Here is a 61,471-nt window from a genome sequence, read left to right as displayed (position 1 = left end):
TCCAGCTTTCCTAACAGTGTCTCTGAGGCTTCTCAGGCATTTCCTACCACCTCGTCCCAAAACCAATGCCATATGTTCTAAGTTTTGTATGGCCGTGCCCCCCTACCAGATACCAAATTCTGTTCCACTTATCTATAGCTGCATAGCAAAATACTGTTTAACAGAATGATCCAGAAGCCTTCCCTTTCCACATCTCCTAGTGGCATACAACAACAACCATTTTATTATGCTCACAGAGCCTGTGGATTAGGAGTTTGGACAGGGCACATAAGGGATGGCTTGTTCATGCTCTATGATGTTTTGGGCCCCAACAGGGAAGACTCAAATGGCTAGGGGATGAAATAGGTAAAGTTTGAGAATCTACTACCAACATGGCTTGTTCCCTGGCATGGATGCCACTTGGTGGGCATGGCTGGAAGACTGCCCTGAGCAGGGTCTCTTGGCTAGAGCACTTACACATGGCCTCCCTAGCATGGAGAAAAAGGAGCTAGCAAAGGGGCTTAGAGCTGTTAAAGGACAGGGTGGGGCTCACTCCTTTAGGCTGGGTTTTCCCCATAAAGAAATCAGAGACCTTGGATAGGAGTTGGGAATAGTAGACTGGGAAGAAAGTTCCTTATGGACCTGTGTTGTGTGGGGGAAAGGGCACGATCCAGCAGATGGCATATGCGAGCTGGATTGGGTCAGCTCGGCTCTGGGATTTCTCTAGCCTCCCTTGGGAGCCTGGGGATAGGAATGGAATAATAAATGTTATTTATTCTCTTTTGGTGTGAAGACCCCCTAGGGGTGACGGGAGGAAAATGTACACAGAGATAACTACTCAAAATAGTGGATAGCATAAGTGGGTTGAACAGTGCCACCCCCTCCCCCTCAATATGTCTAAGTCCTAACTCCTGGTACCTGTGTATGTGACCTTTTTTGGAAATAAGGTCTTTGCAGATGTAATGAAGGATCTTAAGAAGAGTTCATCATCCTGGATTTACAGTGGGCCCTAAATCCAATGACGGGTATCCTCATAAAAGAAAGGAAACAGAGATTCAAAATAGACAGACCCAGCCCGGCCGGTGTGGCTCCGTGGTTGAGCGTCGACCTCTGAACCAGGTGGTCACGGTTTGATTCACAAGGAGGCCTCAGAGTGGGGCGTGCAGGAGGCAGCTGATGATTGATTTTCGCCCCCCCCCCCCCCATCTCTTTCTCCCTCTCCCTTCCTCTCCGAAATCAATAAAAAATATTTATTTTTAAAAATATTTTTATTGATTTCGGAGAGGAAGGGAGAGAGAAAGAGAGAGAGAGGAGAGAGAGAGAGAGAGAGAGTGAGAGGGAGAGAGAGAGAAAGGGAGAGAAACATCAATGAAGAGAGAATATTGATCGGCTGTCTTCTGCTCGCCCCCTACTGGGGATTGAGCCCGCAACCCAGGCATGTGCCCTTGACCGGAATTGAACCTGGGACCCTTCAGTCCACAGGCCAATGCTCTATCCATTGAGCCAAACCAACTAGGGCCAATAAAAAAATATATTCAGAACAACAACAACCATAACAAAAACAACAACACAGGGAGACTCAGAGGAAAAGGCCGTGTGAAGATGGAGGCAGATGTTCGAGGGCAGCCCCAAGCCAAGGAACACGAAGGGTAGCCAGCAGCCGCCACAAGCCAGGAGGGAGGCAGGGAAGAATTCTCCCTAGAGCCTTCCGAAGGAACCAGCCCTACTGACTCCTTGGTTTCAGGCTTCTTGCCTCCACAACTGTGGGAGAGTAACTTGTTTTTATAGCTCACCCAGCTGTGGTAATTTGTTACAACAGCCCTAGGAAGCTAATGAAGACAGAAATGGGTAGAAGACAGATATAGTGAGGCTGAAGGGCTGGAGGCAGGGGAGGCGAGGGAGCCAGCGTTACCGCCCCCCCCACCCCCCCCCCCGGCTAATTTGGACTGCCATCCCATCCTGTCCACCAGTCAGGCCCCTCAGCCTTTCATCCACTTCAGGCCCTGATCCAGAGGACTCCCCTTTCACATCTCAGCACTTGCTTCCCTGCCGGGGCGAATTTAAAGAGCTTTTTCTTGGGATGTGGTCTCGAGCTGTTGTGTATGCTTTCCTTCCTGCAATACCTAGTGTTTTCTCCCTCTCCTATCTCTCGCTGCCTTTGGAAGTGCTTTGTACACAGTGGGTGCTTAATAAATGTTATTTATTCTCTCTTCAAAGTGAGGATAGGAATAACCAAGATGGCAGCATAGGTAAACACCGGAGACTGCTGCCGCAAACAACCACTTCAAAAATACAACTAAAAGACGGAACAGACATCACCCAGAACCACAGGAAGGCTGGCTGAGGAGAGACTCTTCAACTAAAAGGAAAGAGAACAGCATACCGAAGCTCAGAAGAGGCGCAGTGTGGAAAATATAAAGGTACTGAGGTGCGCGCGCAAAGCGGGCTGGTGGCTGAGGGCGCGGTTGTTGTTTTCAATCAGGAGGGAGTCTCAGACTCTGGGCGAGTCTCTAGGGACTCAGACTCAGACGGGAGAAGCGGGATTGTCCGGCATCAGTTGGAATCTGAGGGCAGCCTTCTCTCCGAGGTTTGCAGTGGCGGCCGGGGTTCTGAGAAGCAGTGCCTCTAGGACCGGGACTGAGAGCAGCCATAACTGCTCCCTCCACCCGCCCTGTTGATCCCGCCCCGCCCAAGCCCTGCGCAGAGCCATTTGCTGGATCGCCTCAGGCAAAGGCTAGATTAGCACCTCCCCAGAGGACAGAAGTTTTCCACACAGCTGATTCTCACAGCCGGTCAGCCTGGTGGTCAAATCCCTCTAGTATTAACTACAACAATCAGGGCTTAACTACAACAAGACTGCGCACAAAGACTACTAGGGGGTGCACCAAGAAAGCGTAAAAAATGCGGAGACAAAGAAACAGGACAAAACTATCAAGGGAGGATATTGAGTTCAGAACCACACTTTTGAGGTCTCTCAAGAGGCTTCTAGAGTCTGTCGATAAACTTGATGAGATGTACAGGAAATCTAATGAGACCCTCGATGGTGTGATAAAGGACCATCTAGAAAGTAAGCATACACTGACTGAAATAAAGAATATTATACAGACTCCCAACAGCAGACCAGAGGAGGGCAAGAATCAAGTCAAAGTTTTGAAATGCGAAGAAGCGAGAAACACCCAACCAGAAAAGCAAAATGAAAAAAGAACCCAAAAATACGAAGATAGTGTAAGGAGCCTCTGGGACAGCTTCAAACGTACCAACATCAGAATTATAGGGGTACCAGAAGATGAGAGAGAACAAGATATTGAAAACCTATTTGAAGAAATAATGACAGAAAACTTCCCCCACCTGGTGAAAGAAATGGACTTACAGGTCCAAGAAGCGAAGAGAACCCCAAACAAAAGGAATCCAAAGAGGACCACACCAAGACACATCATAATTAAAATGCCAAGAGCAAAAGACAAAGAGAGAATCTTAAAAGCAGCAAGAGAAAGAAACTCAGTTACCTACAAGGGAATACCCATACGACTGTCAGCTGATTTCTCAACAGAAACTTTGCTGGCCAGAAGGGAATGGCAAGAAATATTCAAAGTGCTGAATACCAAGAACCTACAACCAAGATTACTTTATCCAGCAAAGCTATCATTCAGAATTGAAGGTCATATAAAGAGCTTCACAGATAAGGAAAAGCTAAAGGAGTTCATCACCACCAAACCAGTAGTATATGAAATGCTGAAAGGTATCCTTTAAGAAGAGGAAGAAGAAAAAGGTAAAGATACAAATTGTGAACAACAAACATGCATCTATCAACAAGTGAATCTAAGAATCAAGTGAATAAATAATCTGATGTACAGAATGAACTGGTGATTATAATGAATCAGGGACATAGAAAGGGAATGGACAGACTATTCTTGGGGGGGGGGGAAGGGGAATGGGAGATGCGGGAAGAGACTGGACAAAAATCGTGCACCTATGGATGAGGACAGTGGGTGGGGAGTGAGGGCGGAGGGTGGGGCGGGAACTGGGAGGAGGGGAGTTATGGGGGGAAAAAAAAGAGGAACAAATGTAATCTGAACAATAAAGATTTTAAAAAAAACAAAACAAAAAACCAAAAAAAAACAAAGTGAGGATAATGTCTCCCACTGCTCCACTGTGATGTGTCCCCCTCTCACACCCCACCCCTGGAAACAAGTTCTTCAAAAGAACTTGGTAACACAATCATCCCTCCATGTGCCTTCTAATCCTGCTCCCAGTCACTAACTTGTGTATAAACTTGGATAAGTAACTGTACTTTCCTCTCCTTAGTTCCCTTTTAGGTACAATAAAATGGTTGGAATGGATTCATTCATTCATTTAGTCATTCATTCCTCCATTCATTCAAAAATTGTTTATTAAGACTGTACCACAAATCCTGTGAATTCAAGGGTAAACAAGAGACATGCCTTCAAGGAGCTCAAGTTTCATCCAAGGAGGCAGAAGGAGTAGTTAAGACCCAGCTAGAGTGGCACAGGGCAGGGGGCTCTGAGGTTGGAGTGGCCAGGACAGCTGGGGAGGGACTGAGAAAAGCTTCACAGGAGAGGTGACTAAGCTGCTTCTCCAGGGATCCTTCCAGGTTCCAGGTACAACAGGCTTTCCCTCTAGAGGAGGGGTGGGGAACGCCCGGCCCGTGGGCCATATAAGGCCCATGAAATCATTTGGTTTGGCTCTGCCAAGGCAGTAGGGGTGAGTTAATTAAGTGTTTAACCAATTATAGCAGGCTAACTTTTAAGTCGATAATTTTGTATGGCCTGCAAATGATCTTATAAACATCCAAATGGCCCTTGATAGAAAAAAAGTTCCCCACCCCTGTTCTAGAAAAACAAATTTTGGGTCAAAATAATAATCTTCTAAGAAGCTGTGCACAATGGAGCAGGCTCCCCTGGAAGGCGCCCCACTGGGAGGAGCTTCCAGTAGAACTGGGATAGGTCAGGTGCCAGCTCTCTGGGATCCTTTCCAACTCTGGGATCCCAAGAGTCTCTGCAAAGGGGGGCCAGTGCCCCTTTTCCACGTAAACGGGGAGGAGAGTTGATTCACACTTAAATGCACTGGGAGAAGCAGCTCTGGTGTGGATCTTTCACCCCCAAACCAGTTGAACCTCACACACAGACTCCCTGAGCCATCCGGAGTGACAAGCAAAAGGCAGGCGAAGGAAACAGCGCGAGTGTCATATTACTTTTATTCTTATCTCCCATCAGTCACGGACAGGGAAGGGTAGCTGAGGATGTGTGTCTGTCCTCAGACGCTGGGAGGAAGCTCCAGGGTCAGGTGGCGCACAGTGGTTTACAGCAGACAGGTAAGCAGTGCCCGAGAGGTGCGACAATGGTTGGACTACAGGGAAAGCTGGAGGCTGATGAGAGGTCTGGGGAGGTCAGAGGAGAGCCAGGAATGGAAGCTGCCCACAACTCCTGCCATAGGGCCCCCAGCCTCTCGCACAGAACCAGGCCCTGCTTTTCCTCAGGCGGCCACCAAGGGGCAGCAAAGTGCTGGTGTGACAGCCCAGCCCAGCCCAGCTAGAGAGCTGAGAGCCTTGGGACTTGTTCCAGGTGGCCAGGGAGGGAGAGACGGAGCCTTTTGGGGTAAGGGGGTCTGTCGGATCCTGACTCCCCTGGGAGGAAGCGCAGAGGATGGAAGAGCCAAGATTCCCGGGGGGCTTCCCCAGGCGATACAGGAGGAGGCAAGCACACTGGGAATCAGTGTGGAAGTCCCCAATCTGCAAACCCCAGAGCGGATCTCTTGGTCTGTCTTCCCCTCAGCAGGAGACCTCTGACCTCACATCACAGATGGTCAGATTCCTGGCTGCCTCTAGCTTTATGAAACCCAACCTACCCCTTCCTGGACCCAGTCCCACCCCTGCCAAAAATGTGAGGGGCCAGCAGGTCTCCTCCTCCTCCTCTGCAGCTTGTGACACCTGCCCATTTTAGGTTTCTCAGGTTTCCATTAATCCTGCATTCCTGCTTCCCTGCCCTTCCTCCTTCCAAGTCCCATCCGGGTGTTCCTGGGGCTCCGCAGGGCTTGGATGGAGGTGGAACTCTCTGCTGCCAGCTCAGTGTGCCCTCAGGACCCAGAGGGGCAGACTGCAGCACACTCTGCTTCGTGATGGCCCTGAGCTGCCCCTTCACCACGGGCTTCCCCTCCTCCCCTCTGCCCAGCTCTTGGAGCTCAGCCTCAGATAAGCTTCTCAAGTCCCAGTTTCTGTATAAACTGTCCTGGGAAGAGAAGGGCTTGGGGAAGGGATTCTGAGAAGCAAGACCAAGGCCTAGCCTGAGAGTGGCAGGGCTAAGGGTGGGAATTCTGACCCCTCAGAACCAGGGCAAGAGATTAGGAGAGGAACGAAGGGGCAACTGGATGAGGGTTATTCGTGGAAATACGTGTTCTGGTGCCTCCCCTGTGCCACCCTGGTCATGGTCTTACTTCTTGCTGATAGCAATTGTGAATCACAGAGAGCAAGAAACACACCCTGACGCCGCGGGCAGTGAGGCTGGGAATCAGCACCAGAACCGGGCCGCCCAGCGTGTGTCCAGAAGGTGGAAACCACGGAGTGGAAAACTGGAAGTAGCAGTGGGAGGGGAGATGGAAGGCCAGGGTTGGCACCGAGGATGACAAATCCCCAGTAACGCCCAGGGCCTGACCACCATGCAACCTCATTGCAGCCCCACCCAGTCTGTTAGCTATACTACCCTGGGCTCATTTCCAAGCCCCTTGATCACCTCTGCCATGGGAAAGGATGAAAACCACCTGTGTAGGATGGCTGAAATGGATTAATTTAGGACAACACACAGTAGGCATCTCACCCATGCTCACGATTGCCTTTATCTCACCCACAAACACCACCATCATTTCTTGGTTCCTTATTCCCTCAAATACCCACGGTGCAATAAAACTTCTGCAATATTTCTTGAAAGCTGAAAATAGGAAGGGTGGGGAGGGGTTGGGAACACAGCATACGTAGTCATCCTCCCCACGGGCAAACAGGCCCCTCAGACAGGGGTAAGAGGTATCTAGAGGGAGAGGAATCCACTCTGAACCTCCCTGACCCCACCCAGTAACTTTCCACTGGCCTAGGGTTGGCTGCTCGCACGTGCTGGCTGCACTGGCTGCACGCTTCCCCCAGGCGCGGCCCCCTGGTCCCCTCCCCAACAGGGCCTGCAGGGGGCTGGGTGGCTGACGCATTCCCTGCCGGAGATCTCAGCCGCCTAGAGGCTGATAAGGAGCCCAGGCCTCATCACGTGGGACTGGCCCTGGCTGGATCGTTTCCAAATTAGGGAGATGAGGAGATAAGGAGTGGAGGGGGCTTAGGGACTCTGTGCTGAGTGGCCAGAGAAGCTAGGGAAAGGGACATAGGCACAACCAACTGAGGCCTCAGGAGGCCTGGCTAGGGGTAAGCCAGCAAATGGCGTGAGATGGGGGAGGGTTTAAGAAATGGGATGTGTGGAAAGGCCCTGTGGAAGGGCTGGGGGCAGGGTAGGATTCCCTCCAGATGGGGCTGGCTCAGTCAGAATGACCCTCCCTCCCTCAGAACATCCAGTCCTCTAGGGCACAGCACTCGCCCCAGGCCTGTGGGAGCATCCTGGGGGCCCAGAGAAGAGGGTAAGAGGAATAGGTCTCAGTCCTGCCAGCCTCACAGGCCTCCTGGGTGGGTGCAGGTCGGGGTGACCTGGCAGGACTGCAGAGCCCAGACCTCCCAGTTGGCTGCCCTGTGCCCACCTCCCTTGGGGTCCACTTAGGAGCAGGGCCTCCTGCTCCCACCCCAACTGCTCTGTCATGATCCAGGAGGTAGAAAGCACTGCCTCCCTATGCCTCTCTGGGTGCTCTTGGCCCCAGGGCTCCAGTCCCTAGAACAAGCCATTAGTCTCAGAGCTGAGAGAAGATGGGCAGCCTGAGACAGCCATCCTGCCTACCCACCTCCCCTCCACCACCCCACGGAGCACCCTTACCTCATCTCCCAGCCATGCCCCGACCCCCTTCCTTACAAAGCCTGACCTGGAGAGAGAGAGAGGAGGGTGTCCAGGACGCAGGACAGTGTGCCCCACGGTCACAACGCCGTGGCAGCTTTAGGAGGAATCTTAGTGGGGTGCAGCCCTCAGCCAGGCTTCCTAGGGTCTCTTTCCCTCTGAAATCCTGCTGCTCTCCTCTCCCTTGTCCCTTGGGTCCTCAAACCCAGAGGATCCTCCAGCCTGGACTGCCTCAGTCTGGGAGATGTAACTGGCGGGAAAGGGCGGCACAGGGCGTGGGGTGACCTTGGTTCTGCAGGGCCCCTCAGGGCGTGGATACAAGCTACAGAGGGTGAGGATGAGGGGTAGGCGAGGGAGTGAGCAGGCTGGCCACAGGCCGGGCTGGCAGCTAGTTTATATCTGGGCTTACAGGAGCACAGGGAGGGTCAGAGGGCCAGCGAGGGAGCATTCTCTGAAGGGAGAGGTGGTGGGAGGAGCTCCTCATTCCCGGCTGGTGCCAAAAATCTGGAGGAAGAAGGTGAAGATGTAGATGATGTCTAGGTAAATGTTGAGGGCTCCAAAAACATACTCTTCGGGGCTCAGCGTGTGGCGTCGGTTACCCATCAGCAACTGCGTGTCAAATGCCAGGAACTGAGGGAAGGGGAAGAGATAGGAGAAGTCAGAAGGTTCAGTCACTGTGACACTGACCAGGGGGTCCAGTGTCCCCACCCAGGCCCACCCCTGATTTTGTTACTATCGCTCGCTGCCTGACTGCTCAGTGAGCTTCCAGCCCAGAATCTGGAACTCTCCCAGAACCTGGAACTTGCCCAACACCTCAGTCCCTAATTTAACACCTACTAACTGAGCACCTACTATGTGCCAGACACAGGCATACAGTAAAGAACAACATAGACAAGACCCCTTGCCTCATAGAGCTTCAAGTCTAGTGGGAAGTACGTGTTAGCATGAGTGTAACCAAAGCACCCGGTGCCGATCACAGGAACCTGGCCCCGTGTGGGTGTGGCAGGAAGCCAGGGAAGGCTTCCTGGAGGAGGGGGCCTTGAGGGACCTTCAAGCTGAGTCCTAGTCTTCTTGCCATTCCCCCAGGGCCCTGCTCTTAGAAGACAAATGAATGCTTCAAGTAATAGCGAGCAGGGAATGGAAATTTATGAGGTGTTTTCCAGACCTTAGCCTGCTTAGCCCTAATAATATCCCTACTGAGGAGGGGTTCCATTCCTCCCAGAGAAAACCACAGCCCAGAGATGCTAAGTACGTGCCTACGGTTACACAATTCGGAAATGGCAAAGCCAGGATTTGAACCTGAGCAGGCCTCCTCCACTGCCCCCATGAGTTCTGCTGCATGCAGACAGCACTGGGGTTTGTGCCTCCTGCCAGGAGATAGGCTCTCCCCCAGGCGCCTTTTTGGCTGACTGGACTATGTATAGCTATTCCCTTAGAGATGGCTCCTCTTGGCCACCCTGCTGCTCCCTACCAGGCCTTCCCACTGCCTACAGTGACTCCTCCAAACAGCTTTTCTCTGGGGTCCCTGCATACGGAGCAGAACCCCTCAAGTCGCAGCATATGAAATTTGACAGGCAGGCTGTACTTTTCTGGGAGAAAGAAGCCAAAAAGTTCCACCAGTGTCTCCAAGGTTATGAACCACTGATCCACATGGGATTGGAATTCTTTAAATCTATGCACATTCTTGTTAACTGGGCTGTGCCCGGCTCTTCCGTCACTTGTGCATGGCCCTGTATTCCTCGGACTCTCTGAAACATTCATTATACGATACATATGCACGGGGCCAGGGCGGGTGCCAGCAACGTGCTGAAAGCTGCAGCCGATGGGGAACACAAATGCCTGCCTTGGGGGGCTCACGGCTTAGTGGGGAGTCTGAGATGAGTACAATAAAACCCAGTGAATGCCATAATTAGGGCTGACTGGGTAGGAGGAAGGTGTCCCAGGAGAGGTGACACTTAACCTAGGCTTTGAAGGATGACTAGGAGTTTGCCAGACTGAGAAGGCATGGTGTGATGGGTGAGGAAATTCAGTATGGGAGGAGCAGGAGGGAAGGAGACGAAGGGAGGGGCCAGCTACACTTTACCCTGAAAACTGGGGCCCAGCTCCATTTCCTTCACCCCAGACATGGACTCCTTTAGGTGCAGCCCCATGGAAGCCTGAGTGGACCCCGCCTCAGTGCCAATGACCCCAGGGCACAGGGGGCAGAGGCTCCAACAGGGAGCAAGTCCAGCAAGTGGGTCTTGGAGGGGTGTCACCCTCGAAGGTGTGGAGTGGGGGTTGGTTAAGAATGCAGGCTTGAGCCCTAGCTGGTTTGGCTCAGTGGATAGAGCTTCAGACTGCGGACCGAAGGGTCCTGGGTTCGATTCTGGTCAAGGGCACATGCCCAGGTTGTGGGCTCGATCCCCCGTTGGGGGCGTGCAGGAGACAGCCAGTCAATGATTCTCTCTTATCATTGATGTTTCATTCTCTCTCTCCCTTCCTCTCTGAAATCAATAAAAATTATTAAAAAAAAGAAAAAATAGAATGCAGGCTTGACAATCAGACTGACTGGATTCTAGTCTTAGTTCCGCTCCTCACTAGTGACGGGCCCCGGGCAAGGCATTTCTCTCTGAGCCTGTGAGTCCACATCGGAAAAAGACCGATGAGAGCTAAACAACTTTCCTGAGGTTGTTGTGACAGAAAGATAATGCGTGCAAAGCGCCTGGCACGGCGCCTGAACATGGTAAGCGCTTAGTGAATGGTAGCTATGAATGTGGTTTTAATGTGATTGTCTGCAGGAGAGGCGCCCTCCCGAGAACCTGTGTACGCCGCTGCTGAGCCGCCAGCATCTCCCACGGCTCATCGAGGAGGCAGATAGGTTACTAGGGAAGCTGTGTGGCCTCAACAGAAGAAAAATGGGGAGCCGTGACCAGGGCCGAGAAGGCCCTGTTCAGGGTATGGCGGCCTCTCTGAGCCCAGCGGCACTGAGAAAAGGGCATATGCGAGCACCGGGCTGGAGCTGGAACACCTGGGTTTGAGTGCTGGTTCATCCCTCAGTAGCCAGCACCCACGTGACCTCAGCGTCGTCATCTACAAAACGGGACGGTAGTAATGACCCCACCACCGTGTGGTTTTGAGGGTAAATGTATGCAGTGTACGCAGCACCAACTATTATTATTCTTTAGAATCATCGTGCTCCGTCCTATGCTCCTGAATTTGATTTGGGTTCCCCAAAACGTTTTCCCTCTGCAGAGAGAACACGCAAGGAGAGGGCCAACTCCAACGCTACAAGCTGCTTAGCCGTCACGCCTGCCAGCAGAAGTTAATAAACTGCTGATCTGACTTATCAATCAGTAGCTTGCTTGGTTGATTGCCCAGAGCCTGGTCACCCCTGGGTGAGCTAATGAAAATAAATCTCTCAACTTAGAAGCTGGGACCTGACCAGGTTTGGGGGAGGCCCTTCCAAGGAGCACTCACCCAGGAGGCCCCTGAGAGCAGCCAGCTGGCTCTTCTCTTGGAGAAAAGAGGAGTGAAATGATTTCTGCCCCTGCCATTGGCCTATGGCCACGGATGCTTATCTATGTTGGGATAGCCTGCCCCAAATTCAACCCCACTGCCTGGCATCACCCGTCACTGCAACCTCATGCCTGTGAAGCAACGGTAGGCTTTTCATTCATTTATGCCCAGCAATATTTACTGAGCATCTACTATGTCCCAGGGAACTTGCCTTCAGAGAACTAATCGAATGAGAGCAAAAGACATCATCGGAGATTATATTATTAGCAAGCATTCATTATAGGGGAAAGTTACCTACTAACAACCCTCCTGGGTGGCAGTAAGCATTGATAACTAACATCTTGGTGGAGAGCAGGTATCTTGGGTACAGTTAACATCTTAGCTGGCAGCTACGATCTCAGCTGAGAGCTAAACAAGGGGTCAAGCACTAGAAGGGTAGCAGGTACTGAGTTGGTAGCCAGGTGAAGACAAGACCCTGCCAGGGGAGCGAGTGGGATATGGGCAAGAGGCAGGAGGATTAGGCTGATGTCTGCCTAGTCCTTTCACACACTATTCTTCTATCTGATCTCACTCACACAATTTGCCCCAGGAGGTGCGTGTTATTGTCACTATTTTACATAAGAGGGAAGAAGTCTCAGAGCAGGTGACTGGCTTGCTGACAGTCATTGATCTAGTGCTGCAGCCAGATGACCTGTCTCATTCTGATGGAGGTGAGGATAGAGTGGGCTTGCAGGGAGGGAGGGGGCATGCACAGAGGCAGAGGAGCCAAAGCCAACGTTCCTGGTCCATCCAACTGGCTAGCGTTGGACCTGGCCAGGGCCCCTGGCTACACCCTCGGGCTGACCCTGCTGTGTCCAGGGCTTAGGCTTAGGCCTGTTGTTCTCCCAGGCGTGAGGCTGTGAGAGAGCATGCCGGGGACAGGCCAGCTCAGAGCCACCAACAAACAGGCACTGAATACAAAACGCTGAGGTTGCAATGCGTTGAATCAGCATAAAAAATAACAGAAATGCCAGCAGGAGTGCACAAGGCGCACGCCCGAGGCCATCCGCTGCGGCATTGTCTCCAACGGTGGAACACTGAAAACACCCCCAACTCCATCAGTGAGGACCGGGTGGAAGGAGCTGTGGGTGGCAGTTCTGAGGCAGAAACATCTCTGACATATGCTAGTATAGGAAACAAACAAGTTGCAGAAAAATCCATATCAGGTGATCCTCTTTTATGTTAGCAGACAAACCTCATAGGAGCCTATGCAGCAAATATCTATAAAACACATAGAGAAAGGCCTGGAAGGATATTGATCACAGTGGTTACCACTGGGGGAGGCAGTGAGGGACAAGGTCAAAACTATATTTCCTATATTACTTAAGATTTTAAAAAGTGGAATATACGAATAAGTATATTCATATATGATGTAGTTAGGAAATTTAAAAAGAAAGGATAATGTTACACAAAAGAAGACTTGGTGACCTCTCAGCATGAGCCCCTGGGGCAGGTGCTGCATGATCGAGCCCCTCCTGTGGCTGAGGAGCCTGAGGCACAGGGAGCGTAAGTGATGTGCCCACTTCACACAACCGAGAGGACAGCTTGAGTCCCTGACCCCAAATCCCACGCTTTCCACCATGTGACACTCCTTGAGGCATGGCACACGGAGTGCGCATGTGTGTGTGTGTGTGTGGTGTGTGCACATGTGTGTGCACGTGTTTGTAAGGACAGAAGAGGTGGGAAGAGATGTGCAAAAAGAGCTCATGGCCAAGAGCACTGCAGGCTTCCAGGGGGGTGTAGAGAGCTGGGCCCAGCTGAGCTCTGCCACCACCTGCCACCCTCTTCCGGGCTAGAGAGTGAGCGTGGGCTTGGGGGACTCTTCAGGAAGAAACAACGAGCCCTAAGCCTTGTGCCCCAGATTGAGATGTGGGTCAGGGTGAGGGAGGAGAGGGGCTGAGTCCACTCGTTGCCTGGGGCCAGGGTTACATACTTCTCTTGTCTTCACTGACCTCAGTGTCAAAAATTTTAATGACACAGACAACTGCACGTAGCCCTGGTACCTGGCATGCATCTCCAGATGGGCCACTGCGGGAGCAGGGTCTGGCAGGCACGTAAACCAGGAAGCCTGGCCCAGGATAAAACGGGAGCAGTGTACAAAGTGTGTGAGGAACCCGAGGGTGGTCTCATGAGGAAGGGCAGGAGTGTGATACAGTGTTCAAGCACACGGACTGGGAAGTCACACAGACCTGGGTTCAAATCTTGCCTCTGACCTTAGGCAACTGACTACTACTAACAGGTAATACTTATTGATCACTGATGATGTGCGGGGCACGTTCTAAGTGCTTTGCATATATTAATTCATTTTGAAGTTACAACGACCTACGGAGAGGGTACTATTACTATCTGCATTTTATAGATTTTAAAAAACGAAGCACAGAGACCTTACAGCTAAAATCTGGCAGAGAATGGATCTGAGCCCAGGTACCCTGGCTCCCAAATCCAGGGCTCCGGATGGCAAGGTTAACATTTACAGTAAGGGTACAAGTTACCACAGGAGACGAGAAACTACCATGTTCTTTGTGCGTGCCATCATATGCAATCATTACCCAGTCTTGTGAGAGAGTTCGTATTAGCCCCAATTTAAAGATGAGGCACCCGAGGCAGACAGGTCAGGTAACTTGCCCAAGGTCATCGTGGTAAGAAGAGGAGCCAGGCCTTGAATGTGGTTTGGGTGGGAAGCGTGTGGCCAGCTGGAGAGCTTCCTCCCCCTCTACAGGCTCCCCTGCCCCTTCTGATAGTGCCTCTCCTGGCTCCGCTCTGGAGAATGCCCCCTGCAGGTGAGAGCAGTGACTCCTCCCCTCCCTGCCTTGCCCCTCCCCCTGCCGTGCTCCCACAGAGCCTCTGAATCACCACCTCCCTCAGTCCTCCACCCCTGGGCTGGGGAGAGGGGGCTCTGGGTCTGGTTCCTGAGAAGTGAGACTCCAGGAAGTGAACTGAGGTGAGGTTGGGCGGGGGGGGGGGGGGGGGGGGGGGGGGGGGGGGGGGGGCACCTTTGAGCGGACTTTTCCCCAAAGGAACAATTACTGTCAATCCACCCTCCTCGCTGCCCTGGAGGAATCTACTCAACTTCCAGAGTTAAAGGGTAATGTCCCAGCACCATAGGCTCCGCGGCATCTGGTGCTGACCCCGGCCCTGACGCCAGGACACTGCAGGGGCCTCCTAACCGTCTCCCAGCCTCTGGCCTATCCACACAGCTTCTCATTCATCTTCCTTAAAGCATGGGGACCGGGATGTTTCCCGAGGGCCTCAAGCTGGCCAGGCTGGGCAGGCGGAGAGAGCTCTCGGCTCCTTAGGCCCATCACCTAATTTCTAACATCCTCTGCCGAGTTTCTTCCTTAGGCCCCCGGCTTGGCTTCTGACTTAGGTGGCGGGAGACCCTCAGTAGCTTTTGGGAGGCTCCAAAGAAGAACTAACTGAGGCAGAGCAACCTGCCCAAAGTCCTGTGGGCATGGAGGCATAATTAATTAGGCACCGTGGTTCCACAGCCGCAAACCTGTTGGCCAGGCCCTCGCCCCACCCGTCCTCTCTCCCCAGCCTAGCCCTCCTGCTCGGTCTCAGCCCCTCCACCTTGCCCATCAGCCCCGCCCAGTCCTCCAGCTGCCCTGCCTGATTTTCCATGAGCTTCTACAGAAAGCACCTGAGAGAGCACTAGAGGGGAGAGGAGGATGGGTTTGTACATTTCGGCTGACTCACCCACTTCTACCGGCATTAGGGTCTGGCGCCCAGCGGGGATGGGGTGGGGTGAGGCAGAAAACCCAAGGCCTCTTGAGAATGCACCAAAGCTGATGGGGTGAGGCCTAGGAGGGGCTGCCTCTCAAGGCTGGGCCACAACCCTGAACACCTGGGCTCCCAACCCCCCAGTCTCAGCCCAGTGCCGCTGGTGGCCCTGCCCTCAGGAATGGCAGAGTCCTTCAAGGGGAGGGGCTGTGATTTCCAGGAGAGAAACCCATTTGATTCTCTTAACTTTGCCAAGACTCAGGCTGGGTGGGGGCTGGTTCTCACAGGGGGTCTGGACCTCCTCTGACACTTCTCTTCACCCTTCCCTCAGCATCTTCCCTGAGGCAGCGAGCAAGGCAGGACGCGCTAAGTGCTTTAATTTTTCTAGCTGCAGTGCAGGGAGGGCCCTGCATGGTGCTGAGAATGCCCCACACTAGGGTAGGGGATGCCAGGATGGGCAGCTGGAGAGAGCAGGGGTGCTGGGCGCTGGTTCTGGGGATGGGTTGGAGCCAGGTGACCACAGATTCCACAGGGCAGAACTGAAGCTGGACGGAGGTCAGATTGAGGCCAAGGACCTTCTGAGTTGGGAGTTAATGGAAAGGCCCAGGGACCTTAGTTCTTGTGGGGCTGGGCCTCTGAGGGCCTCTGTCCACCTGCAACTGAGGGGAGGGAGGGAGGGAATGAATCCAGTGAGTCATCCCTGTCCCCGTCCCCCCCACCGCCTCAACTCTCCTTTACCCCATGGAACCCAGGGGACCTGCTGTATGTCCTCCTTCCTTTGACCCAACAACCGAGGGCAGGGCGAGGAGCAGGGGGACTCAGGCACCAGGTTCCTGACCATTGTTTACATAACCTGAAGGATGAGCCCTATCAGGGCCTTTGGTGTGTTGTCTCCCAAGGAGACATTAACGGGTAATTAATTAGTCCTGTGGTTCCTCCTCTCCCCTGACTCACTGAAACTGATGCAGCAGTTTAATCAACTGTGCAGCCTCTTCCTTTGCCCCACGGACAGCACCTCAGCCCTGCCTCTCGGACATCCCTTCATTCCACAACGTCAAGGGGCACCTACTGTGTACCAGACACTGCGCTAAGCATTGGGTGGGGAGGCAGCGATACACAAGCCAGACACAAGTCCCTGCCACGGAAGAATTTACATTCTGCTGGAGGGAGACAAACGAGAAACAAACAAATCAGAAGGATACTGAACCTGTCAAAGGTTGAGAAGTGCTATGGAGAGAAATAAAGCAGGGCAAGGAGTAGGGAGCAGTGTGTGTGGGGGCGGGGGGAGGAGAGAGAATTTGTTTCTAGGCTGATGGGAATAATCCAGTAGAGAGGGCAATACTATTGATGATGGGGGGGGGGGGCGTGTGGGGGGGCGGGGAGGGCGTGCTGGGGAGGAACAGTTACTGGAGAGACCTCCCAGCTTCCCCCAACTCCTCCTCCTCCTCCTCCTCCTCCTCCTCCTCCTCCTCTTCTTCTTGGAGTTGTCTTCTTTGAGGGGGACCACGGGGCACTGGAAATGGCACCAGCCTGGGCCCAGGACACCTGGGTCCCGTCCTAAAGCTGCCTATTCCTGGCACTGGGACTCGGTGCCAGCCCTTTAACACCCAGGGCTCCAGATGTGAAATCAGGTCTTATAACATCAGCCATGCCTCTCTCCCGGTGGAGGTGAAAACCCAGCGAGGTAACAGGTGTGAAAGTGCTTTGTTGAAAGGTAAAGAGTGGAACAGATGGTTGGGTTATTCTGATTATTCTAATAACACAAGGGATTAGTAAACAAATTTAACGGATTAATGTTCATCCAACTCTACTTGTACCGACAGCTTCCCCACGTAGCTGACACACTTGTGACCTGATCCTCTTGAAGCCACTCTACACTCTACCCATCATGCTTGCCCCCCGCCGCACCCCCGCCCTGCACTGACCCCTCTTCTTCCATTTGTCTCTGGCAAAGCCTGGCTCCCCTCTGAGGCCCCAGCAACTCACTCCTCCCAGGGTGACCCTCCCTCTTTCTTTCCTCCTTGCAGATTCCCCACCCCATCCTCCTAGTCTAAACTTGTCTTTAGCATGTACTGCCTGGGGGAGAGAGGGCTGGTCCGGGAGCCAAGAGAAGTTAGTGTTGTAGGGTGACCAACCATCCTGGTTTGCCCAAGATTTACGAGGCCCCCCAAGAAGTGGGAATGTCAGTGCTTAAACTGGGAACGTTCTGGGTAAGCTGGATAAGTTGGTCACCCTAGTCTTGACAAAACCACACTTGCTGATATGCCATCATCTTGCCAGGAAACCTGGGAACAAATCACTTAACTCCTTTAGGGTTCAGTTTTCTCATCTGTAGAAGGAGGGGCTTGGAGTTTCACTAGATCTTGTTTTAGTTTCTTCCAACTCTCAAGTTTTGAGCCTGGAGGTCCTTTACTCATTGCACAGATATTTACTGAATGCTACCATGTGCCACACACCCTGCTCTTCCTGTTAACTGTGGCATCCTGGGCACACAGCACATCACACATAGTAGGTGCTCAATAAAGACCTGTGGGAATGAATGAACTGACCACACCCCCATTCCTGCTTTGCCAATCTATCCAAAACCTCTGCTCACATATCTGACCCCCCAACTCCCCCATTTCTGCTTTCCCAGTCTATCACCCACAAGCCTCTGGGACCTGTGACTACGCCCAGAACCCTGGCAAGACTGAGTTGAGTTGAACACTCCAATGAGGGCGAGGACAGTCTGGTGACTGCTCCTGCTGGCAGTGGAAGTTTACCTTGGGTACCGCCACCCAGGAGATGTCACCAACATGAGTTTATCTCCCTGGTGGATCCTGGAGCCCCATCACAGTCACCCTTGGAGCTCATCTGAGCAAAGGGCCAACACACAGGATTGCTCCAGGTGAATGTCTGCCCCTGGTCACCTTCTGTCCCCTGGGCATCTGCTTCCAGCCACCCACTCCTTCCCCACCTGGCTGTTGGGGCTTTGCAACCAGACCATCCAGTTCCCAATCTGGCCTGACCACTTCCTTGAATGCTGGATGACCTTGGACAAGTTATTTAACATCTCTGAGCTTCGGGTTCCTTAATTTGATAACAATAGAACCTCTTTTACAGAGTTATGGTGAGGATGAAGTGTACCCAGAGAGCTCTCAGAGGAGAGGGGAGCGAGTGCTCAGAGCTGTTACTGTTATCAGAATCGCAATCATGGTCATCTACACTCCCGGTTTGGTGGGAACAGTCGAGAACAAGCTCCACCTCAGTGCATGTCTCTCACAGGCGCTCAGAATCTCCTCTGCTCCAAGAAGCCTTCCCAGATCACCCTAGGAGGGCAACAACTAACGTAGTCCACGTAGCCAGGACCTTCACTCTCCATCCCCATAAGCAGCCTTGGTTCTCCCCAGAAGTGAGGGGCACCTCGTCCCAGCTCTGTCTAAAGCTTCAGTCCTGCTGTTCCAACCTTCCTTCCCCCTCTGCCCAGATTAGCTGGTCTGTCTTGGAGACCAGAGAGAATTCCTTGACCGTAGCACCGAGCCCTGCTCTGCCCCAGATACTTCACGCAGGTTCAGGGAGGACCATGAGAATGGCAGAGATGGTGGAGGGCCTGGGGAGATGATCAAAGGCGGGGCCTTAGGGAGCCACACTTACCAATGTAAACACGCCTGCTCCCAGCACGGCATACACTGCGTGGAGCCAGGGCACCTATGGGGCGGACGAACAGTGGGCTTAGGGATGGCAGATGGGGCGGTGGGGCGGTGGGGCAGGGAGGAGGGCTCAGTTCAGAGAATGGAGGATGTGGGACAGACCTTCCTAGTGGGACCCTCCCTCACTGCCCCCAACCCTCCCCAGATGTTCCTAAGAAATGCCAGGTCCCCCACAGGGATCCCCGATTCTGTGTGTCCAGGGTGGGTGGGGGAACCCCAGGCTAACAGTGACCCTGGAGGGCCCGGCATGGAGCGCCCAGCCTGACCTGCTCCTGTTCCCTCCACACAGCCCCAGGCTCAGGCAGCACCGGGTGGCTTCCCGCTGGCCTGTCATTCTCCCAGCCTGGAGCTGCCCTGGGGCTGCTCCTCCCTCCCTGCCCTGCACAGAGTCGCCTGTCTCTCTGTGGGGAGTTCCCAGGCTTTGCCTGTGCTGGTAAGGGGCTGGGGCTGAAAGGGACAAAGACTTGAACTCAGGGGTGCGGTGGGGTCCCTGTGGAATTCCTGCCAGCTGGCTGTGCGCGAGGAGGTTGCCTGCAGAGGCTGGAACAGCAATCCTTCCCAGTCTCAGCCCCTGAGGTCGCAGGGGCGCCCCGTGGAAACCCTGTGAGAGGTACCACATCAGCTGTGCCCCCTACGGGGCCGTCCCCCAGAAGATTCCTGGAAACACAGGCATCCCAGCAGCCTGACAGGGTCAATAAAGGGTTCTTTGAAGCTCTGGGGCCCCTCCCTGTACCCCCAATCCTAGATACACAGAAGGCCCAGGCCAGCTCCGGCCCCTCCCTTCGCCAACCGGATCCTGGGAAGAGCCAAGGAAATGCTAGAACCGATCCAGCTGTCCTGTGAGCAAAGCGCTGGGGGCTGGGGAAATTGGGGTGAGGAATGCTGCTCCCAGCCTGGCAGAAAAGGGTGTGGCTGACCGAGTACCGAGAGGAGCAGGGTGGGCAGAAGACTGAGCCTCCGGTGGGGGTCCAATAATGTAGCTTCATCTCTTGGGTCCCCAGTATCAGAACCTCAGACCCCTCCTGTGATGCCCTCAACCTGCCCTCTTTCCCACCAGCAGAGGCCTTGGTTCCCCAATGGGTCACTGAGCCCTGGGAAGTCCTAGTGGGATTTCCCCGAGCAGGCTGGCTGTGCAGGAGCTGAGACTTGGCCGCCCCATGGATGTTCCCGTGGGGTAGGGACCGCTGCTTGCCTGACCCCCACCTGCCTGGCTGCCCAGAGTCCGTCCCTCTGGACTTGGCTGATCTTCCAAGAGTCCCAGGAGGCCCTTCCTCAGGACCCCTCAGGGTCTGGTGGCCCCACGGAGCTCCAGAGCACCCTTCCCTGCCAAGGGTTTAAGTGCTCCGTGGCACACTCCCCTCCCCACCCCCTACCCCCAGAGGGGAGGATGGGAAAGGTGAAGCCGGATGTGGCTCATGGAGCAGGCAGGTGCCCAGGCCTGCTGAGAAAGGCCTCCTTGTTGGTTTGCTTACACTGCCAACAAGCCCAGGGCAGGTGCCAGGAGGGGCCGGGCAGGAGGGCAGGCTGTGAGCCTTTGGCTCTGGGCCTTCTCTGGAAGGTGTGGGAGGAAACAGCACCCTCTGGCCGGCAGGCTCCCTCCCTCCCTATGGGGCCCGCCGGGAGCCCCCTGACTCACATATTGAAAGGGCAGGAGGATGGCCAGGATGAGTCCACTGAAGAAGAGAGTCATGAGCAGCACGAAGAGCACACCCTGGCAGGAGGTGAAGTCAAACTGCAAGGGTGGGAGAGGTCAGCTGCTGGCCGAGGCCCGTCCAGCAGGCCACCGCCTCGTGCTCATGCAGAACCAGCATTCCTTCCCCATCACCTCTCCCCGGTGGCCTCCCCAGGCCCCACTCACCCCCTTCATCTCTCACCAGATGGGGACTGAGCCTGGGGCCCCCCCCCCCCATCTGCCTGCCCACAGGCCCCGGAGCTGACCTTGGTCTGGAAGCTGAAGATGGTGATGGAGAGGCAGACGAGGGCTGTGATGCTCAGGCACAGCAGCACCGAGGTGGTGTTGTAGTAACTGAGGGCACAGGCCAGGGCTCAGCAGGTCTTCGTCTCCCCTGGCCTTCCGCCCAGGCCCACTCTCCTCTGCAGACCTGACCCCGTGAGCTCTTGGCCCCACCCTCTCTCCTTTCCAAGGGCTTTCCTTCTCCCTGCTTCCTGGCCTTTCCCCTGGGCCCTGACCTCCCCAACATGTTAGAAGGATCTGGGAGAGGTGGGAACGGGGGTGGGAGGGGTTGTGCTATTGCTTGTAGGTGGGAACCTCCGTAATCTCAAGTTTGGGGTCTTTTAAGCTGGAGCCTGACAGGGGTCACCTTGGTCTCCTCTATCCCCACCCCACCAGCCTAGCCAGGTCCCAGGGGCACCATCCAGCAGGGTGTCCAGGGAGAGGGCTCTAGGCCAACGTGTCCTGCCTAAGATCCTTCCCCTGCCAAATGCTCCTGGAGGATGGAGTTGGGCGCATTTCCACCCACAGTGTGGCGAGTCCCTGGCTCTAAGCCTGGCCTATGGCCCCTAGGGCCCCCTCCCTTCCACCTGTCCCCTTTACCTGGACAGCATCCCAGTGAGGTAGGCCATGGACAGGGTCTGAAAGGGAAAGCAGAAACGTTCCACGACTCAGACTTTGGGGCCCAGACACCTTCCAGGTCCAGCCTGGGTCTCCACCCCTTGCACATACCCCTCAACTCTGAGTCGACTTCATTCACACACGGTACCTCTAGGAGTCGGGCCTGGCGACACGGCATCCCAACAGGCCTCATGCCAGCTGTACCTTTCTTTCACTTGCAGCCCTGCTCTGCCCCTCTTTCTAAGACCTCCCACTCTTCATTATCCAGAGCCCGTGGATGGCCCATGCTAACCTCTTAAAAACAAAATGGCAATGAGAAGAGACAGGGGATGGAGTGGGAGGGGAGGGAGAGACTAAGCCCATTTGGAAAGAAGGTGGAAGAAGTGGGGCCTGTCCCGTGTGGCTCAGTGGTTGAGTGTTGACCTATGGACCAGGAGGTCACAGTCCAGTCCCCAGTCATGGCAGGAGGCCGCCGATCAATGATTCTCTCTTATCATTGATGCTTTGAACTTTCTCTCCCTCTCCCTTCCTCTCTGAAATAAATAAAAATATATTTTAAGAAAAGAAGTGGGGTGAAAATACCCCTCCCTCCCAGTGATCTCACATTAGACACCCCCAATCTAGACATCCTGGCCTTGAAGCCCACCTCCCTCCACCCCCACTCAGCATCTGCCCTTAGCCCCCCCAGATCACTTACAAAGATGGTCAGAAGAATCATGTTCCAGGGGAAATATCTCCTGTAAGGCAAGCCACTGAATTCAGAGGAATGGGGGGGGGGGGGTGCCAGTAGCTGCAGCCTGGGTCACCCCTGCAGGGAGGGGGGTCTCTGCCCAGCCCCATCTCCACTTTTTGGAGGCTCTTTCTTTAGCCACATTTCCATGCACCATCTGTCTGTCCACCCTCCTCCTATCTCAGAGGTATTAAGTCAGGGGTCCTCAAACTACGGCCCACGGGCCACATGCAAATACAAATATTGTATTTGTTCCCGCTTTGTTTTTTTACTTCAAAATAAGATATGTGCAGTGTGCATAGGAATTTGTTCATAGTTTTTTTTTAAACTATAGTCCGGCCCTCCAATGGTCTGAGGGACAGTGAACTGGCCCCCTGTTTAAAAAGTTTGAGGACGCCTGTATTAAGTAAAGGAAGGAGGTGCAGGCCCACATGAAGGAGCCCAGAGAGGGATGGGGCCTTCTGAGGGGTGCACAGCACCCTGGTGGCAGGCAGGCCTGGGGTCAGAATGTCCAAGATCCTGCTCATGTTCCCACAAGTTGCTCTTCAAGCCATCAGCATACCTCGGTCCAGAACAGCAGGCCAGGGTCAGGTAGGTCACAAAGAATACAACACTGTGAGAGACAGATGAAGGGTGAGTTAGCGGCCCTCCCCACCCCCCAGGCCTCTCCATTCAGTCCCTGGCTCATCCCACTCTGTAGCCCCACAAGGCACCAGGCAGGGTGACGGGGACTGGGGTAAGGCTACAGTCATCCTAGAACTTTGCAATGGGCAGAATGGTGGTTTAATTCTAAAAGAGAGGCAGGGGAATCGAATGAGCCTGCCTCTATAAATACTTGGTTGCTATGGGACAGCTGATCACCACCCAATCACTCCACTAGCTTATTACTTCAAAGAAAAAGCTCATATACACTGTTTTCTTTGTGCCAGGCAGAGTGCTATGTGCTTTATGAAAATTAAGTAATCTTACATCTTCTCTATGAAGCATGCTTTTTTTTGGTTAATCCTCAGGCAAGGATTTTTCCCATTGATTTTCAGAGAGAGGGGAAGGAAAAGGGAAGGGGGAAAGAGAAAGGGAGGAGAGAGAGAGAGAAACATTGATGTGAAAGAAACACATGGACTGGTTGCCTCCTGCACGTACCCGACTAAGCCGAGGATTGAACCTGCAACCCAAGTACATGCCCTTGACTGGGAATTGAACCCTCGACCCTTCGGTGCACGGGCTGATGCTCTGACCACTGAGCCAGGCAGGCCAGGGCAGCATGCTTTTCATTTAGCAGCTGAGACACAGTGAGGTCAAGTGACTTGTCCAAGGTCATGCAGCTACCACCTGGCAAAGGCAGGATTAGAACCCAGGCCCTCTGACTCCAGAGTCCCAGCTCCATGCTGCCTCCTTCAGGCCCTTCCCAGCCCTGGCACTACCCATAATGACCTTGTTAGATACTTAATTGTAGGTCTACCCTACCAGCAGGGGCAGCAGCAGGGGCAGGGCCCTTGTCTGTCCTGCCAGTGCCTGGCACTAGCAGGAGGTACCTGTGGCATGGATTTCTGGAGCAGGTGGCTATGTCCAGTGGGAGACTGGCAGGAGCTCAGGCACAACCCAGAGATAGGGATTGGGGACTGAGGATTTCCTGGAGAGCGGTGGAAGTGGAGGCCAGTCCAGGAGGTAGGAGAAGAGGGCTGAGGACCCAAGGGCAGGGCATGCTCACACCTACCTAGATTGGTGCTCCCACCAATGTGTGGTCTCCAGCACCCAGAGGGCTCTCAACAAGGCTCCTGCCATCCTTCCCATCTCCCTCCTGGGTTCTCTCCCCATCCCCACCGCAGCAATTCCAACCACGCTCCCCATCCCCAAACCTCTCAGGCCCCCTACTCTTTGCGTGGTCTGGCCTGATATGTCCCGGGAAGATTTAAGATGAGGTGGGGCTCCCTTAGCTCCCTGCCTGCCACCCACAACCATCACGTCCTGCGTCTATGTGCCCTTCCTCCTGACCCTCCTCCCACCCCAGGCCAATCCCTCTGGCCTGGGCTCTGGGTCCCACACCCTCAACTGCCCTGCCATCTCTATTACTTAAACCTTTCTGCAGCGACCTCTCTGCCCACACAAACCTCCTCAGCTGTTTGTTTTCCATCTTTAATCAACACCTTCCCTAGTTTTAGCTGCTGCCACCTTAGCCAACTCACAGCCGAGCTTCTTGAAAAAGTTACTTCTACTCACTGTCTTCTTCTCCATCTCCCAATTACTCCCTAGCCCAGAAACCCACCCCCAGCTTCACTTGACGACAGCTGGCTTTGCCACAATACTATGACTTTGTTGAGTCCAACTGACACTCGTCAGCCTACCTCTTCCCTGACTTCTCCACAGCCTCTGCTCTCTTCGTCATTTCCCTGGATCCACAATGATCCACACTGGTTCCCTTCCCACCTCCCTGGCCGCTCCTCAGTCTCCTTCAGAGTATCTCTAACCATGGCTCCTTCCTTCCACGCATAGGGTCCCTTCATGCTCTTCCCAGGTGGGCTCACTCCTCCACAGGACTTCCTTTATTAGGCAAATGTTTATGACTCACAGACCTATATTTCTGATCTAGATTTTCCTTCTCAACCTAAGACCTGAATACCCAGCTGCTTACTGGGCAGACATGGCTACCCAGACACGCGCCAAACGCAACAGGTCAGACCCGAATGCGCTCTCTTCCCTGCTCTTCTCCTGCATCCCTGGTGCAGAAGACATGCACCCTCCACGTTTCCCAACCAGAGGCCTCAGCATCATCCCTGACTCTCACTGCATTGCCTGGACCTGTTGATCCTCCTACCCAGGCAGCTCTCAAATCTGTCCCCTTCTCTCCATTCCCTTTGGTGGGCCCCTCTCTGCCTCTGGTCCTCCTGCCTCCAGCCCTGCCTTCTACCCTCCAAGCTACTGGCTGATCCGATCATGGGACTTCCCTGTTTAAAATTCCCAAAGACCTGGCAGTGCCCTGCCTGATCCACTCTGCCTACCTCTCCAGCCCACCCTTCAGCATGCTCCAGCCCCGCCTTTCCCCTCTCACCCCGCTCTGCGCCTCACACTGTGCTCCTGCTGGAAAGGACCAACTGGCAAGGACACTGGAGGTCTGGGTTGGAGGGGCTTCCTGTGTGCCATGCGCATACCTCACCCGAAGCCCGCACCCCCACACCCCACGGGCCTGCTCATCTGACCCCAGGTGTACCATCTGGGGGCCAGTCTGTGACCTAGTCATTTTGTATTCCTACCTTCTAACCCAGGGCCTGGCACTGGTCAGGTGATCTTTAAGGATTTGTGGGTGAACGGCAGGACAGGGAAGGCAGGGTTGAGACACGCCTACTGGATTTGGTGAGCACATCCTGCGCCATGAAGGGCAGTGAATCTCTTGCCCCAGTTGAGAAACACGCCGGCGTCGGCTCTCTTTGGGACTCCCTTCAGTCATTAGTCAGTTGCTTCAGCAACACACGTAGTAATGCCTTGTCTACGTGCATCCTGGGTGTGGGTCCTGTCCCCTGGCCAGAGTGGAAGCCTCCTGAGGGCAGGGGCCCAGTCTCCTTTTCGCTCTGGCTCACAGCCCCTCAGCCTTTCAGACCAGCGGTCAGGAAGAAGGGGAGAGGGTGCAGCCCCGGAGCCCGATACTCGCATTCACATCCCAGCTCTGCCACTACGATCACGTGACCTTGAACTAGGTAACTGCAGAGCCCCCATTTCGTCCTCTGGAAACAGGAATATTGGTACCAACGCACTGGGCTGCGAGGATTGAATGAGAGGATGCACATCAAGCATTTAGCACTGGGCCAGCACGAGGAAGGATTTGAGGATTGGAGCTGTTATTATTGTAATGTGGTTGTCAGCTCCCAAGCTCTGGTCTCTGCCTTTTCTTCCTCTGCCTGGCTCCCCTATCCCCACCCACAGCTCTTACTTATTCCCACTGCCATGGCTCAGAGGGAGCAATCAGACAATAAGGCAAGAGCTCACTGAGGGAGATCCCTAGGGCCTCAAGAAAGCTGTAAGGGGGGGGGGGGGCAGACAGGGGTGCTAGAAGGCTGCCCTCCCAGGGGGCGGAAAATGAGTCATGGAAGTGAGAGAAAGACTGATTGTGTGTCAGAGCCTGGGCCCCAGGGCCTGGCCTGGCGCCATGGTCTGTTTACAGAGCTTTACAGAGCATCAGGACAGAGGAGTGTAGCTCAGGTGGAGGCCAGCGTCCAGCACCAGTGTCCTCCCCTCCCCTGTCCTGAGCCATGAGCAGGGGAGGGAGAGGTGTCAGCAGAGTGGGAAGTGCAATAAAAAAAATGTGGCTTCAGAAGCAATAACTTCTCTCCAAGCCTCAATTTCCTCCTCTGTAAAATGCGGATAACGATATTGTCTGCCTCGGTAGGGTTGGTGTAAGAGTCAAATGAAAATATCTGTAAAGTACTTAGCACAGCGCCTCACACATTAAAAAAGAGAGAGAGAGAGGGAGAGAGAGAGAGGGAGAGAGAGAGAGAGAGAGAGAGAGAGAGAGAGAGAGAGAGAGCTGTTTTATTCTTATTGCTATTAAGGGCTTAGTATGTTGCAAGAGGTGAGATTCCTAGGTCTCAGACCAGGAGGCAGATGCAGGGGCAGGTGAACGGTGTGGAAGGGTGAGGAGGGGCAGGGCAGGCTGCTGTTCTGCAGAGAAGGGCACAGCATTAGGTGGGATGCTCAAGCATCTCAAAGGCACTGTGACACCCCCTGAGAAGCACAGGGCCCGTGCCGCTTCCTATTTCTCCCCGCCCACCCCTGAGCCAGGGACAGCCTCTCTGTTTTCTGCCTTGAGCAGCTGAGGAGGCCTGGATAAGCTCACCATCCAGAGGCCAGGCACGCGTGCCCACTCTCAGTGGGCGGGCTCTGCCCCCACTTCTGAGCCTGCTTAGGTCTGGGCTGCCCCCCTGCCACCATCTGCTCAGGGCACAGTGTCCTGTAGACCCTCCGGTAGAAGGCCCGGCGAAGGGCCTGGGGACTCCATTCCCGAGCTCTCAGGACACCCGAGGCTGCCTGGCGGTGCTGACGTGCTGGGAGCCATGCCAACCTGCTGCATGAGCCGGCCGGGTGGCAGTCCCTGGGGCCTCATTAGCTTCACCACACGGTGCCTCCCAGTTCCCCGAGACGCATGCCTCCTGCCCCGTCTGCAGACAGGCCCTCTCTCCTGTGCCCCAAGAAAGGCTCTGGGTGTGAATGTCTCCTCCCCTGGGACCCCCAACTTGACGGAGACATCCCTTCACTCCTCTGCTCCTCTGAGGAGCCCCAGAGGCTGGAAGGAGTTCCCCCTCCTATCAGCCTTTGGCGGGCTTGGATCAACTCTGGGTCCACTCTGGGGCTGTTCTTGGCTTGGTTGGTCCAGCAGGCTCAGCTGAGCCCACGTCCCCACCTGATCCCTTTCCAGAAACGGGCCTGGGGCGGCCCATGCGTGTGTAAGCTGCTTGGCCGGGCATTTGGCGCCTCTATCCCATAAGTCCGCACCGTCTCTGAGATATCCCAGGTTCCTCTACCTGCAGCCTCTGGCCCTCTGACAATCTAGTTTCTAATTTACCAAATGGATCAACGCAGTCCCACTGCCGTGCTGTTGCTGAAGCCACTCCAGTCTCCACTCTTGGAGGTACAGCCCCACTGTGGACTGAGGTTTAGTGTTCCAGGCTCACACCTCCCCTCGGCCCTCCTCTGACAGCCAGGTTTCCACATGCTGCCTTGTGCTGCCCACTACCTTCCCCAGCAGCCCCAGAACAGAGCTGGGCTCACAGCAGGTGCTGAAGGGAACTTTGGTGAGAGAATTGTGTAGGATGACTCCTTCCTGGCCCAGGTAGGAGGGTCAGAATCACCCCACGCCGTCAAATCTCTTTGCTCACGTTACCTGCCACACTCCTTAAAGAGGACAGCCAGGAGCTGAGTGGCTCGAGAGGAAGGGAGTCTGCCAAGCAGAGGGATTAAGAGCACAAGCCTCAACCTGAATTTTGGGTTTGAATCCAACTCAGCCACGAACTAGCTGTGTGACCTTGATCAAATTACTCAACCTCTCTGAGCCTTAGTTTTCTGAGGTAATCATACCCTGTAGATTTGAGGAATGAATTCAATACCATACAGCAAGCACACAGAACAATGCTCATCCCTTATTAGGTACCCTATAATTAACAATTCAATTAGTTAGCATTAATAACATTAATAAGAGGAGCAACATTATTATTAGTGTGAGCAAAGGTGTCCTCCTCCTCCTTCTCTGCAGAGCCCAGGTCTGAGTCTCTCCAGCATGGCCCCAGCCCCACCCCTCCCTCCTTGTGTGGGCATCAGACCTATGCCCACCTCCTCCCCTTCTAAGACCTAAACACCTCAGAAGGGCCTTCTGGCCTCACACTTGTGGGAACACATCCTACGGGGTGGGACGAGGCCATGGGCTTATGTTCTATCAACAGAGATTTCCATCTCTGTGCCACTGAGGGTTCTCTGGGAAGGGGCCTGGGGACCGGGGGTCTGGGATATACTCACTAGGAGGCCCAGTACCAGCCTGGGTTAGCCTGGATATAGTCCTTAACGGGGTCGCTGCAGAGGGAGGGAGGGAAAAAGAACAAACATTTACCCTCTGTCTCTATTTCTGATCGAACATCTGCACTTGCCCCCCACCCCCACCCCAGTTCACAGGACTGGAGAGAAAGAAAGGAGGCATGCACCCCTGGTGGCTCAGGAAGCCCAGCCACAGCCACAGGCTGGGACTCAGAAGTGCTGGGTGTGAGGCTAGAGGACCTGAGAGAGGCCTAGAAAGCCCCAGGTCCCCCCACCCTGAATGGAGGACTCCTGCGTGTGCACTCTCTAAGGTTCTCTCCAGGCGTGAGCAGGCCCACTGCCCTACAACGTTGGTCTGGGCGCCCCCACCCCCACCCCCAGGCCATGGCCAGCCCCTGACAGGTGCTGGTTTCCAATGCCAACTCACCAGAAGGTAAAGAGCGCCACGACACTCACGGTCACCAGCAGCTGGATCAGCAGGATAGTATAGACCTGGGGTGGGGGGAAGGGGTTCCTTGTTTGAGGCCAGGGAGGCTCAGGTCCCCAGCAAAGCTCAGGGAGGCCCGAGATTCCCTGTGACTCAATCTCCTCTCCAGACCACATCCTGTGCCCTCTGTCCTCCTTCTTGAGGGTCACAGGAACAGATCCAGGACCCAGTAAAGGAGTAAAGATGGTCCAGAACCCACACCCATAGTGAAAGGGCCTCTCAGTATCTGGAGAGAAGAGACCACATGTTTAGGGCTGGCAGGGCCAGTGGGGGGATCTAAGGAAGCACTTCCCAACAGCTGGCATCACGAGAGAGGGACAGACTGTGGCCTCTGCTGCAGAGAGCTCCCCACACCCAGCCCCCGAGTCCTGGAGAGTTGGGGAGCGGCAGTTACCTTTCTGATGAAGACTCGGCGAACTTGCTGGTCATCCCAACTGAAGGTGGTGAAGAGCTCATGGTCTCCGGTGGGGAAACCGCTCTCATAGCTGGAGCTGCTGCCTGGGGGACGGGGGAGGACCATGAGGGCTCCGATACATATAAACCCTGGCCCCAACCTCCACCTGCTCAGAGCTGCCGCTTGTCAAACTGGCTCTCTGGACCAGCCAAAACCTTTCTCTCCAGCCCCATTCTCAGACCTTGCACTCCATCTTCAGATCTCTCTCCCTAGCTGCTTCTCATCCTTCTTGTTCTGAGTCCTGAGGACGAACTGTCATCTCCCTGCCCCTTCCCTCCACCCGGCTGGGGCTCTCTGGACATGAAGCTCTGCCGTACAAATTCGCCCCTTCCCTCCTGTGTCTCCCCACCGCCTCCCTGGACACTCAGGCTTCCTTGTGGCAAAGAATCAGAGAGGGACAGACATAATCTCAGGGCTACCCAGCACATCTCAGGGTCCAGGGTCCTGATCCCAGCTTGCTCTGAGGCCCTTGGGGTGGACACTGGGACCAGTTGGATGGGTGAACCCGCTGGCAATCCAGCTGGGAACCAGGGCTGGGGGATTCCTGGAGGGGAAGTAAAGCCAGGACAGGGCAAGAAGTGGGGTGTGGGTGGGAATGAAGTTTTGCAGGCTGGTCCCAGAGCTCAGACTTTCAGAAGAGCATGGGCTCCATTGTCAGACACACACACATGTGGCTCCTCCTCTAAGACTGACTGTGTGACCCTGAGCAAATGACCAGCCTTCCCAAGTCCCTTCTATGAAGTGGGTCAGTGAAGCCACCTCATGGGGATGAAACGAGATAAAAGTGATCGCCTGTGGCTCTGGCATCACGAGAGGAAAGGGTATCTGCCTGGAGTCTTGACGAACGGCATGAGCTATCCTAGTAGAGGCAGGGAAATGAGTCCCCTGATGGGGACGACGCCACCCTCTCCCCTGCACCCCTCGTCTGGGCCCTTCCTGGGACCTCACGTGCCCACTGTGTCCCCCTCCACTGTCTCCATCAGTCCTCCACGTTGTTCCCTTCACAGTAACAGCCTCCGTCTTGGCCTTTCAAAGATGACCACAGCACTGCCTTGCTTCAAGCTCTTTGACAGCTCCCACTGCTTTTCACTCAAGTTCAAGTTCCTTAACAAAGCCCCACAGCCTCCCAGGAGCCCCCAGCGCCCTCCCTGCACATTATTTCCTCCTCCATTTCTTCAGCCGTGCATTCTCTTGCTCCTGGGCCTCTGCACATCCCACTCCTCAGCCTGGAACACTCACTTCCCTGCCTCTTTACCAGGATAATGCACGCTGTTCTTCAGGACTCGGCGCAGATGCCCTTTCCTCCGGGAAGTCTTCTCTGACAGCAGGCAGGTTAGGTGAGTGCCCGGGCCTCTACCACTGCGCCTGTTTCACTGTATGGTAGTTGTCTATTTCCTTGGCTGAGCTCTGTGAGGGCAGGTCTTGCAAATGGACACATCCCCAGAAATGAGCTCAGTGCCAGACACAGTGCCTGGCACACACTTAGTAAATGTTTGTCACATGTTGACTGCAATGACCTGCCTTCCTGGCCTGACAACTGCTTGGAAAACATTCCTTAAGGCAGCCAGTCCTGGCCGCCAGGAAATGGGCAAAGAGGAAGGGGAGAGAGGTGGGCCTACTGCAAGCCTGGGGCCTGAGACCCTCACTCTCTCATCCTTCACTTCTTCTTCATGTTCTTTCTGTCTGTATCCCCCCACCAAGGCCCGACTAGCCAGGCCGTGGAGGGGGAGAGAAGAAGAGAGAAAGCAGTCCTGTGGGTATCTGAGGCTTGGGAAGGGCTCCCCAAATACCAGACCTTTATTGGCCTTCCTGTTGGACACAAGCACATAGTTCTGCTTGGGTCTAGGACGAGGGGTTTTGTGGCGAGTGGTGTGGACCATGGTGACCACTCCTTGTGAGTAGACGCCGTCTGAGGCATTGTCCCTGGGATCCCTTCTAGAATTCTGCTGGGGGTGGGGGTGGGGAGCTGACAGGGTGGGGGAGGGGGTTGAGGGGCTACTGAGGAGGCTGAAGGGGCTGAGGAAGATTTGAGAAGGGGCCTTTCCTTACAGCTCGTGGGAGCTATATGTTCCCAGCCCTGAGGCAAAGCTCCCACAGGCTGCTCAACTTAACAAAGGGGCTCCCACCAGCTACAATTCTGGGCACTAGCCTGGGTGAGTCTGGTTGTGAGGGGCACTGAGGCTGTCACCCACACACCCGCCCACATCATGCCCCCAACAAGGGCCTGGGGAAAGGGAGAGAGACAGGAGAGTATTGGGTGCCGTGGATCCTCAGGTCTCTGGCCCCCAACACTCCTAGGGCCTCCCTGGTGATGTGTCCCCACTAAGGTTTCATATCCGCTAACAAGTAAACATGCTGCACCCCACTCACAGGTAGCCACCCCCGCTAAGGCTGTGGCAGCCCCAGCATCAGATGGCTCCTTCCTGCCCTTACCCTGTCCTCTCCTCATTGCCTTCCTGTGACCCTTTCTTCTAGGAGAGCCTCTCTGACCAGCCCCTGGCTTTCCTCCCCGCATCTGTCCCCTCGGCCCTAGCAGGGCGCGTGGAAAAAAATCCCCACATCCCCATCCAACAGCACTCTGACTGCAGCCATTGTACGTCTCCCTTTCCATGGCGTCCTCCTGGACCGTCCTCAGAACAGCCCTCCAAACCCCAAACCGTTGCCCACAGAGCCTCCTACAACAACCATCCAGTGCACCGATTTCTGGGCAACTTCCTCCCACCCCAGTTTTCCATGTGAGCCCACCTCGCCCCCCGATGCTCCAGCCTTCAGGAGCTGAGGGACTTACTAGGATCCACATAGGCCCAGCTGGGGTGGAGAGGCACAGCCGCAGGGGCTGCAGGGAAGGCCCCTGCCTTCAGCCCCTCCGCAGAGGTGGCCTCCTCGTAGGAGGGCGGGGCTGACGGCACTGCCGGAGCCTCCTTCTTCTCACCGTTCGCCTGCTGCTGGCCCTCGGTCCCGGGGGCCTTGTTAGCCACGGAGAGCTGTGGAGTGGAGGCAGAGAGAGATGGTTACCAGGGAAAGGGTGCCTTCCAAGCCCTCCTCACCAAGCCTTCCCTTCCATTTTGGGAGTTTTACGGGTACTTTGTCCCCTGCACTAGGAAGGGCGGGGTGAAGACAAGACTCCCTGTTTTTGTTGCATATGTATGCAGTGAAATATTACTCAGCCTTAAAAAAGAAGGACATCCTCCCATATGTGACCACATGGATGAATCTGAAGGACACTGTGCTCAGTGAAATAAGCCACTCACAGAAAGACAAAGACTGCATGCTCCTAGTGATATGTGGATGCTAAAATGTCGAACTCACAGAAGCACAGAGTAGGACAGTGGTTGCCCGTGGCTGGGAGGGAGATGGGGGAAATGAGGAGATGTTGGTCAAGGGGTACAAAGTGTCACTTATGCAGGATGAAGAAGTTCGGGGATCTAATGCACAGCGTGGTGACTATAGTTAACAATACTGTATGTTGGACTTAAAAATCTGCTGAGAGGGTCGATCTAAGTTCTTTCCACAAAAATAGAAGGAACGATGTGGAGTGATGGACATGCTGAACAGCTTGATTTTGGTGATCATTTCACAATGTATATCAAAACACCAAGTTTTACACCTTAAATATATACAATTTCTATTTGCCTCTTATATCCCAATAAAGCTTGGGGGGGGGGTGTCTCCCTATTTTATAGATGGGAGAACTGAGCTCCAGGAAGGTCAGGGCTGGCCAGGCACACACTGGAGCTGGGATAAGAACCGAGAAAGGAGAAAATTCTTAGGAGAGACCCTCCCCGTTGGTGGTCACGGTTCCCATGGCAGGATTGGGTTTGTATGGGTCCACTGTTTCTCTGGGGTCTAAAGAGGGTTCTGGGACATAGTAAACCCTTAAAAGTATTATTGAATGAACGGTTCTCTTGCTTCATCTCCCTGCTACCTTGCTAGTCGTATGTTGACCTTTGTTTTAAAACGAGGGAACGGAGGATCAGAGAGAAGAATAACTCGCCCAAGGTCACATTGTCACACGTGGCCACTGGGCTGCAGAGCCCAGGCACCATCCACTGGGACTGGCCGCTGCTGCTGGGCTGCAGACAACCAAGGATGGTGAGGGTGGGAAAGCCGGGGAACAGAGCGGGGAGGAGAGGGAGAAAAGAGGAAGAGGAACGGGGACTGCAGGGCAGAAGGAGGGCAAGAGGCCCTGGCTGAGGGCCCTGTTCTGGACTCATCCTGTTGGAATCTCAGCCTTCCCCTGAGTCAGAGCAGAATCACAGAATCACTGCTGACAGGGACCTCAGAAGGCATCGAATTCAACCCCTTTTTCATTTTACAGATGAGGACCCTGAGGCCCGGGAAAACCTGCCCATGGCAGGTTGAAACCTCAAGTCCATTTAACTCCGATGTGACCCCTGCCCCACAATGTACACCTTTAGCTTTGGAGAGAGGACATGAGCTGTGAGGGCCTGAATGATGTCGCCAGAGAAGGGCAGGTTGGGTGGAGGGTAGGTATGAAAACTGGAACAGCCAAAAAGGACTGAGCTTTAGATCTGCCTCCAGAAAGAATGTGTTAAACCTCAAGGTCTACCGAGGAAGGCTGAGGAGTCCCTTCTTTGCAGGGTGCGTCCAGCTGAGGCAGCCAGTCAGAGGCAAGCACCAGATCTCTGTCCTCACCCAGCCCTGAGGACCACTGAACTGGAAGGGTCTAGTCCAGTGGTCGGCAAACTGCGGCTCGCGAGCCACATGCGGCTCTTTGGCCCCTTGAGTGTGGCTCTTCCTAAGCCTTAGGAGTACCCTAATTAAGTTAATAACAATGAACCTACCTATATAGTTTAAGTTAAAAAAATTTGGCTCTCAAAAGAAATTTCAATCGTTGTACTGTTGATATTTGGCTCTGTTGACTAATGAGTTTGCCAACCACTGGTCTAGTCCATCACTAGAAACCCTGTGAGTAAGCTGGGGGCGAGCAGCAGGGGAGGCGGAACAGGAAGCAGGGTCAGCAAAGTGCCTGGTGGAGGTGAGGGTAGGGAGTTGAGGGGAGGGTCCGGAGAGGGAGGAGTTTTCATTTTCCCCACAGTGAATACCCCCCAGGCCTCCTTGGGGAAGGGCCTCCAAGCCTAAGCCTATGGGAATGGGGTCCTGGCTCCCCTGCTCCCCTCCCACTCCCCAGCCTCCATGACCAGCCAGACCAGGAGAGTCAGGCCCAGGAAAACACCTTCCAGCCCCAGAAGGAGGTCCTCTGAGCCCAGACCCAGCGCTCATGCCTGGGAAAAGGATGATCACCTCCGACTTCAGCTCTGTCCAAGCTGGTCCCTACACCAGCCCCCACCCTGGCACTCAATCACCCGGAGCCTCCTGGGCCTTCACACACACACACACACACACACACACACACACACACACACGCACGCTCGCGCTCGTCCGGCATTCCCAATGGCAGGAGGTGGTATCACCCAATGACATCATTTTGAGGCCGTATGAGCTTAAAAACAGGGAGAGGAGGGTCTGAGAATCCAGGGAAGGCTGCCATTGGCTCTGAGGCTCCTCTCAGAAAGAAGAAGGGGAGTGTAAGGGAGGTCCCTATCTGTTTTCTCAGCTCAATCCTTAGTACCCCAAGCAGAAGGCCCCAGGACCCTCCCCCTTTGCCCCAGGCCCCGGTGGTTGTATAATTCCACAGGCTGCTGATGTTACATAACCCTACTGGGCCAGCCAAGCCTCTGCCCAAACCCTTCCCCTACATTTTAAGCCTAGAACTGGAAAAAAAGAGAAAAGACGTTTCATCTGGTCTCATCTAGTCCCATGCCCTGCCAAAACCAAAACAAGAATTAGAGCATCCTGATGCAGGGTTGCCATAGTAACCCTCTAACCACAGTTGATGTGTCCAGATGTAGAATAATGACAGGGGTTTGGGTGGGGGGGTGTTTTTGTGGATGGTGCGAAAGATGAGCTAATGTCAGGGTTGGGATTGGACCTGAAGGGGATGCTGGATAGGAACTGCCCCTCACAGCTCACCCTGGTGAGCACACAGGTACTCCACACACACACATACACACATACACACACACATACATACATACACGCATGCACACACACGGACATCAGGCTGACTCCTTAAGGGGGCTGGGCGTCTGTGCAGGGTTCTGGGATGTCAAAGGGGTGGAAGGGGGTCAGGGGAGGAGAGGTGAGCCTGGTGGGCAGGAAGAGGCCCCGACCCATTCCTTGAAATGGGTCTTTGGTCCTCTGACTTCAGCAAGGACCACAGAGGGCCTTTCCACCAGGGCCGGGGGAGGATGCTAGAGTGGTCCAGAGAGCTCGCTCAGGATGACAGGGAGCCAGGAGCCCGAGGATGGAGGATGGTGCAGGCGGGGGAGATGCCGGTACCTTTCCCTGGGTCATGGTGCCGTCTCTCGGGGAAGGGGTCCCCGAAGCCTGCCTGCGTCTCTTCCTTCCTCCGCGTGGGTTCTAGCAACCTCCACTGCAGCCGTGCCAGGCGGACCGGAACGTACCACCGGGCGCGGGGGGGAGGAGGGGACGGGGGCGGGCCGGAAGGCTGCGGAGGAGGCCTCTGCGGATTCGCGAGCCTAGGGGAGGAGGCGTGCACCGCCCCCTCCTCCTCCTCCGGCCCCTTCTCCCCTCGTCCCTCACCCCCGGGAGCAGGGCGAGCGGGCTGCGGAGCAGCTCAAGTGGATGGGTCTGTGCGGGCGGGAGGAGGCGCGGGGACTCCGTGACGCCGGGCAGGTGATGCCGCCTGCGGGTAACTGGAGCCGGCGTCAGGGCCTCATTTCTCCACCGTCTCTGCCACTGATAGGCTCTCCCCTTGCCTCTGCCCCTTTCCCCTCCCTCTTTGGATGAAGCCCTGATTTCTGTCTCCATCTCCATTTCCCCTCTCATCATCTCTGTTTCATCATCCACGGCAGATTGGGAAAAGTCTCCCTCGGCGTCTAACAGGGCCCTAACTTCCTATGGGCTTTTGGGCAAGCCAGGTGTGCACCTCTCCTTGCCTCCGTTTTCTCGCCTGTGAGATGGGAGCAAGAGGCCCCTACTGCCTTGCCCCAGGAACATGCTGTGGGAAGATGCAGCCCCAGGTTCTTACACCCCTGCTGGGACACTCTACCAGTCTTCCTGGGAACACCTCTAATTCTGTCTCAAAGCTTCTCCAACCCTCCGTGCTGCTCCTTTTCTGCTTCCACTCTCAGCGTCCTTCACTCCATCTCCATCCCCCCTGCCCCATTCCAGAGCCAGCCCCATCCCCTTTCCCAGGCTTGTCCTTGGGGCTTGGCCATCACCAGGCCCTGCTGTCCGCAGCTGCCGCAGTGTTACTGTGGGGCTTGCAATCTCAGGAGCTGGGCTCAAGTCCCAATGTAGACACCCACTGGCGGTGTGACTTTGGTGAGGCCTTAACCTCTGGGCGTCACCATCTCCGATGGAAAGGAGGACGGAGGACGACAGCGGAGCTCTGTCATCCGAGATTGACTGTAAGACGCACCGTTTATGGGGGGGACACAGGTTGATGCCGCCTACCAGAGCATCCTGGGCTGCCACAGGGTGAGGACTCAGAGAGCTGTCTAATTGGATCTGAACCTCACCGGATGGGCTGAGAAGCCAAGGCCTGGTGCAAATGGGGGTGGCCTCTTACCTTCTGCTTCCCGGTCAACAACCAGAGAGACCCCCTCATGCCCCGTGAGAAGCAGGGCCCTGGGTAGGCAGGTACATTACTGAAGGCTTCATTCCACCCCTGCTTGCCCTTTGTCCCCCACTCCATAGCCACACACTGGGGCCTGAGCCTCCAATCTGGAGGCTTTCTAAGCCCCTATACACCTGTCCCCTGCCTGCCCCCTCTCTCCTTCTCCCTGCCCTGCTCCTAGAGCTCTTCTTCCCCACACACTGGCCCTGCGCCTCCACCTCCACACCCTGCACTGCTCCCGGAGCTCTGCCTGGCCACTCCAGGTTCCGGCCCCCCTCCCTCTCCGCACCTGTTTTGGAGTGTTTTCCTTCTCCTGTTTGTCACATCAAGGCTACCTCCTCCGGGAAGCCTCTTTGGCCCCTAGTCTGGGTTAGATGCTTTTTTCTTTCTTTCTATAGTTTCACCCTGACAGAACACCTGCCACATAGCTCTGTGGGGTTTCTTTATCTGTCTCCGCATTAGACTCTGAGGAAGCCTGTCTCTAGCAGGTTTTGTGTCAGCAGTACTGAGTATACGGCATGTGGAACACACTCAGGACAGCCTAGCTCTCACTGTTACCCAGACAGGTGGTCTTGCACAGAGCCTGCCTTTGTGTCGGCCTTGGCATTTTCCTAGGTTTGTCTATCTTACCTGCTGCTTCTCTCCCCATTCATTCTGCTCCTGCCACACAGCCCCCTTGACTGCTCCTTGCCTGGGCCAGGCACGCTCTTAGTTCAGGGCCTTGGCGCTTGCTGTGTCCTCGGCCTGGCAGGCCTCTGCTCAGACATCGCCTTATTGGGAAGGGCTTCCTGATCCTGTACAAGTAGCAATGCCCCCAGCATGCCCCCACCAGCTCATTGGACAGCCCCCTTTTCCTAACCCGGCTTAATTTTTTTCCATGGCAGTTGTCACCTCTGATATATATATATTTTGTTTAGTGCCCCCCCCCCCCCCCCCATCTCTCACTAGCGTATCAGCTACCTGAGAGGAGGAGTTTTGGGGGAAGTTGTCATTGCTCTGCACCCATCAGTCAAAATAGTAGTAGATGCTTGATACATGTTTGAATGACTGAAGTGCAACATTATACAAAATCCTTATATTCCTCAGACATTTTGACACTGTTAGCGCTATGATGTGTCTCAGCACCGGACTCTATTACCATGGCGTCACTGATATGTCCCCATTGCATGGTCTTTGGACATGACCCAAATATTGGGATGTTTGTCTAACACTCCTCTGGCCGCTGGAGGCAGCAAGATAGGAGGGTCCAAGGCGAGCTTCAGTCAGGCAGGCTTGGTTGCGGTCCCAGCCTCTCTACTTCAAAGCTCTACGACTCTGGACAAGTTAGTTCCCCTCTCAGAGCCTCAGTTTTCTCATCTGTAAAATGGGGGCTAGTGATAGTACTGACTGAGATTGTAGAGTGGACTAAGTGAGGATGTATGTAAAGAGTTTCACATGGCGCCCAGTATTAGTATTGGCCCTAAGAGTTCTCCAAATGTTGTTTAGTGAAATAATTCATTTCCACCCTCATCAGCAGCTCAGTTTCACTGTTCCTCATTCATGTGCGTTTAATAGTCTAAAAATAAGACATGTGCTGTGCCTGCCTCTGTGTGACACACTGTGGTAGACGCTTTGGTGGTTCACAGAGGAATCAGATGTTGCAGCCTCTCTCTGAGGAGGGAAGGAAGGTCCCTTCAGAGCTCACCCGGTGCTGTGCTGGCGTGGGAGCAGGTGAAGCAGGACGGCCAGAGGAAGGGGTGCCCACGGGCAACAGTGAGGGGTGGCTCAGGGGAACTTGTTGGGGTCACAACCTTGAATTCCTAGCCTAGGGATGGGCTCTATTCTGTTTGCACGAGGTGGGGCAGTCGGGGAATTTCTAGGTGTTTTGAGCAGGAATAATGTGTTCAAAGACATGCTTCAGAAAGACCAAACTGTTGTAGTGATTTTTGCCAATAAAGTGTTTCCTTAAACACGAAGGGAATAAGGACCAGCCTGTGAGCAACGTATGGGAGGGATTGAGTGAGGGCACGATTAAGGTGCAGGGACGAGCATGGAGACTCCGTGACGGTACAAGAGACAGAGGCTCGTGGCCCAGACTCTGAGCAGGCTGCCTGGGCTGTCATCCCGGCCCTCCAGATGCTTCACTTCTCTGTGCCTCAGTTTCCTCCCCTGTAACACGAAGGTGGTGAGTAAAGCACTTAGAACAGGGCCAGACACACCAAGTGTTCCATGTGCGTTTGATAGTCTAAAAATAAGACAGATGATCCAGGGGCAGGAAAGATGGAGAGAGGCAGACAGCTTGGGGCAGGACTGACGGAACTTAGGAAGAGGCTGGACAGGGGACAAAGGGAGAAGAGGAGTCAGCAGGGACGGAGGTTTGGAGGCTGAGTCCCTGGTAGAATGGTGCCATTAATAAAAGGGAGGAAGGAGCTGACATGTTCACGTCTCAGATTGAATTTGTGGTGCCAAATTCAACCTTTGGGACCACCAGGTGGAGATGTCCTGTAGGCCACCAGGTAGAAACTCCTGAAGTCTAGGGCCTTCCACCGCTCCGGGCACCGTGCACTTTGTTTTAGGGGAATTTCACTTCCCTTCCCACCCAGCAGCCCAACCCTGGGCTTCATGGAGTTGAGTAGGGTGGCTACCGGGAACTGGACTGGATTGGGGCTCCTTGGAGAGTGAGGCCAAGGAGAGAAGAGTGGGGAGAGTAGACCAAAGGCAGCACCTGGGGTTGGAGGAGACAGATGGAAGTTCTTTCCTCCTCCAGGATTTGCCTTCAACACCTCCACCAGGCTGTGGTGAGAGTGGAGGGATTCAAAGACCTAAGTCAATGTTCTCAGGGCTGCTGCTGGGGGGCAGGGAGGTTGTGGCCCCAGCCATTTCCGCTCTCTTCCTTTCAGGCCTACCCTGTGGCGGCCCATCCCGCTCCACCGTTCTGCTCTGGTTGCCAGCCAGCTCTGTTTGGGGCAAGTGCCAGGGAGAGGAGGGAGCTGAAGGTGCGGACAGAGGCAACGCTTCTCATTTTATAGCCATAGAAGCCAAAAGCCAAAGATGGTGGCTTTTCCAAAGTTACACGACATTTTGGGGGCCAAGCCAAGGTGAGAAGAGTCGGTCAGCCCAAGAAGGTGTCAGTGTCACTGAGATTGAGCGTGAGGGATGAGTTGGGAGGTTTTCTGGGGTCCTAAGTGGGCGGAAGCAGAGCTATCCAGGCACTTGTCCCCAGATCCTCACCCCAACCACAGACCTGTACACCCAGCCTGCACCTGCCTCTATTCCATCCCCTGCCCCCGCGTCTCCCCAGGGTAAAGAGAGAACCTGCCCATTTGAGGCCAGTGATGGGGTGGGGCAGAGGCAGGCGCTAGAGCCCAGGTTGCTCACAGCGGGCAAGTTTCTGCCAGAGGTAGTGGCCTAGCTGAGCTCAGGCATCCCAGTGCACCATGCTGAGTGTAGCCTGTGCCTCAGCGTGGCTGCCTCCACAAATTTCAAAGCCTGTCATTGCCGTGCAGGTCCCTGGCCCCCTATGACTCTCCTTTCCTACCTCCCCCTCCTCCTAGCGGCCCTACAGCAAAGAACCAGACATCCTGTGCTGGCCAGCCAAAGCCTGGTTACACAACCCATCTACTCAAGGTGTCCATTCCCCCCCCCCCCCGCCAATGCCATGACGCGCTGCCTGCCCAGATACAGTCTCCAAGGCACAGGGACAGAAGCCTTTGGCAAGCATCAACACCCTCTTCTCAGCTGCAGGATTGCCTAAGGTGTGGAACCACATTCCTCTCCCTCCCCTTCCCCCCCTTCCAGCCCATCATTCCTGGGCTCTTGCTAGGAGCTGGGGCAGGGGAGCAGAGTGTAGAGTCACTATCCAGGCCCTTCATGCCCAGCCCCACCTCCTCCGCTGGCCTCGCAGGATCCCGGCCCTTCAGACGTCAGTTCTCTCCCCTGGGCTCGGTGTTGGGCCTACCCTCCCTGATTCCTGAAACAGTCACAGGTTCTGCTCCAGTCACATGTTGTGCTATGAGTACGTGCACTTCTGCTTCTCCGCCAGGTGGAAAGCTCCTTAAAGAGAGGACCGTATATCTCAGTCCTTCCAGCCCCCACCCCATCTCTTCCACCTGGCAGAGTTCCCATCCACGCCCTCGAGGAACTAGCTGTCTAAGGCACCCACTGTGTGTGAATGGACACCATCTTCATCATTGTTCAGAAACGTATAACCAGTACCGACTTGTATTGCAGGCTACAAAACCCATAACATTCTGGAATGTCAAGTGTAGCAGAGATACAGCTCTTTGTCTCCCAGTACCCCTCAGACAAAGCCATGAAAATAAATCATGTGTGGTTTGGGGAAAGTTCAAAAAAAGGAGTGGTCTTATTTGGTTGGAAGATCAGAAAAGATTGGGGGGAGGTGGCTTTTGAACTGCATCTGGAAGAAAAGAGTAGGACTCAACAGGGACAGGGTGGCAGAGACAGGAAGGGAGGCCCTTCAGGAAACCAGAATGGCGCACAAATAAAGGCACGGAGAAAGGAAAACATGAGGCACCGATTCTATGCTTTTCCCAGGATGCCCTGGCCCATGTGAGGTTGGAGGATGAGCCAGGCAAGACACAAGAGACCATTGCCCAAGAGGTAGGATTTGAGGGACTCCCTTTCCAGCCCTCTACCCTTGGCCAATCCCACACCAGGCTCAAGATTTCACCATTAGAAATGTATTTCCTTGGGTAAGTATTCAGTCTCCAGGTAGTTGTTGGCAGGGGGCAAGCCATCCCCAGAGGAATAACATGGAAGCATGGTTCTTGGCCAAGGGGGGATGGGGAGTGGGAAAAAGACCCCAGAACAGTGCAGAGCAGGGATGTGACGGGGCCATAATAATAAAAGCTAACAGTTATTGGGCACGTCTATGCCAGGCACTGAGCTAAGTGTGCTACATGGATTGTTTCATTTAGTCCTGACAATGGAGGTAGGTCCTCATATGATCTTCATGGTACAGATGAGGAAACGGAGGCTTAGAGAGGTTAAGTGACTTGTCCACTGTCTCCCACAGCTGGAGCCCTCCATGCGGTCCTGCCTCAGACACTCAGCCTTCAAACCAGTTAAGTGGGGGTGATGTCAGCTCCTTCACTGGGCCACGAGGCTTCAATGATGAGAGTAGAACTCTGAGCGCTGTGATATGTTGTAGGTACCTCACGCGTGCACGGCCCTGTCCTTTCTCCTGAGCGGAAAGCTCTGTTTCACGAGCCAGGAGCCTCGTAAATATTTCAGTGGTGTCTGTGGCCGAGGCTGTGAAGCCTGTTCCCTGTAGCACTTTGACAGTGAGGTCTGGGGGACGTCTCAGGCCTGGTGCAAGTGTTTGCTCAGCTTTAAAAAATATATATTTTTTTTATTGATTTCAGAGAGGAAGGGAGAGGGGGAGAGAGAGAGAAACATCAACGATGAGAGAGAATCATTGATTGGCTGCCTCCTGCATGCCTCACACTGGGATGGAACCTGAAACCCAGACACATGCCCTGACTGGAAATCGAACTGTGACCTCCCGGTTCGTAGGTTGACACTTAACCACTGAGGAACACTGGCTGGGTTGCTCAGCTTTATTATTATTATTTTTTTAAAAAGATCTTTTCCTAGAACAGTTGGTAGTCATGGGCATGAGACAGATCTGGAGACTTTTTCTGGAAAGAGGCCAGAACATGAGCTGGCCCAGGGTCCCATTTCCCAAACAAGACCACCACCATGGCCCAGCAGCCACCATGAGCTCCTCCACCCCCCACGCTCCCACGCAACTTGCAGACTGTGCCAAGGGGTCCCAGCAGGGCTGGAGGGAGCCCAGAAAACAAGAGACACAGGCTGCACCCCTACAGCAGGGGCTGAAGCTAGAATTGAGGGCACGTTTACCTGGGTCGGTGCCTCTCGAGAACTTTGAATTCTTTTTAAAAAAATGTTTTGTGGTAAGAACATTTAACAGGAGATCTACACTCTTAAATTTTAAGTGTACAATACAATGTTTTTTAACTATAGTCACGGTATGTATGGTACAGCAGAGCTCTAGAATTTATTCATCTTGCATAACTGAAACTTTATACCTGTTAAATAGCAACTCTCCATTTCCCCTCCCCCCAGCTCCTGGCAACTGCCATCTGACACTCGGCTTCTCTGAGATTGGCTGTTCTTACCTCATAAAAGTAGAATCCTGCAGCATTGACATAAAGCCCTCAAAATCCATCCATGTTGTCATCTATGGCAGGATTTCCTTTTTTAAGGCTGAGTAACATTTCACTGTATGTGTGCACCACATTTTCTTTCCTTAGTCCTCCACTGAAGAACAGTTAGGTTGTTTGCACATTCTGGCGATTGTGAATAATGCTTCAATGAACACGGAAGTCTAAGTATCTCTTTGAGGTCCTGGTTTCAACTCTTTTGGATAAATACTCAGAAGTGGGAGTTCTAGTCTTAATTTTTTGAGGAACTGTCACTGCCATGCTGTTTTCCACAATGGCGCACCGCTTTACATTTCTACCGACAGTATACAAGGGTTCCAGGTTCTTCACATCCTCATCAATATTTGTTTTTATAATAGCCATACTAACAGATGTCATGTGGTATCTCACTGCAGGGTTTTTGTAGTTAATCCTCACCTGAGGATATTTTTCCCCATTAATTTTTTAGAGAGAGTGGAAGGGAGGGAGGGCAGGAGGTGGGAGAGAAAGAGGGAGAGAAAAGGGGAGAGGGAAAGAGAGAGAGAGAGAGAGAGAGAGATCACACTAGGATTCAACCTGCAATCCAGATATGTGCCCTTGACTGGGAATTGAACCCTTGACCCTTCAACCCTTTGACCCTTCGGTTGGGAGGCTAGCACTCCAACCACTGAGCAAAACCAGCCAGAGCTCTCACTGTAGTTTTGATTTGCATTTCCCTGCGATGGGTGACACTGAGCATGTTTTCATACACAGGAGGACCTTGTTTTATTGCATTTTGCTTTATTGAGCTTCACAGATGTTGCTTTTTTGTAAATTGAAGGCCAGACACTGCACCAGCAAAAAGACTACAACTTGCTTTATTGTGGTACTGGCTTTACTACAATGGTCCGGAATCAAACCTGCAGTTCTCTGAGGTATGCCTATCCCTGTTGGCCATTAGTAAGTCTTTTTTTTTGAGAAATGCCTATTCAAGTCCTTTGCCTGTTTTGTAATCATATCATTTTGGGTGGTTTTATTTGCTATTGAATTGTAGGAGTTCCTTATATATATTTTGAATAGTAATCTCTTATCAGATGTATGGTTTGCAGATTTCTACTCCGTTCTATATGTTGCCTTTCCACTCTGTTCATTGTTCTCTTTTCTGTGCAAAAGCTTTTTAGTTTGCGATAGTCCTACTTTCTAGTTGGAGCCTTTGAGCTCTAGCTTGCCTCAATCTTCCATTCCACAGAGGGCAGAGAGCCCCTGGGTGGCAGGCACGTGGCAGGCCCTCGGTGACATGGAGATGCAGACCCCACCCTCAAGGCTCTGGAGAGAAGAGAAGACAGGCCCACAGTTAAACGCAGTTCAGGCCAGGCCAGAGTTAGAGCCATAACAGAGGAAAGTGATGGGAGGAAGGCCGGGGCGCCTTCAGGGGAACTGGCATTTTAACTGGTCTTTGAGGACCAGGCAGGGTTTTTAACAACATATTAACACAGACTGCTTTTTCAAATCATTTAAGTAATTAATTCATGTTCATAAGCGGAAAAAAAAGTTTTAAAGAAGAGTAGAAAGAAGGAAATGGTTTCCTAGTTCTAAAATCCAGAGAAAACCCTATGGTTCAAATATAGGTGCACTTTCTTCTGGCCTCTTTGCTACACTTTCTTTTCTTACTTCATTTTGTAGCTCAAGCATTCTGAACGTAGCATTTTGGCAGGTGCAGTTGGAGGAAGAGGGAAGGCATGCAGGAAGGAGGAGAGGGCAGAGTGAAGCTGTGGCATCTCTGGACTCTATGTGCCCACACTGGGGTCCTCGGAGCCCGCAGGTGAGCTGGACCCTTGCGATCCCTGGGCCCCAGCCCCTCAGCTCTCTAACTGATGAATGGGCCACACCCTCGGCCCAGCCTCAGCCCATTTTCTGCCTGACAGCCTGGGCTGGGTTCTGGGCAGGAACATGCGGTTGCAGCCGCCCTTCTTCCTGGCCAGGTCTCTCAAAGAGATGGAGCCTGTTCCCGGGGTAATGGAGTCGAGTTTCCAGCTCCAAAACGAAGTAAAGCAGGCCGAGCCCCAAGGTTGATCATCCAGATCTGCACTGTCCAGTGTGGTGGCCACTCACCGCATGTGGCTGCTGAGCACCTGATATGGGGGTAGTCCAAATTGAGGTGCACTGTAAGCGTAAGGCACACATGGGATTTCCACGGTAGTAGGAAAAGTGAACGTAAAATATGCTATTTGTAATTTTTTTATATTGATTACATGTTGAAGTGAATATTTTGGGGATAGTGGTTTAAATAAAATATATTATTAAAATACTTCTACTTGTTCTTTTTGCTTTTTTCATGTGAGTATTAAAACAATTCAAATTACATACTACGTGATTTGTCTCACATGTTTCTTTCTGCTGAACTATGCTAACCAGACGGAACCTTCCCTTCTCCCTGATCTTCTGAGAGAAAGCCGCCGGCAGATATTATGGGGGAGACTCAGATGGATCTTGATGCATCCAGACGAGGCTGGAGGTGGAGAGGGACATCTGACAAGGGGCCTGGAAGAGGGGATTGAGGAGCAGGCATCTTCTCTTTCACCCTCGTATTCCTCATAGTTCAGGCCTGCCTCCCTGAGATAAATAAGGCCTTGTTCTATTTATCTTTATGTCCTCAGTGCCAACCATAGCGCCTGCCATAGAGTAAATGTTTGAAAATACGAACTGAATTAATGAATCAGGTGACGGCTAGGATGGGGAGAGGATCTAGACAGCAGAGAACTGTTGGGAGATGGTGTTAGGTCTGAGTCTGCCTGGGTGGCTACAGCACTCACAATGTTTGGAGATTTTAATCTTAAATCCTTTCTATTATAACCTCCGGAGAGCAGGGAGGCCAAACTCACATATACATCCGTAGCCGGTAGCCGGGAGACAACTGGGAACAGGCAGTGGGGACACCCCGAGGCCATTGTCTTCAGCCTCCTGCCTCTCTTCTCCCCACTCCTGCAGCTGCCTGCTAGCTCCAGCCTCCCCTTCCTCACAGGCACTCACGAACCTGGTGGAGAGTTCAGCAGGTCTCCCTCCTCGGGCCAAGATGGTGACGGCAGCTGGTGCAGCCTGGGAGGGAGGAAACGTTCAGCTACTGCTGCCTGGCACAGCTCTGCCCCCACTTCAACCCAGGGCCCCACCCTTGCCCAACTCATGGGTCAGTGACTCTCAAGAGCACCCGTCTCACACACCTCAATCTCAAGGTGGGGTCCCACCGGCAGGTTCCCACAGTCCCCACCCTCAGCAAGCCTCCTCGCCCAGCCGCGGGCAAGGCAGGGAGGCAGCAGGACCAGGGAGGGCCTGTGAACGCAGAAAGCATCCCGGAGGAGCTCAGATGGACGGCAGCTAGTGCTGCGTGTTGAGAAGCAGCCTATCGTAGAACTTAAGCCGCAGGGGGGCTCTGGGGCTGGACCTTGGCCAAGTTACTAACCTCTTTAGACCTTAGTTTCCTCACTTCCCAAATGGGCACAAGACAGAGTCCCTGCCCATAGGATGGTTCAGAGAGTCAATGACAGGAGGCAAACCAAGGACTTAGAACTGTGCCCGCCATGTGGTCAACACTCAATGTTTCAGTCTAGTTCCCTCACTTACTGCTGGGGAGATGGGTTACAAAGACAAAATGATTTTATGTTACTCAGCTTCTCCTTTTGGTTTTTATTATGGAAAGTCTTAAACATACAAAAATGGGGAGAAATAATATAATGAACTCCCATGTGCTCGTACCTCACCTCAGTGACTATAGACTTATGTCCCACCAAGTCCTTCTATACCCCTGGGCTCTTTTGAAGCAAATATCAGACATTACATAATTTCATCTGTAAACATTTCAGTACGTATCTCTAAGAGAAAGGGATTTTGAAAAATAGCCACACTATCACTAGTGTACCTAAAAAATGAACAGTAATGTATGAATATCATCAAGTACTCAATAACTGTTCAAATTCTCCAGTTGTCCCATTTCTAAAATATTTGTTTAAATCGGGGTTCAAATAAAGTCTATGTATTCCAAATTATTGATGTCTCTTTCTCTCAAGTTTAAACTATAGGTGCCCCCTTCCCGTCCCCCGCCCCTTACAATGTATTTGTTGGGAGAAACACACACAGGCCGTTTGTCCTGTGGAGTTCCCCACAGTCTGAAGTTTGGCCGTGTCCCTATCTCCAGAGGCTCGATATGATCCAGGTTCAATGTTTGGGAAGATTACTCCCAGGGGCTGGTGTGTGCTTCTGTGGAGACACTCAGTGAAGGCAGCTACGAATGATAAGCCCCTGCATCCATTATTTCATTAAGGGTTGCAAAATAGTGACATTCTATCATCTTTTTCTGCATGAAATAGCTGAAATACTTCTAACTATGTATGACGCCAGCTGGGTACTAGAATTTTCAGGAGGATCACTTCATAAATTATATAATTGTCTAACCACCGTGCCATACACCTGGAACTAATCCTATATAATAAAAGCCTAATATGCAAATTGTCCCCTCCACCAGGAATTCAACTGGGAGTTCAACCAGGTGGTGGGGCTGGCCGGCCAACCGGAAGGAAGGCCCCTGGGCAGCGGTGGCGGCAGCAGGCAGCCAGGGGAATTGAGGCCCCAGCCGGCAGCCGGCAGCCGCTAGGGACCCTACCTGTGCACGAATTTCATGCACTGGGCCTCTAGTATAAAATAATATTGAATATCAACTATAATTGAAAAAATAAGAAATAGCTGGAATACTTTTACTAAGAGAAACTTCCTCCCTCAACTATTTGGTTAACCGGAGTTAACTTTTATAAACCATATTAAAAAAAAGAAAACTAGATCAGTGCTTGATTCTTTCCCCTTTATTTACAATTTCACAATAATGAGCTACTTCCTTGGCATCTCTGGAAGAAATAAATGATTCTTTTAAAATCATGAACTTGCGGATTTAAATGTGTTGGAGGTTTCACAACCCACTGCTATGATACTTAGGGTATTTCTAAACAATGTACTTCTGGCTTCCATTTAGGAAATGGGGGGCCACATGGAAAAGCTGAGAGAACCCTGACTTTGGAGTCAAACTGCCAGGGGGTGGAATCCTGGTTCCACCACTTATAAGCTCAGTGACCTGGGTCAAGTTACTTCTCCCTCCCTCTACTTCCTCATTTCCAACATAGGGAAATGGTTGGCAATAGCTAACATTTATTGAGTGTTTACCATCTTCCCAGCATTGTGCTAAGTGCTTTAGTGACATGATGATATGTAGTCTGCATGTCACCTCAATGAGGCGGGAGCTGTTGTCATCACCCCCATTTTGGCGATGAGGAGGAAACTGAGGCATGGAGTTCCTGAGCAATTTGTCAAGGTTACACACCTAGAAAGTGTGGAGCCGAGACTTGAACCCAGGACCGCAAATGCCAAAGCTCGCTGCCGTCCAGTGGTTATTGTGAAGACTTGAGATGGTGATGATCAATCATTGCATGTCTACTGCATACCAGCCATCATGCCAGGCACTTGGCCTAACTCCAAATGCCACTCTCTTAGCCAGTACCCTATTTTCACAGTGCTGGCCTAGAGTGGGTGCATCAGTGAGAACTGTTGGTGTTGCAAGCATGTCAAACTCAAAGGCTGACCCAGGCCAAATAAACAAGGTCTAAGTTTATGTGGGCCGCAAAAAAACAAAAGCTTCAATTTTCATAGAAATGTCGGTTTATTTCGATAGAGACATCCTGAATACAAAGGGCTGAAATAAATGAGTAATTATTAACATGAAATAATAGAACATTTGAATAAACATTAATATTTTTTCTTTTTAAAAAAAATAATTTTTATTTCTTAAAGTATTACAAAGAGTATTACATATGTCTCCTTCCCCCCCCCCTTAACTTTCCCCCGGCTCCCCTACCCCCCAGTGTTTTGTGTCCATTGGTTATTCTTATATGATTTCTTAACACCTCCCCCAAACGCTCCCCAGGCTTCCCACTGTAGTTTGACAGTCTGTTCAATGCTGCTCTGCCTCTGCATCTATTTTTGTTCATCAGTTTATATTAGTCTTTATTATCCGTTTCAACCTCACTGGGGCCATCCCCACCTCACCGGGGCCGTCCCAACCTCACCAGGGCAGTGTCGACCTCACTGGGGCCATCCTGACCTCACCGGGGCCATTTCGGCCTCACCGGGGTTGTCCCGAATATTTTTTCTTGAATGTTAACTTACCAGACACTGAATAACTGCACAAATTAATAAGCATAACGCAAATAAACCTATTTTTCTTGTTCTCTGAAAGCAAAATATTTCCTGTTGTGCACACCAAACAAGTCAGTACAAGACTAATGATGTGGCAATTGGCTGCTAAAATATTCACTGCTGGTATTAGTGAAGAAAAATGGTGTGCCTGTGGGTAAGGCACATAGGGAAATGAATGCAACACGATTATAGTAATCAGTCATTAGCAAACGTTGTAGTTCGTTATTAATAACCCCTGTGTTCATAGCAGTGCAATTTACAATAGCTAAGATTAGGAAACAGCCTAAATGCCCATCAGCAGATGAGTGGATTAGAAAACTGTGGTACATCTACACAATGGAATACTACGCTGCAGTAAAAAAGAAGGAATTCTTACCATTTGCAACAGCATGGATGGAGCTGGAGAGCATTATGCTAAGTGAAATAAGCCAGTCAGTGAAAGATAAATACCACATGATCTCACTCATTTATGGATAATAAAGACCATTATAAACTGATGAACAAAAATAGACAGAGGCAAAGAAGCATCAAACAGACTGTCAAACTACAGCGGGAAGGCAGGGGAGGGTTGCGGGGGGGATGGTAAGAGATCAACCGAAGGACTTGTATGCACACATATAAGCACAACCAACAGACGCAAGACACTGGGGGCGAGGGGACGAGGGCAAATGCTGGGGGGTGGCGAGGCCGGGGAGAGGTCAGTGGGGGGAAAAAAAGAGAGACATATATACTACTATTTGTAATACCTTAAACAATAAAATTTAAAAAATAAAATATACAAACAGCAGACAGGGAACAAAGCAAAAAAAATTATGTATAACAGGATATTTAAAAAATTAAGTTACGAATTTTTTATTAAAATGTTTCTTACATACTGTTCTATCGACTGTACTGCAACAATATTCATTGTGGGCTGCGAGTTTGACATGCCTGGGCGGTGGTATAAGTCACCACTGTGGGAGCTTGGGAGGGGGCACAAAGCAGCCAGGAAAAGGGCAGGCCCTAACGGTGGGAAGATCAGGCCAGGGTCCAGAGTGTGAGCACGGCTGTCCTCGGCACTTGCCCTCAAAAAGGGAGCATCATCAGGTCTGGCCCATGGGGAGTCGGGTAGAGAAACTCCTACTGCAGCTGTGGTCTCCTCCTCCCCGCTTTCCCTCGCCTGCTGAGACGCAGACCTCTTGCCTGAGTGCAGCTGCTGGTCCTGAGTTCTATTTCCGCTGCCATCATGGTTCTCGTCCTACTACTTGCGTCATCCATCCACTAGAAGGTATAACCCTCCTTTCAAGATACGATTTGGTGGCACGATTGACACTGCCGTGGGGGGACGTGCCAGTGCTGCTGGGCGAGGACGTCAGTGTCTGAAGACAAGAGAGCGAGCTGCAAGTGGGTGGAAGCTGGCTCTGGGGAGCCCTCAGTCAACAGTATTACTCTTACTTCCGCTTAACATGCAAGGAAACTGAGGTGCATTCATTAAAAACTATGTATTGACCCCAGTGCGTTTCAAGGCCTGAGGGACAGAGTAACTGATTTGCACAGATTCCCCAACTGGTAGCTAGTGGCCAGCTGAACTCTGCATCCCCGGGGGTTATGCACCTCTCCTCCCTCTCACAATATCAGCTGCTGGGCAGTTCCAAACAACACGTTGTACGTGGGTTAGAATTTTCTGTGTATGTGTACCCAGCTCTACCCTCACACCTCACCCCTGGCTGGGATCTCCAGAGAACAGATATAGTCTCATTCCCCTTGGGCGTCCCAGCCAGAAGCTCAGAGAGGGTGCTCAGTAATGTGGGTTCCAGGGACAGTGATTCATGGGGGGCCTCTCTTTCCTGGATGCTGTACTCTAAGCCACTGCTTCCCTGGCCACCTGCTCGCCAGCGGCCCTGCTGCCCTTCCTCCAGGCCACCAAGACCTGGGGCCCCTGGAAGGAGTAAGAAGGGAAGGGCCATACCCGGGTGGAGCAGAGGAGCAGGAGAGGTTGAAGACACTTAGGATTAAGGAGGTAAAGCCGCACACCTGTGCAAATAACACAGTTTTGGTGTTCGGTTCTGGCATTCACTATGATGGTTGGTCCCTAAAATGAAAGTTTAGTGGAGGCGGCATCAGGGCAGGGATGAGTTCAGGATCAAGGTCCTTAGGCAGTGCTGAACATGTTAGCCTGTTGGGGCAGCAATCTATGGCTGTCCCCTCCCATCCCCCGCCCCACCTCTTGCCCACTCAGCTGGAGTCACACTGGCCACTTTGCATGCACACTCCTATGTCAGGGCCTTTCTCTAGCTGTGACTGCTTGGAACACCTGTCGCCCAGATACCCACTCAGCTACTCCCTCGCCTCCTTCAAGTCACCTTCTCAACAAGGCTGGCCCTTGTCCACACTATTGAATGCTCTAATTTCTCCCCAAACCGGCACTCCTCATCGCCCTTGCCCGATGCTATTTTCATCTTTCCTAGAAATGTTGCTTATTTATCTTGTTTTGTTCAAGGATATCCCCAAACCTGCAGCATAGAGCCTGGCGTGGTGGGTGCTCAGTGGACACGCGCTGTACGAACTCGTTGAGCTGGATTTGGAAGGAACCTTGATCCTAGTTGTTCCTAACCAGCTGTGCTTTCAGAGCTGCCTGCGGAGCTGGGTAAATGCCCCATCAGAGGCCCTTCCCCGAGCCTCCTGAGAAGCTTGAGAGGCTCCCCGAGGGCCCTGATATATAAACCCTCCTCTGGTGCAGTCCCTCACTGAGCGGGGTTTACCCAGGCTCCCGGAAGGGCTGCCTTGCTCCAGATCATAGCGTGGTTAGGGCACCTGAGCCAGCAATCCTGCAGTTTTCTTCCTCCAGGGCCCTTTCCAGCTCTTCGGGAAGATCTGGGGCTGAGCAGGAGCAGAGCTGGAGAAATGAGGAGCTCACGCAGGACTCTGCCTTCCTCTTTATTTCATCACACCTGAAACAAAGCTGAGTTTCGGATCAATGTCCTGTGGGGGCTACAGCACTGGGTTTGGGGCCAGTTGTTAATTGCTCTGTGCCCTGAGCAGGTCTCATAACCACTCTGAGTCTGTTTGCTAATCTGTAAAATGGGCTGGCTCCCAGGATCGGCATGAGGCTTCCACCTGATACTGTATGTCTGGGAGCCCCGGGTAAACCACAGGTCATCATGCAAACCCAAGTTTATCACTGTCACCCACCCTCTTGCTTCATACCTCCCATGGCCACTCAACCCCCCAGCTCCTTGGTCTGGAAGCCACACTCCTTGTACCTTGGCTCCAGCACCACTTTCCCACTCCGTCTACTGCCACTCCTCTCTACACACCCTTCTCTGGCCATAGAGTTAGTCACCACCCCAAACAGGACATACCCTTTTAAGCCTCCGCACCTTTGCACAAACTGTTCTTTCTGCCGGGAATGCCCCCCTCCCTTTGCCACCTGGAGAATTCCATCATCGTCTGCCTCCTCAGTACCCTGCTTCCTGGTCTTTCTTTTTTTTTCTTTTTTTTTCTTCTTCCTGGTCTTTCTGTACCCAAAGTGGAGTCAAGGTGGATTAGACTCCTTGCTCTACCACCTACTGGCTAAGTGACCTCAGGCAAGGTTGCTTAACCTCCCTTAGCCTCAGTTTGCTCATATGCACGATGAAGACAATAACAAGATCCAGCTCTTCGGGGCATTGTGAGGATGAACTGAGGTAACACAGGCTTGGCCCTGATGTCTTAGTGTTCTTATCCCTGTCTCCTCCTCCGAGCTGCACCCAGGATCTCTGCCCCCCACCCGAGCCAGGTAGGTCCTGACCTGTCCTCTAAGACACTACCCAAGGGGCAGCTGACCTTGGAGAAGCTGAGGAATAGGAGTGGGATTGCTGGATCATCTGGTAATTCTATGTTTAGTTTTTGAGAAAACACCACACTGTTCTCTATAGTGTGGTGTGGCTGCACAATTTTACATTGCTACGTTTGAGAGTTACATTGTCATGTATGAGGGTTTCAATTCTTTCATATCCTTGTCAATACTTGTTATTGTCTGTGTTTTTTATTATAGCCAAACTCCTGAGTGTGAAGTGGTATCCATTTGCATTTTTAAGTGCCTATTGGCCATTTGTATACACACACACACACACACACACACACTAATAAAAGCCTAGGTGGCCTTCACAAGATGGCCCCCACGTCATCACAAGATGGCCGCCCCCACATTGTCACAAGATGGCCACCACAAGATGGCTGGCAGGGGAGGGCAGTTGGGGGGCGATCAGCCTGGCAGGGAAGCGGTTAGGGGCAATCAGACAGGCAGGCAGGTGAGTGGTTAGGAGCCAGCAATCCCGGATTGTGAGAGGGATGTCCCAGATTGGAGAGGGTGCAGGCTGGGCTGAGGGACAACCCTCCCATGCACGAATTTCGTGCACCAGGCCTCAATGCACGAAGATTCGTGCAAGAATAGGCCTTCCCGCCCTGACTGGTTTGGCTCAAGCGTCGGCCTGGGGACTGAAGGGTCCTGGGTTCGATTCCGGCCAAGGGCATGTACCTTGGTTGCGGGCACATCCCCAGTGGGAGGTGTGCAGGAGGCAGCTGATCGATGTTTCTCTCTCATCGATGTTTCCAACTCTATATCCCTCTCCCTTTCTCTCTGTAAAAAATCAATAAAATACATTTTTAAAAAAGAAAAAGAATAGGCCTTCCTTCCCCTGGCTGCTGGCACTGGCTTCCCTCCAGCACCCAGGACCTGGGCTGCTTGCTCCTGCCACTGCCAGACACCGGGGACCGGAGCTGTTTTGTTCTAGCTGCCGCCAGGCATCTGGGACCGGGGTTGCTTTGCTCTGGCCGCTGCCACCACCCAGGGGGGCGTGCTCCAAGCTGCGCCATAGTCGCTCGGAGCATGCTCCCACCCCTGGTATGTCCACTGGGGCTGGGGGTGGCACACAGTCCCCTCCCGTCCATCCGCATGCACAGCTCCTCCTGAGCGGTCGTGAGGCCTGGCTAATTTGCATATTACCTATGTGTGTGTGTGTGTGTGTGTGTGTGTGTGTGAAATATCTATTCAAATCTTTTGTCAATTTTAAAATTAGGTTGTCTTTTTATTGTTGAGTTATAAATGTGCTTTATGTAGTTTGGATGCTACACTTTATTAGATATATGATTTGCAAATATTGTCTTTTATTCTATTGGTTGCTTTTTTCATGTTCTTGATGGTGTCCTTTGAAGCACAAATTTTAAAAATTCTGATGACTTCCAATTTTTTTGGTTGTTTGTGCTTCAGATGTCATATCTAAGAAGCCATTGCCTAATCCAATGTCAAAGAGAGTTTTATAGTTTTACCCCATACATTTAAGTCTTTGATCATTTTGACTTCATTTTAGTTTAAGGGTCCAAATTCATTCTGTTGCGTGTAGATATCTAGTTGTCCCAGCATTGCTTATTGAAAAGATTATTCTTTTCTCATTGATTGTCTTGGCATCTTTGCTGAAAATCAATTAACCATAAACATATGGATTTATTTCTGGACCGTCAGTCTATTCCCTTGATCTGTTATATGTATCCAATGCCAACACCACACAGTCCTGATACTGGATACAGAGTGCACTGCATCAAGTGTAAATCAGGAAGTGTGACTCCTCCAACTTTGTTCTTTTTTAAAATATATATATTTTGTTGATTTTTTTATAGAGAGAAAGGGAGAGGGATAGAGGGTTAGAAACATCAATGAGAGAGAAGCATCGATCAGCTGCCTCCTGCACACCTCCTACTGGGGATGTGCCCGCAACCAAGGTACATGCCCTTGACAGGAATCGAACCTGGGACCGTTCAGTCCGCAGGCCGACGCTCTATCCACTGAGCCAAACCGGTTAGGGCCAACTTTGTTCTTTTATTTAAAGATTTGTTTTGGCCATTCTGAAGCCTGAATTACTTTTATAGAAGGAAAATCATATATATATCTATGAACAAAATCCTACATTTTCAATTCATTATTACCCAAATGCTACCTCCTTTAGGGAACTTCCTCAGACTCCCCATTCAGGATCTGCCTTCCTCTGACAGTCTTGTTGGTACTTCTCTTATAGCATCTTGTATTCTCCTGGGGTTGCTGGGATCACCAAACTCTTTGAAGGCAGGGATCATGTCTTATTTACTTGAAAGTATTTCCCAGGGCTTCTGGCATAGAGTCTAGTATTATGATAGGGCTGATATATATGCTGAATGAATAAATCAACAAATGAATGCTATTAAGTCAATCATATAGGTCATATTCTGATCTAACCTGGGCAAACATCCACCAAAAAAAAAAAAAAAGATCTAAGGAAATGCACTCATGAGATTCATGGCTATACCTCTATAGACAAGTATAGTCATGTGTTGTTTCATCTGAGGTTTCCTTAGCTTATTATAGCCATTATAACGCTTGTCAGTAAGAGAAAAAAAATGTGCCTGAGTTACTGGAGGAATTATGTGTGAATTGCATACTCAGCCAAGACCCAGCTTCAATCAATACTGTAACACAATGACAGACAGGGCTTATCAAAGCATCAGACCTTGCTTAAGGGAAAAGATTATTAGCCTTTGAGTTAGCACTCTAAACATGGCTCTTAATTAATCTGCTAATGATTTTTGTTTTTTAGAGGAATTAACTCTAAGCCCAGAGCCCCGTGCACATATTTGTCCCTTAAACAATCCAGAGAGAACTGGGTTTGAGTTCCTGCCCTCAGTCCAGGCATGGAGACAGCACACACACCACTCTTCTGAGTCCGGGGCCAAGTGCAGGGTCGCACAGTGGGCCCCGAGCTGGAGGCGGAAGTAATTCTGCCTGGAAGGCGGGGAGGTATCAGCCCACAAGAGACCTTGGCCGAGCCTGGGAGCCAACCTAGGATGTTGCCAGGTAGAGACAAGGGCAGGGCACAGTGTGCCAGGCAGATGGAACACTGTGCCCTGTTCCAGGCCGATGGACCACCGAGAGCAAAGGCATGTTCCCAGGCGCACATTGCACCAATGCACACGCGTACACTCAGATGCATCCTTCGCCCACAAGGCCCAGTCAGGAACTATCTGGAAGATGATGTCATTGTGTCTGCCTAGGTCAGCCCACAACTCAAAGCCCCACCAGGCCATGGGTTCTAGCTGTCCTTTTCTCAAGAGGGCATTAATGCCTGCCATTCCTTGCTTTCCTTCCCTTCGGGACAGGCCCTACCTCTGCCACCAGGCTGGGCATCCCCTCAGGGTCCTTATTCACTGCAAACCGTGGTACTAATCCCAGGAGGCTGGGTGTGAACTGGCCAGAGGTCATTGGTCATGATGAAGCTCCTACCCCCAACAGGTCCTTTGACTGACCAGCCACGTGGTGGGGGCGGGGAGAACCTCACAGCACTGCAGGCCACTGGCTGGGGTGCAGCTTTGTCCAATATTTAAAACATTTCTTAGAAACATTCTCAATGTGCTTTCACCAATCAGGGATAAGTATTTATAGATCAGGTACCTTTCAAATCCTTTGATTGGAGTGTTACAAACATACATTAATCTGTATTACAAACATGCAGCCTGAGACATTTTCACCAACTAAACACTCCCGTGCAGCCAGAACTCTGATCGAGAGACAGAATGTGACCGGCACCTAGAACGCTTCTCGTCCCCCTCCCGGTCACCACCTCCCTCAAGGGTAACTGTTGTGCTGGCTTGTGACAGCATAGATCAATTTTATCTGGTTTTGTGCTTCATAAAAATAGAATGATGCAGTACGGACTCTCCTGGCACTTACCCTTGAACAAATAGTTGGTCAAAGACTCAAGAGAGAAAACGAGAGGGTGTTTGGAAGACTGGCTCTCGGCCTGGCTGGACAGCTCGGTGGGAGCCTTGTCCCGATCTGTCAAGGTTGCAGGTTCGATCTCTGGTCAGGGCACATACAAGAATCAACATGATGGATGCATAAATAAGTGGAACAACAAATCTATGTTTCTCTCTTTTTCTCTAAAATTAATCAATCAATAAAAATTTAAATAAAAAAGGCTGGCTCCCATGAAGATTAGGGACCCACAAATGTAAAATGAGGGTCCCTGAGGTCCCCGGGAAGGTGGGGAGGGCGGGTGGCCTCGTGGAAAGTGCTCTGGTCTAGGAGTCAGACACTTGTGTTCAAATTGTATATCTGTTCACAGTTTGCTGTGCAGCCTTGAAAAATCTCTTTGCTTCTCTGGACCTCAGTTACATTCTCTGCAGGGCTGGAATGGTTAATCGTTTCCTACCTTTCCACCAGCTACGACCCCTTCAGTTATCTATCCCCCCCCACACACACACACACCGCTGCCGTGGAGGTCATGCTTTGAAAAATGTTGCCGACTGAGCAGACTGCATGTAAGTAATGATTAATTTGTTTCCCCATTTCTTGTTAACGGAAGATGTATGAAGCCGACTCAGATCTGCAGCTGATAGCGAGCAGTGCCACCCTGGGTTGATAGAATTCCAGGAAAAGCAGAGGCTCTTTATGGCTGAGTTACTCGATTGCAGCCTCACATCAAGGAAATGTTCAGAGCCCGGTGCACCCAATGAATCATAACACACAGCTCGAGAACCCCCATTCCAGCCTTCATGCAGCCCCAGGCCCAGAACCACCGACAGACAGGCAATCACTAACTTTCTATCCAGCTCTGGTAAGCCAAGAGTCTGGGGGTTGCCTGCTCCCCCTGGAATTGACCGCAGAGTTGTGAAATATGGACCTCTCCCCTCTCAACCTGACCTCAGCCCAAACCCCACTTTGTGCCCTTTACCCTGGGGGAGGGGAGCCCTGCCCAGCTCTGCTGGACACATCCTGGAGGCCCAGGGCTGTCTCCTATTGCTCCATGAGGCTACTTGGAACCTGCTGATGGCGCTTGAATTCCTGGAGCACTGTGATCCTTGCAACTCCAGGCAGTCCCCACCATCCTGGGAGAGGAGGCCAGTGTTCCCTCTTTGCACCCCTATGAGCTCTCTACTTTCCAGCCCCCACCCCATTTCTGTCTATGACCCAAAGATGGGATGAAGTCTGCTTGAGGACAGGAATTGTGCTTGCTGCTGGGGGCAGGGAGGGAGGGGATGGATTTGGTCAAAGAGAACTGCTTGGCAAAGGGGACTCAAGCATGGACATGGGAGCGTAGGCAGAGCTCTATGGGACGAGGTGTTCTGGGGCAGGGGCGTTGCATCTGGGACAGTCTCCATGTGGTATTCTGGGCAGTGCGAGCATGTGCGGGGCATCCATTCTAGAGGGATGAAGTAACTGGAAATTCTCTGGGATGATGAGTTGGGGAGGGGAGAGGGGTGCAACTAGTGGGAGATGGGGGAAGTGTGCAATGACTTGAGTCTGCTGAGAACCTGGAACTCGGTATAGACACCCAGAAGCCTTGGTTGGACATGTGAACATGCCTGGGGATGGTCAGTGTAGATGACCCATTTCCACTGTCTTCAAGGTCAGCTTCTGGGCTTTTGTACAGTGAGGTACAGTGGAAATTGAGAGGTGTAGCCTGAGGTGTCACCTTGTGGTAAAGAAGTGCTTGTCTGCTAAGAGAAGTGATTTCTGGGACAGCGTAATAGATGAGACAGATGGTCTGGTTACAGGAAACCCCATCCGAGCATGGGCTATGGCTGGCGCAGCTCTAGAAAATAAGGGTGAAGAGTTGAGATCCCTGCCCTGGGGGAGCTGATGTTGTGGTGGAGAAGACAGACCATGGACAACGGTAAAGACATAGAACTTGAGAAAGGCTATGATGAGGGGGTGAGGAAGTGTCTAAAGCGAGATGTGTCTGAATTGCATTTTGACATTTTAAGAGTTTTCCAAGGGATGAAGTGGGCACATGCCCAGAGGCTTAAAGATCCTGTTAGAATCTGATGAAAGTTATGGGCTCTCTCAGAAACATACACACACACACACACACACACACACACACACATACGTGCTTCTCAGTATGGCAATAATTAAGGACATTGAATTCTGGGGCAAAGATGAATCGCAAGGACAAGGACCCCAGCCAGGGCACAGCCTGCCCATGGGTACTGGTTGCCAAAGTGTGTCTCTGGTGACATGGCTAGGTCGCTGGTGGGAGAGGGGGGTGGCCTTCAGCAGGAGCGACTTCCCTGAGACCGAGCTGTGCTGAGGGTGTGGCTGAGGTGGCTGTGGGATGAGGGACCAGGCGAGGAAGACGATGGTGGTGAACACCTGAGATGGTAGCTAGTGGGGTTTGGATCATGAAGGCGGGGGTGGCAGTGGTGGTCCTGGTGAAGGCAGTGCAGTGGGGAGGTCAAGTGCATTGGTTTCAGATGTTTGAGCACCAGGGGTGGTTGTCATCACCTCAGAGATGACCCGGAACTCAGCCTTCAACAGTGGCTTCTGCGGGCTGGGGCTGGGGAGGGTCAGCATTCCCCAGGGAGCTTTCTCAAAGTGAAGGAGTCACCCCCTCCCCATCCTCACCCTTGCCTAACTCAGACAATATGGCCTCTGGGAAGGTGGGCAACTGCATTATGAAAAGCCTTCCAGGTAATTCTGATCGGTGCCAGCACTTTGTCTTTCTCTCCCAGAACAACTCCCAGAAAGGTCATTGAGAAGGAACAAGACACGATTCCTCTGAACTAATGAGACCACCAGTGGCTCAACCCAACCCGATTCAACCAACAGCCCATTCATTCAACAGCCCATTCATTTAGTGAGTGTCAACAATGGGCCTGGGCCGGGGCCAGGTGCTGGAGGCCCCAAACCCAGCTCTACACCATCCGTGCAGGGGAGGCAGCCGGAGGGGACATGGCCGTGCTGTGTCAGCTCTGGGACAAGGACAGTCCTAGTGCTCTAGGGACACCCAGGAAGGGCAATCTTGGGTCACGAGGGAAGGCTTCCCGAAGGAATAGTAGATCAGGGCCAGAAGCCAGCCAGGAGGGTGGAGAAGCCCTTTCAGGGAGAAGAAGCCACCTGTGCACAGCCCGGCGGCATGAGAGAACAGACAGGGAAGTGCAAGTAATCCCGAGCGTGGCCTGTGTAGAAAGAGGTGGCTGGAGAGACCGGGTGTCAGGGGTTCATCCTGTGGGTGGGAGAGGGAGGGTTGGGAAAATCGGGGCGAGGGGTGTGTGTGTGTCTGAGTCTGAGGAGTTGTCTGCTGAGATGTGGTTACTCTGGGACCAGGCAGGTCTGGAGAGAGGGGTCCCTGGAGTCAGCTTGTGGATCAGTCGGCTGCTCTGGGGATCTCAGCAGAAGACACTGAAGCCTGAATGAAGAGTGTGTCCATGGGACTGGATTCCTCAGAACCGCACCCCAGTTTGCTGACCCCTCCTGAGAGGCCGCAGAGGGAGTTGTTTGGGAAACCTTGTGCAGCCTTCCCCATCTGAGCTGTGAGTTTGTGTGGCCGTCCAGCTCTTCCCTGCTTTTTGCCCTCTGCTTCCTGTTCCCTCTTTCCCTCCCCAGTCTTCCCAGTGCCCTTTGACAAGCTTTGCTATTCCTTCAGTGTCGCTGCTAACCCCCCTCCCTCCCTCCTCACTGCCCTGGAAGCCCATCTCTCCCCCGGGGTGGTGATGGCCCACGTCTGCTCTGTTCATTAACGTTCTCAATTCCAAAGGCCTTCCATCTCCATTTTAGTCTCCCTCCCATGGCCACACCCTGGAGCTTGTCTTTCCTAAAACATCTGATCTTCTTAAAGCTTGAATGAAACATTCTACTCAATGGACACATCCCTCTGTGCTTCTGATTCCGACTCCCTGGTTCTCACCTGCTGGTCCCAGAGTCTCACTCACCCAGACCTCCAGCCCCCTTTTCCCCACACCTCCAGGTCCTCTGGCTGCACAGCCTCCCC

The 61,471-nt window shown here is 52.7% G+C and overlaps 1 protein-coding gene across 1 annotated transcript; it reads right to left on the bottom strand.

Moving 5' to 3' along the window:
* Nucleotides 1-5,175: 5,175 nt before the first annotated feature.
* On the bottom strand, nucleotides 5,176-36,334 carry FAIM2 (Fas apoptotic inhibitory molecule 2). The gene is made up of 12 exons (XM_070410271.1): nucleotides 36,033-36,334; nucleotides 32,458-32,653; nucleotides 29,610-29,713; nucleotides 29,156-29,220; nucleotides 28,714-28,767; nucleotides 22,778-22,828; nucleotides 22,183-22,222; nucleotides 21,468-21,505; nucleotides 20,852-20,939; nucleotides 20,550-20,645; nucleotides 18,858-18,911; nucleotides 5,176-8,600 (listed from the first exon to the last, which is right to left on the bottom strand). The coding sequence occupies exons 1-12, from the start codon at nucleotides 36,045-36,047 to the stop codon at nucleotides 8,451-8,453; spliced, it is 951 nt and encodes a 316-aa protein (XP_070266372.1). The 5' UTR covers nucleotides 36,048-36,334; the 3' UTR covers nucleotides 5,176-8,450.
* Nucleotides 36,335-61,471: the final 25,137 nt, after the last annotated feature.

This window comes from Myotis yumanensis, unplaced genomic scaffold (assembly GCF_028538775.1).
Source record: "Myotis yumanensis isolate MYYU_CA2020_CCGP unplaced genomic scaffold, mMyoYum1.0.hap1 SCAF_3, whole genome shotgun sequence".
Taxonomy (NCBI): domain Eukaryota; kingdom Metazoa; phylum Chordata; class Mammalia; order Chiroptera; family Vespertilionidae; genus Myotis; species Myotis yumanensis.
Note: the sequence above shows the minus strand (reverse complement) of the source record. Positions and strands in the feature narration are given on the sequence as shown.

Bases quoted from the DNA above. Each gene is read 5' to 3' on its own strand.
- FAIM2 (XM_070410271.1), bottom strand. The intron at 29,714-32,457 runs GTAAGTCCCTCA...CCCGTCCCCCAG, and splicing joins CTGGGCCTATGTGGATCCTA to GCAGCAGCTCCAGCTATGAG. The intron at 20,646-20,851 runs GTCAGCTCCGGG...CCACCCTTGCAG, and splicing joins TCTTCAGCTTCCAGACCAAG to TTTGACTTCACCTCCTGCCA.